Raw genomic sequence first — 60,948 nt, 5'->3', positions numbered from 1 at the left:
AGGGTAAATTTTAATTACTCTCTGAAACCAATGGGTTGGACAACCTCTCCTTGCAGCCCCTAAGCACTGTGCATTCTGTTCTGTAAATCAGGTGCTTTATTATTAGATCCGCTGTAGCAGAAAATGAAATGTAAAACTGGGTGTAGACTTATTTTAGACACAGTAGTAGCAGAATTAAGTAGGGAAATATCTTTGAATTAGGGGGAAGTCATTTAGGAAGAAATAGGAATGCTTAATTAGAGAAAATTATCTCTATCTAATTCTCGAAGGCTAATTGAAATGCTCCAGTCTTTTTCTTGAAAGGAAAAATCTATTTTAAAACTTAGATTATTATCATGGAATGTAACTTTTTTCCAAGAAAAAATCCTGTTGAAGTGGCATCTGAGTATTACGACAGAGATGTAAAATCACAGTGGGCCTCTTTTCTTTTATTAATATTTTATTCTTGGGAGGAGGAAGGTTGGGGGCAGGAAGAAGACAGGGAAAGCTGTCCAAATTTCCAAATTTCCATGTATACCATAAGTGCTAGAAACTTTGAGACCAAAATCTGTGTCTGTATGATTCTGAATCTTAAACGGAATAACAAAATAAACATTTAACCTCTTGACAAAAATCCCAGGATTTGTAAGGATGTCAGTAAAAATACTCCTTTTTTACAGGAGGTATGATATTGCAAGTTCCCAAAACATGTTGTTTTGATTGGTTTCAACTAAAGAAAAATCTTGTGTTGATTAGCTATCCGGGCTTTCGGTTGTTAAAGTAAGAGCTTGGGAGAAATGTTTGAACAATGTTTCCCAAAGCAGAATTCTGTCTTTCACCTGGGGTTTTGCAGATTGTGCTGTCTCTGAGGTGGCTGCAGATGATCATCTTGCAACTGTAGAGTAGCTGCAAAGACCAAAGCAAAGAGCACCCTTTGCATAACCAATATGTTCCAGTCTCCTTTGCCTTGGCTGAGACTCTTTTTTGCCTCACCTCTAATGCAGTAGTTCTCTTCCAGCTGAAGACACTTCCCTCCCCAGACACCTGGTACCTGATCCCTTGCGAAAGCTCTGAGGTTGCTCAAGAGAAGCCTTGGTTGGATTTTCCCTATTTTCCAGTTGGAAGAGGACATTACTCCTTTTCAGTCTGACCAGTTTCCTGTGCTGCCCAGGCTGATGCAAAGGACATTAGAGAAATATGATAAAACAGGGCCTGGACATGGTCTGTGACCGCCACTATCACTGTGAATGTGCTGCACCAGAATTTGTGGCTGTTGGCACCATACCTTTCTGTCCAAAGCATTTGGACACCAAATTCAGCTCTGACTTTCATTTGCCTTCATTCTCACAAGAACTAAAAGGAAGCCAGCCAACAGCTCCTCTGTCAGAAAACCCTTTTTCTTCCATAATCAGTAAAAACCTGCTGCACAGTTACATGTTTAGCATGAGTCCAGGCACCAGCCTGTGTATGGTCATCAGGCATGAGGGAGAGTTTGTATGGGACTCTCCAGGAAATTGTGTTGGGAAGTCAGCAGTACAGACCACACAGTAATAGCCTTTCATCTTCTGAGAGGTGGTAAACCTATTAAGTTACCTTTGGGAAGGATGAATGACATGTAGGCACTGGGTAGATAACCCATGTCTCATGACAGTATCTACAATTACCTAAAGAGAAGTTGTGGGCTATTTTTTTTCCTTTGGGAAATAAATTTTCTATGTAGTTATGCATCTTCTGCACCAGGGATACTTTGCTTCATCTTGTGTAAATTCTGTTTTTCACTGAAATTTTTGCGAAGAAGTGGGACAGATTCTGGCACGCTGGTCTAAAATAAATATGCAGTGATTGATATATTCAGTAGAATAATTCCATTCTGCCAATGTCACTGTAATAAACTTGCCTTTATTTGTTTTGTTTGTTTGTTTTATAACCCAGTTCTGACAATATTGTGTTTGGAAAAGCATTAGAAGTGTGGACCACTTTCCACAAAATGGTCAGTAGTCCACATCTTACATGAATATGATGTGGCAGCTTTGAGAGCAGAACACTGACTCGTGAAGTTATCTTTCTACCCTACAAGTCTTAATGTTAGGTACTCAAGTGGCAGTGAAATTCCATGATGACTCCTTTGTGCCAAAGATGGTGAGAAGGGCATGTACTGTTCTGATGACTTCTTTCACAGCTGTTTATTAGCATCTAGCTCACAACTTTTGTAATCAGGATCAAAACCAGTATTCTTCGTAAATGACAAAAAAGGAGTTACAGGAAAGCAATCAGCACATTCAGTCCTATGCTTTCAGGCAGAGATTATCCTTCAGCTTCACTGGAGGCTGGAAAGAAACAACCTACAAGCAGCTTACTTGGTAATAACTTAATGCCCAAGAGTTTGGTGTCTTTCCACGGAGCAGTAGGTGCTGGCCAAAGGATTTTAGTAGGGTATGCCGCTGGAGTTTTCTAGTGTCACAGACACTGTATTTACAAGTGCAATTAAATACTTTTGGAAGGGATTATGTAATAGCACATGGAACACGAGGAAAGTAAAGCCAGATTTCTGCTCTCATTTGGATTAACTTTTATGTGGAGCAAATGCAAGAATTCAAACAAAGGTAGTTCATATACAGCTACTGCACAGTCTGAGTCGGTTTGCTCCAAGCTGCCACATGCATCAGTCCATCCCCTCATCCTTCCTCCCAGTGCTCAGGCAGCTGCTAACCTGATGCTGTTGTGCTCTCACAGGAGGGTGGATGCTGTGTGAAGGATCAGGATCATATTTCTTGGCACTTGGTTTGCTCTCTGGTTATGCAGAACGTCGAATCCACCAGCCCAGGTGCCTGAAGCAGACGTCGACTCCTGCCAGCTGTCACCATCCGAGGGCAAGGCAGCAGCGTGGCTGTGCTCAAAATGATGGTTTCATATACCTCCAATTTGCATCTGTGATGCCCTAAACATGACAGGACAAATAGTGATGGGGAAAGGGAACTTGCAGGGGTAGGATGCAGCTGCAAAAACAGAAGACAGAGAAGTCTGCAGTGGCATGGCAGAGAAGAGGTGCGAAGACAGTGTGAAATGTAGAGGCAGAGAACATCAGATCTGCAAAAGGCTAGTGAAGGAAAGAGGCAGACAACAGCTAAAGTGGCTGAAATCAGTGTGGAGAGCTTTCACTGAGCAGGCCAAAGGGAGAAAGGGAAGTCTCTCCTTCTATTTTTAGCCAAGCAGCTGAATTACTCCACTTCCCTGCCCACGGGGGTCAGGCAGTAATGGAAACCACCCTCTGAGCAGCCACGGAGCAGGAGCAGGGCTGTGCTCTGCCTGCTGGTAGGGCTCATCTCCAGGCACTGTGTGATGGCATGTGCTGCAGCACAGACCTCCTCTCAGCTGGAGTTAAGGGAAATGAAAATGCTAAGGGAGTTGTCCAAGTTTTGGCACCTGATGGCCATCCCAGGGGACTGGGGCATCGAGGGCTGCAGGTGGCCCTCCCCTCTTGATTTTAGCTTGCCTGAGCAGGGGTGTGTTCCAGCCCGTGGGTGGGCTCCCCATTAGCCTTGTGCAGCACAGCCAGTCTCCATTTCTGCACTCAGTGCAGTGCCTGTGCCTGTGAGCCTGCGTGCCACATCATTTTGGGTATATTTGGTAAATCTTCAACTATTTAGAGAGATTATCTTCCTGATTTATCATCAAGCACCTTGTTCTTTTTCAGAGGGCAAGTCAGCGCAGCTAAATTAGGTTCCTGTCTTGCTTTGTGCTTTGAAAGAGCCGTTTTCTCTGTCTAATGACTGCAGAGTACATGCTTCCAGCTCACATGCTTAAGATAGGTTATGCTGTGGATGTACTACCGATTATTCCTGCCTTGTGAGGTGGCTTCATCTCGGAAATACAGATCAAGGATGTGCCTAGCTGAGAAAATAGGATGGGAGATGATGTATAAGGCTGAGGGTGACAAAGAAAGAGAGAAGATCAGAGCAGTCCTGACATGAGTGTTAATAACACTTACAAAGGCTCGGGTTTCCTTCTCTGCAGGGAGTCCATGGAGTTGTATTCTCAGGAGCCATTGTTGTCAATGGTGGTCTGTGGGGAATTATAAAAAAATCATTCATTATACAGATATTTTAGTTAATTTTTTTTTTTACTTTAATTTTTTTCTTTCATCACAACACTGAAGCTGGTGTTTGAGGAAGAAATGGGTGAACCAACATCACCTTTTTGTGATTTAAAGGTCTATGAAGGGAAGAGAAGAGAAAGTGAAATGTAGCCGATAATTCACTACTGCCAGTTTCATATCTTTTATGCAGAACATGGCCATCAGGCTTAATTTTTGGTTTTGCATTTTTGAGTTCTTATCCACAAAGGATGGGCACAAGGGGACCACAAAGGATGGGGGTTCCATGTCTCTCTACTGAGACAATCCTTTGCAGTTGAACTTGTGGCCTGTGAGGAGCCAGGCTTCGCTGTGGTTTGCCAGGCTGTGTGGCTTGCAAAGCATGGGTTATTGCACCCTTGCTAGTGGTGCCCTAGGAAGGGGCAGAGCTGATTCATCCCCTGCAGATTGAGAGTGCTGTGAATGTGGCGACCACAGCCACAAGGGACAGAATGTAGTACAAACATCACAGGGCACCTGTGGTGACAAAATAAACCATCTCGTCCTGCTGTGTCTGGTGTCCTTGCTTAGTTTATATTTGTGGGTATGTATGGCTTATGGTGAGAACAAATGCTCTTGCCCAGAGGCTGCCTGGAGGGAAGAAGGAGGAGCTGGTGCTGAGTTACAGCAGAGCAGGACAATCCCTCCCCTGCCCTGCTGGTGATGCTGTGCCTGATGCCCCCCAGGACATGAGTGGCCATCCTGGCTGCCAGGGCACTGCTGGCTCATGTTCGGGTTGCCATGGACCAGGACCCCCAGGGCCCTTTCCATGACACTGCTTCCAGACTTTTGTTCCCTAATCTGTCCATACACCCAGTCCCATGTGCAGAATCATCACCTTCCCTTATAAATGACACACAGTTGGTGATTGCCCAGCCCTGTAATTTGTTAGGTCTCCCTGCAGAGCCTCTCTGCCTTTGAGGGAGTCAAGACTTCCTCCCAATATCTCCCTTGGCTTTTGAATAACTGTTGAGCTGAATTTGGGCAATTGATGCCAGCTGCTGCTCTGGGTCTTTCAGCTGGTGAATGCACTGAATGCACTGAGGCAGACCTGAGTGCAGCAGCTCTCCTGTTGAGCTCAGAGCTGCTGTCTGCCTGCTGGCCCTGAGCAGGAAGGCAATCACCCCACACACCCTGCCGAGCTTGTGCAATGGGATCTTGCTGTAGCAGCCGCTTTTTATGGCTGAGAGTCACCACCAGCTCAGGACTGGCTAGGATCTCTGACCTGGCACTCCCTTCTTCCTGCACCAGACAAACCAGCCTGCACCTCTGGAGCAGCACTGAGAGTTTAGTGGGGCTGTGCCCAGCAGTTAATAGACAGAAGCTGGGCAAACAACCTTCTGCTGTATCCCATGTCTGCTCCAAGGTCTGGCCCTGTGTGCCAGTGCAGTCCCAAGGTGGGGATGGATGTCATTCTTCTGCAGGGCAAGTTTCTGCAAAAGAAGAAATGTAGGAACTCCTCTCACAGCTGAATGAAAAGCATATGAAAAGCAGAGGAAAACAAATGCTCAAATATCAGTCAGTCAGCATCTCTGTCCTGATTTAGAAAAATGCCTTGAATAAGAGGTCACGCTGCCTTGGTCCCCACCTATCTTCTGGCTGATCTCAGGGACTCCAAGGTTCACTTTTCCTTGAAGGGAGACAGGAAATTAATTTTCACTGGGGATGCCAGTAGAAGTATCTGCTGAGAATAGGCAGTATTCCTCTCACAGAAAGGCTGGAGATGGGCTTATCTGCCTTCACCAAAGGGCTATAGGTGTAACAATGGATGATTATCAAGGGGGTTTTGGAGCTGGTTGGTAGAATAATTTTAATATTGTTGAGATTTTATTATACCTGAGATGTGTTGGGCTACTGAGAGCCTTGGGCAGACTTTTTTTATTATTGCTTAAGCTGACATGATGCATCACTGTTGGTACCTGCTCCCAGCTAGATCTGATACAGCGACTGTCTGTACCTGCTGTTCTGGTTGTGAAGTTTTTTCAATCATGCAGATTCTGCAGATAGGATCAGTGCTGTGATTTGAATATGAAATGTTGGGGGTATAGAGAAACAATGAGATTTTTCAGGAAGCTGAAAGGCACACAAACAAGACTTCAGTGATGCTGCATGTTTGATTCTTGGCTCATTTGGAAATCCAGCAGATGAAACCATCTTCTTCAAATTTTGCTGGCAGATGTATGAATGGAGCACTTTTCCCTTTCTGGCTTTACTTGATGATTCCAGGCAATCTGACATTTCTTCTTCTGCTTCAGACCTGCTGTTCCCCAGCCTGCATCCTCACAGGAAACACATGGGTCACAGTGGTTTACAAGAAGGTATTTATTTCTTTGGCTTCAACTCAGAATCTAATTTGCTACATGCATTTTGAGGTGCACATAAGCAGATACCTCAGGCAAGCTAGGAGAGTGACTAGGAGGCAAGGATGTGCTGTGGATGCACCCTGGAAGTGCTGCTCTGTTATGTAATGAGGACCTGGGCTCGACGTGAGCGTTCGGTCACAGGCTTGGACACATCCCTGCCTCTCCCAGCAGGTTCAGGCAAAGCTGCTGACATGCACAGCAGCTTCAGTGCTGCTTCAGTGTCTGCACAATAAGCAAGGCTGAATGTACATGGTTTTATTGCTCTCTCGCCTATGCCAAACCAACTCTAGGCAGTGCCTTGGTTTTGGGGACAAATGAGGGGTAAAGAAAACAAGGAAAAAGAGAGAAAACAAGACAAGCTGTTGGTAGCTGTTACCGTTCAGTTCAGACAGATGACAGCATTTTAATATCTCTTGCATGGTATCCAGGGGAACCTCAGGAGCTCCCTAGCAACAATACAGCAGGAAAAGGAAGTGTCTTAATCCCTGGAGGTAATGTGTTTGTGCAGAGCTATTGGTCTGCTGGCCCTATCTGTCCTGGTTGTAATGGTATGGAGAGCTGCTACCTCCTTCCACAAAACTGCCAGGCAGCAAAAATGGCAAAGGCAGCAATTTCTGGAACTGAGACAAAGGAGCATACATAATGTAAGGAACCACGTGGCCAACCCATGAGAAAGGAAATACTTCTTTGGTTGTTAACTGAGATGCGTGGCCAGTCTGTGTATTTTATAGAATAAAGCTGTTGTCATCTATATGTTACCACTCTTCTCCTAAAAATACACCTTTTCAAGTTCCTTTCCTCCTCTTCTATCTCCATTTAATCATCCCTTTATCCATATCTAATGTTTCCTTGTTTCTGAAGATGACATATGTGATCCTGCCATTGTTCCCCTTACTGCTCTGCTGTAAGTGGATCATGACAAAACAGGAAATCTTTGCTCCCTCAGGACTGGCTTTATAAAGGATCCCAAATTTCCTTGATGGTAAGGCTTTCCTTAGGCTTCCAAAGGCCTAAAGTAGTTCTCTAAAACAAGAAGGTACTAAGATCCTCTAGGAACTGAGAGACCACTGACACTGGAGACAAACGGCTCCATGTCAAAATGTCACCTTACAAAATTGATTTTAGATTTTTAATTTTGAAATTGTGTTTAGACATGTCTCCCCTTTATTATATATGGCATCAGTGCACCTTTAATTTCCTCTGCATTTGAGACTTGTTCACCTGTTGTTATTCCCCCGAAGGGCACCAAGACAGGGCGAATTTTGCATGAGTTCAACTTTGGCAAAAGGCAGTACCTGAGGGTTGGTGTGTCCCTCCAGTTCTTCCAGCCCTCTGCTTTGTTCCACTTGGCTAAGCTGATGCATAAATCTCTGTAACCAAAATGGAGCTGTTAAAAAAAAACCCTACCTCACTCTCTCATCATAAAATCTTGGAAAAAAAACTACTGTATTTCTCTGTTATCTCCGCATGTAAGCTTTGTGCTTGGCAGGCACAGGTGCATTTTTTCCAGAGAGGGGATCACTAGGAAAAAGCTCATAGTTGGTCTCAGATGTCCATGGGACTGGTAGCTCCCTTCTGTTGCTCACCAGGGTGCAATTTCCAGGCACCATGTTAAGGGAAGTGCTGCAGACACCTGGAACAGAGTGCGCCTTTCTGGCTGGGAATGTCCGAAGCATTTTGTCTAAAACATTGTGTTATTTCCCTAGATTGTTTGGATGGTTGGAAAGGAATGGAGCGTTCTTTCCCTGTGGCATACATTGCTTTCCCCTGCCCTGACATGAAAAGTTTTCCTCACTAAAGGAAACGTGGATATAGCTGTGCAATTTTGCTGTACTCTAGAGTACTCTGAGTAGAGGGGAATAACATTTGCCTCACCACTGATGCACATTGCACTGCAGACACCTTGTCATGGTGTGTCTCTCCTCTGTTCAGCTCTGCCATGGATACCTGCATATTATGACACTTTCAACATCAGCAAGGTATAATTTTGCCAGCTTCATAGCCATCCACTATCTCCTCTGCTTGGTCATTTGGAGATGAATCTGCGTCCCCCCACCCAGTTTGGTGCTATTGCAGCATTTCAAGCCATGATGAGCTGAGCAGAACTTGGGCTGATGATTCATTACTGGAAGAGTGCTGAGCATACAAATGAGAGGGTACAATCAGCAGTGAGGCTTGCTTTGCATATTTCTGCTCTGCTTTGCTTCAGCAGTAGGAACATTTCTCAGACCAGCCTGCAATGCTCTGCAGACGCGATGGCAGCCTCGCCAGCGATGTGGCACTGTAGAAACTCCTCTGACAGGCACAGGCAGTGAAAGGAACCCTGCACTTACTGAACGTGAAGTGCTGCTGGCATGCCCCTCTGCTAAGCTCCTCCTTTCCTGGGGGGCTCCATCAGTGTGTTTTATTAGTCAGGCGAGTGAGGAGTTCAAACCAAGACTGAAAGAAAAATAATGGACGTATGCATGTCACTGCCTGCCTCATATAAATCAGTGTGCAATGATGAGCCATTATTATTTGTGTGCTTCTAGCTACTTGTAGATGGCCACAATCCAGATTAGATGCTCTCTGTGCCAGTACATCTGATTGTCAATAAGAAGCAGCTGGACTCAGCTGAAGCAAAAGCTTTTTCCTGCATATGACAGAAGAGTGTTGCTAAAGTTGGCTGACTCCCGGGCTGTGTAGGATATATTCCAACAATAATGTTGTGGGATTTTTTTTTTTTTGCTAATCACTTTCCAGCTTTTTTTTTTTTTTTTAAGAAATGTACTCAGAATTTCCCATCATGCATTTTGCAAAGCTGACAGTCAGCACTTTACGTGTTCTTTTCTTCTTCTGGTGATATGAGGTAGGGTTTTTTGTGTAATTCTATTGACTGTAGTGATTTTATTTCCATTTGTCCACATCAAAGTGGTCAGAATCAGGACCTGACATTTATTCACTGGTGGCTGAGAGGCAGGTGGAGGTGGTAGGTTATAAACATCCGTAAAGAGCACAAAAGGATTAAGATACCAGCCCTGTTACAGAAAAATCTCCTGTTAATGCTTTGGTGGCCAGCAGAAATTTGTAGCTCACTGAAACCAGCAAGTGTGGTGTGGTAGACTGAGAGCTCACCCATGTTCATGCACACACGTGAGTACATGAGTCCTGCATGCAGCTCTGGGATCTCAGCGCAGAAAGGATATTGTCCTGCTGGAGCAAATCCAGATGAGGCCACCAAGATGATCAGAGGAATGAAGCATCTCTCCTATGAGGAAAAGCTGAGAGAATTGGGATTTTTCAGCCTGGAGAAGAGGCAGCTTCAGGATGATCTAATTTGGCCTTTCAGTAACTGAACGGAGCCTAAAAGAAAGAAGAGGAGAGATTTTTCCAAGAACATGTAGTGACAGGGCAAGGAGAAATTACTTCTAACTGAAAAAGAGCAGGTTTAGATTAGAAATAAGGAGCAATCCTTTACTGTAAGGGTGGTGAGGCACTGAAACAAAGAAGCTGTGGCTGCCAGATACCTCAAAGTGTTCAAGGCCAGGTTGGATAGGGCTCTGAGCATCCTGGTCTAGTGAAAGGTCTCCCTGTCCATGGCAGGGGTGTTGGAAGTAGTTGGCCTTTAAGGTCCCTTCCAACCCAGGCCATTCCATTATTCTGTGATTCTCTGACTTATGATCTCTCTAGGGAAGCAGAGGAGCTGGACTGTTACACTGCCTCCCAGGTGCCAAAATGGCCTGCTGTCTCCTTGCATTACAGCGATTTGTGTTGAGGTTGTAGTGGTATTTCTGGGTTGAAGTGGGTAAATGTTTGTTCTGATGATGCACTCTGATGCCCATCTCCTCTGAGCAATACAGTTATTCATAGAAGCGAGGAAATTTAGCATGCAATAGCTCAGGAAACTCACTCTTTCCTATTTGGAGCTCTAATTAGAGCAATTAATCACTGCTGCTTCTGCCATCTAAGCTTTCAGGCTAGAATATATTGTCCTCTCTTGTCAGAGCAGAAATGTAAAAATGGTTTCCCTTTACCTGACACTTTGCCAGTACAGCCTTTATCAGTGTCTGTCTCCTACCAGCTTCTATCTTTCCTGAGAGCTGGAGCTGAAAATGCAAAGAACAAAATGATGTGACTGTTCCAAAAGAAAGAAGAGGTGTGAAATTTTAAGAGATCAGCTTCTACTCTGTTTACGTGGGTTTTAGCTGGATGTCTCCATTTGCATTACCTCTCCTGGGAATTTCTTTTGGGGTTCCATACTGCTGTAACAAGGTGACCATTTCTTTCTGGGAATGTGCCCAGGAGAGGGCAGGATGAGGATTAAGTTGCTTATGTGTGTTTTAACTCCCTTTGGCTGGTCCATCAGCATTCAATTTAATTGGTTAAATGTGATTGTCATTCTGCTCCCCCTGCTTCCCCACGTATCATTGTGCATCAGGTGATAGGCTGTAGGGGCTGGGCATCACAGGACAGCAGCCTGGCCCTCTCTATCTCAAACTGCATCACTCTCTAAGTTAGGGAGATCAGTGCTTTGGTCTCTCTTCTGTGTGCTCTTGTGACTCTACTCCTTCAGGAAAGAAAGGCATTTCTTTTGGCACCTGACCTGGTGTGCTGCACCCTTGAGTGCACTGAGGGTCTCCGCTGCTGAGGATGTCAGGGGTCCCAGTATAAACTGAGAAGCTGAAGATCTGAACAGTACCCTGCTTGTCTTTTTTTCCTGAGAAAAACTGTGGTGGAATCTTTCTGTCCACAGACTGCAGATTCCACTGGGCCCCCCCAGGGATGGGGGAAGAGTCGGGTGTGGCTCCATGATGCTGGCAGTGCCTGCACTTCTGCTGAGATTTAGGGCTGAGATTAGGGGTGCTCCGATGTTCTGCTGCAGTGCCAAACAGAATGGATGAGCTTGGCTCTGCAGTGGCAGTAGGGAAGATGGAGATGGCCATCTGTCCACAGCCAGCATACATATTTTTCACACACACAGAGCCACACATGCCTGAAAAGTCCCAACATGGAACTATGAACACAGAAAGTACTGGATTGCAGGTCTAGTCTAGTCGTGTGTAGAAGTTTTTGAATATCGTCTAGAGACTTGCAGCATTTCCAGCTGCATGTATAAGGGAAGTTGAAATTCATGGTCTTGTTAGCCTTTGCTAACATTATGAATGGTCTGACAGTAGCATTGTGAAATATCAATTTTCTTTTGGTGTACTTTCTGCTGCTTCCTTATCAGTCAGCTTCAATACCTCTTACAATGAAGCAATTCTCTGAATCTGAGATGTTAACACTAATGTTTGTCTTTTTGCTGTCCTTGATGAAAAATTAATGAACCATGAATGAATCAACACTTCTTCCTTGTTTATGCTTTTTTCCTTTTCATGCTTGGATGCCAAGATGCATTTACTGAAACACGGGAACAGTTGCTTTTTGACTTCTCAGATAAATCCATCCAGGAAAACTTCCAACAGAGATCCTCATTTTTGGACCTCTAGATCTCGCAGACCTTAAGCAGACAAGAATTGCCACAGCCCTTCAGTGAAGGACAGCCCAGAGCAGCTCATAGCTCTCATAATGTGCCAAATATCATTTGTTGCTCATTTCTACTTATTGCCCCACCAGCTGATTGAGTAATTCAGCACACCATTAGCAGGCTCTCCCCATAAGCAAAGAGGCAACAGAAAGTGTGCACTTGGCATTTCTGAGCTGATCCTTTGGAGAAGTTGCTAGAGGAAGCAGAGGATAAATATTGGACCCAAGACACAACTTAATGCCTCTGTTGTGAACATCTGCAATTGGATCCCTTACTGTTTTTGGAGGGGGAGAGAGAGGATACCAATAAAGACATTTAGTTCTTTTCCCTTTCCACTTGACTTTAACAACTTCCTTTAGCAGAAGTGACCCAGAAGCAGCTCCCCCAATGCAGCCAAGCTCTGGCTGCACCCAGGACCACTGCACAACAAGTCTGGAACTTAGCACTGTGACAGAAACTGCTTTCCTCGTTGTGGTAGCACAGAGGAGCATTTCTCCTGGGCTGTGCATGTCCCACCTCACCCGCTCTCAGCACATCACAGCACGGCACCACAGCACTCCTCTCTCAGGGGCCAGGAGCTCCCCACACTGGGTATCCAGGTCCTGGATCCGTGTGTCACAAGAGACAAATGCTTCTTCCCACTGACAAGACAAGCTCCATTGCTTAGGGGAACATGAAGCTCAATGCAGCAAACAATGGTCCAGGTAAACCTGGATGAGGATGGTGCCTTTCAGTACATTTCTAGTTGTTCTCCAAGGACCTCACTGAGGAGGAAGTCTCTGTGCTAGCCAAATGCATTTCTATGCAGCTATCATCTCCCAGTTTGTTGAGAGAAGCACCCTTATGTTCCATTCAGAATAACAAACCATATTTCTTAGCAACAGTTTTGAGAAGAGCTGTATCAGAATTTCTTTCTTTTTGATTTAGAGCAAAAGATGAATCAGAAAGCAGAATATGATTTTTTTTCAGTCTTTCAGTCTTATTTTGGAGGTAGCAATTTTTTCAATTCTAGTAATTTTCAGTGCCCAGGTCAGGAGGATATGCTACTGGAATTAACATAATTTTTGATTACACATCAAAAGGTTTTACTACAGATTAAGTAGTTTTCAACACTTACATTTCCATTTCCTATTTTCCTGGGAGTCTAATTCAGACAATCTGCATACACCAGTAGCTTCTGTGTCATTCAGGAAATGGTAAATATTCTAAAATGCAAGGAAATAGAAATTTCTCAGTGGCTCTTTCCTTTCCAGTGAAAGTATGAGCTTCGTTTCTAGGAGCCATTGGACCTAGACATATCAAGATCAGCCTCTACTCAGATCCACCACTGACAATCCCTTAGGCATACATTTTAATCATGAATGGATGGCAGCTGCATAGACCTTGAGACTGTACATACCTCATCCAAAATCCATGACTGTCTGATTGCCTGTAACTTCCTTTTTTGTAGCACAACTTTGTGCTGTTGCCTCCGTCCTTTGTGAGGAAATGCCAGAATTTGAATCCTGGCAAGTAAGGCCTCATCTGCACCACGTGTCAAACTCCTTATATGACCTCTACTGGAATTGGTGGCACTCAGTAATTTGTAGGACAGCTCTACTTAATCTCCCCAAATTTAATAATTTAAATGCCTGGAGATTTCACTGAGTATTTTTGTGAGATGAGCTTTCATTTAAAATGTAGAACCTGGGAGAAAAAGCAAATTCTGAAAGAACCTTCTCTAAACCTAAGTATTAGGTTTCCAAAAATATAAACCCTGAAAAATAATCCTTTTAGATATTATAGGTATTCTTCAATTCTCAAATCTTAATATAAAACCAATGAACGCTTTGGAACGTTTAGTCCTCTGAACCCATTAAGAGGATCATGATAAGCTTTCTCTCCTCCCACACTTCACTTTATCCTCTGCTAACAATGGCCACAGAGGAGACAAACTGGTAAGGATGCTGGAGGTATTTAGTAGGTGTTTAAATCCTACCTGCTGAAGTGAAACAAATGATTCATTTGCAAAGACCATGAAATGAATTTCCCCATCAGACAGACCTGTGCCAGAAGTAATCCATAAGTGAAACCCTGGGAACTTCTGCTAAGTTGTTTTGCTATGGGAATACATCAACACTTGACTTTTCTGTGTTCTGGTGATGAGTCAGTATGTGTTTTTCTCTAGAAGCATTTCCTTCCACAAAGCTTAAGGAGGTCTTCCAGATATCTAAAATTCCACAACCAAAGCAGTGGCAATCTGCAATGTCATCTCCACTCCTGCCTCAAGGTAAATTCACTGAAGGTTCAGGCATTTGGGTCTGAAAAAGGAATGGAACAGGACAGCAGGACTTTTTCCTTTAAAGGAAATACACCTGAGAGAGTCTTTTGTCTTCTTAGATGAATTGGTCTTCAACTACAGACACTCTAGGCTGACATCAGGGAGACAGAGCCATAAACTTCAGCTGAACTTCCCCATGGTGCCCAAACACTGGCTAGAAAGAACATAGCACACCTGGCCAATAGAAAGCTAGGCAGTTACTTGGATCACATTTTTAGAAGAGCAATTTGAGGATTTCACTCTTCAAAAGCTATGCAAGGGAAGAATTTCAGAACTGGTAGTGTAAGAAGGAGAACATGATGTACTCAACTTAAAAGCTCAGATTTCTTCTAGTTATTTTGTTTGGGCAATGCCTCCTTTAGAGCAGGAAACACTGTATGCTGAATTGTTGCAACAGGTAATTGAAGATTTTCCCCCAGCACTCCATTAGCCTCTGGATTTCCTGAAGTCCATCTGTTATCTGCTAAACTGTTATTAGATGAGCTGCTGCTGATTCTGGAACATACACCAGCCCTAATCCCATGCCATTAACTACTGAGAGATAATTAAGAAATTTAAAAACTGGACAGTGATCATGACAAATTTGAGTCTTACCCTTATGCATTTTAATTGGAAATATGTGCCTGTATTAGAGTAACTCTAGCACATGTATAGAGTGCCATCATACAAAATGAACAGATTTTTACCAGCATTTATCCAAAATATTTGAACATCTTGTAACTGAGAAATACCTGACTTATGGAAACAGACTCAACTTCATGGAAAAACCTGAAATTTTATACCATGGTTCCACTTGTACGAGTTGTAAGTACCTGAAAACCAAGTTTTGTAACGAAAATGGTAATTAAATACTAGTTTCAGTTATTATTACTATCAGACATCCACCTAAGACAATAAAGAATATGAAATGAAGAGCATTAGGCTTTTCTTATAGGATATGCTGTGCTTTAAAACTTATTTTATTGATCCTAAAGTTACAAGATCAATTACTGACATTTTCTTGAGGATCAATCTTGGATTAAATGGCAAAATGAAGAAAAGGTTTTCATATGTACTATATCCAAAAGCAGAAACAGATTGCCATTCTGTGAACATTCAGAAACCTTTTCTGATTATTAAACAGTATGTCTGAAATATATCTAAGTTATACCAGCCGCCATAGCACTTTTTGGTGAACCAAAGAAGTCCTACAGTGAAATCAAACTTTGAGTAAAATCTGTACTACTTTAATACAATTTCCCTCTAACATACTTTTTTCCTGTTTTTAGATTAATGTATATACTGTCTGTCAATTACAATGCAAAGTATAAGTAAGATTTAAGCAAGGATGTTGGAGTGTGAAAATAATTCATGTGAATTGCTAATAGGCTGGTGGGAATAATTTTTTTCCACATGAAGGCAAATCCTGTCTCATCAAAGACAGCAGACTTGATTTTCCACCGTTTCAGACCTTGACTAGCCACTATTACCTGCAGAAGGAACACGAAAGCTGAGAGCAGCCTGCTACTAAATCAGTACTTGACTGTGACCAAAACAGTAGTATTGAACCTATTCTTCCCTCCCTTTGAACAGATGTGAGTAAAGCTGGAAGCAAATTAAAACAACAAGCCATAAGGCAAAAAGAAGTCTTGTCATTCCTTCAGGTAGGCAAAATGGAGATTTGATAGCACATACATGTTTCTCTTCCCTTCTCCCCGGTTCTGCCACTTAAGGCAGAAGCCTTGCATTTATCACCCTTCAGTGACAGGAATTGATCAGGGTTGCATTCACCTTGACATTCCTGTGATGGAGAATGGGAAATAAAGGGACAGTATGAGTCCTCTCAGGTAATTAACCTAAGCTCCAATGCTTCCCACACCAGCCTATTTTCAATTTTGGCACAGTATAGTTTATACACTCTAACATTATTGCTCAGAAGATAGAATGATGACTCAGGTTTACTAAAAACAGCTTCACAATACTGCAATCATGCCTGTGAAGCTTCATCTCATATCCTGTATTTGTAAGTTTCTTCTCACTGAGAAATAAATTTGTGTGGTGTTTTGTGTTTTGTCAGAAAAGTTAGTCACCAGACACCTGAACACTGATATACCATCTTTAATAAAACATGGCTTGTTTGGTCAATTTGCCTGCCAATTTCTTTTCCTGCTTTTAAAAACCTGTGTATAACACCATAGGTGACTTCCGTTAATACTGCTGTTCATAGAAATCACAAATAACTGAGAAATGATATGCCACTGCTGCATCCTGTCATGCCAGAAGATCGAGATTACTTTGAAGATTATTTAGAGTAGGTGTTACATATCACTTGTGCCCAGATCCACTGAAGTCAATGAAACAACGCCTACTGGCTTCTGTGGGAGTCTGACTTGGACATTATTCTGGCAATCTGTCCACCACTAAATTAAACTATTCCAGGGATAAAAGCCCAAATGAAGAAAAGTAGAAATTTGGGAACTAAAATTGAGCTGCAAATAAATATTCTAATTCAATGGCATCCTGAAAAGACTTAAATAAAACACAAACACACTTACACAGGCATGTACACACACACACATACAAAAAAAAGTTATGACTTTAACAATCTTAAAAATCCATAGTCTAAAATTGTTTACATTTAAACAATTGAGCATAATAGGTAGCTTTCTTGACTTTCCATTTATTTCCCTGAGCACTGATCTTTGGAACATCTGGAGTTTCAGAATTGTCTAGTTCATAATTCCTAAAATAACTATCTTAAGTAAAATGCTGTCTTTTTATGACAAAAAATCAATTCCTTAAGTAAAACTAGGATACAGCTTCCATGAACTACAATGTATGTAGCCAATTTTTAAAAAACCAACAACTATTATTACGCATCTGCATCTGTATTTAGGCACCTAGCTGGTTTGTCTGTTTTCCAAAATCACTCTGCAGTCTAGCAGTTCCCATTTAATTCAGTATCAGGTACTATGCTGTCTCAAAAACTCATTCAATTGGAGACCTACATAAGAAATTAGTTTCCCTGCTTTAGTTACTCATTTTGCAAAATCTCATTCATATGAGCAATAAAGTATGCTATGGAATTGGTCTTGTGCCTAAATCAATATTACAGGCAAAGATTACTGGACTTCTCACTTTCCCATAAGGGGTTAAGAAGGTGCATCTGCAGAGAGGCAGCATAAAACCAATCTTCAGTACTAAAATGGGACCTAGCTAGGGCATATGTTTTAGACTGGCATTCCACACCAGGAAATATGCTGGCCAAAAGGAGCTCTATTTTAAATTTCTGCTATTTAGAACTACTTGACAAATTGGCAACTGCTGCTTTTCACTCTCTTCTCTAGACTAGAGCTTTAAATGTGAGCTTCACAGACATCAGTTTGCAACTTTAAGACTTTTCAGGCATTCTGCATTTCAGATTATACAAAGTGTGCAAGTCAAAACATTTTAGAAAACAACAGTGCAGAGGTTTTTTTGAATATTTTAGAATCAAATCTCTCTCTCTCCAGTTCTAAGGCTGCAAATTACGTCAGCCTCTCTGCAGCTAAAAAGTTCAAAATAATTTTCCACGAACCACAGAAATAGACTGTAACTTTGCATACTCTTAACTCTCTCTCCACTCCGTCTCCCCTCCTCTTCCACCTTCCCCCCGCCCCCCCAGCCCCTGGGTAGCTGATACACTGGCATTATGCAGCAGGCTCCAAACAAAGGATTAACAAAAAGGCTACTTTGCAATACTTCATTTCAATATACCTTAACTGGAGGAGGGGGTATTGAACCAAATGCAAGCAGGTTCTTCATGCAACATGAAATCAAGCCTTTGTCTGTTCTCAAATGATGTAATAAAATATGCCGCATCTGATTCTCTTTAATTAGCACTTTTCTTATGCTATCTGTACTGGCATTCCACAGCAGAATCCAAGAAGGAGGATTTAGCACTTCTTCTCTTTGCAGAAACCCTTTTTAATACCTCAAAGTTCACGAAGAGTTAACAGCATACGATCCCATCACTTTCCCCCTCCCCCTTTTCAGAAATTAGACTGGCCTTTCTTTAAATAAACAAACAAAACAAACAAACAAACAAAACCCTTGCTTTAAAATAGGAGTATAAATACTGTTTTGAAAACACATTTGGAAGATGTCTTCCAGGATGGTTTATATATATATATTTTTTTTTCCTTTAAAACTGTGACTACTGCACCAGTTAAGGCTGTTTACAAGATATATATTTTTCAAATAAAACTTTTAATATTCAAGCTTACCAGATTGATGAATTGTAACAGGTAAAATGGAACTCTTTACAAGGTAAACCATGTAGTTGTACAAAATAGAATTATACCCTTCACCTGTGCAAAACAAAAAGAAATCCTGCCTTGCATTAAAAACACAGAACCTGTTTACAAAAAGGAATGTGTACTACATTTGGACTTCCTTTTTAACTGCCATATCCTAGCAACATCTCAGTTATTTTAGTAAAGGAACTAATCATCAATTTTAAACTGCAGTGAATTTACCAAACATTTTCACTATAGACTTCTGAAAGCTTTTACAGTAAGAAGTTATCAACAAAAGCAGGCACGTTAGTGTACAAAAACGTTGTTGATTTTTTTCCTGTTTCTTTTTCAAAGTGCAGGTTTTTCTCAATGTGCATCTTACAAGACCAACGAATGTTTTAACTCACTAAATCTTAAAACAGAACTCAATTCTCCCAAGGAGTAGTGTAAACGTTAAAGATCCCCAATACACCTCTAGTAAACGTGACACAAATGTCTCTGCGTTGTTTAGAAATTTAGCTCTTTTGAGAGGTAAAGAAGCTTCATGACACCTTTTCCTTACACTGGCTGGTTATCATAAATGGGTAACTCTGGACTGCTAAAGCTGGAGACTGATGAATCACTTGAAGGAAACTAAATTTGGCTACAGAGGAGAGGCGACGGGAGCAACCAACCCTTAGGCGTTTCTTGCGCAGCCTTCGGAAAATTCAGCCGCCGGCGGACGAAGGGTCGGTGTGGGGGAGGGAAGGGGGGGAAGGAAGAGGAGAGCAGGGAGGGAGGGAAGAGAAGCTTCCGCAGAGCCAGAGGCACGGCGGCACGCCGCCCGTGTCCCGCTGCGCCCGCGACGGCGGGACCATCCCGTCGGTGGTGCGAGAACTGTCCCCGAGCCCCGCGGCTGCGAAGCGCCGGCGGGCCCGCTCCCGGCTGTCACGGCGATCCGGGGGCCGGGCGGAGAGCCGGGCGTCCCGGCGGCGGTCGGCGCTAAGTGCCGTGAGCGCAGGGCTCCCCGGGGTAGATCTCCTCGTAGGCGGGGGGGTGCTCGCTGGGCAGAGGGTAGCAGTAGGGATAGGAGGCGTTGAGCTCGGGGTCCATGGGCGAGTAGCCGGGCAGCTCGACGGAGGGATGTCCGCCACAGTGCACCTCCACGCCGGCCTCGTCGAAGACGTGGAAGACGCCCACGTTGATATAGGAGACGGCCTGGAAGGGGCAATCCCCGGGGCTGAGCTCGGGCTCGCCGCCGGAGAAGAGGGAGCCCTGGCTGTGGCGCGGCGCCCGCCGCCCACCGCCGCCGCCCCTCCGCCGCCGCCGCCGCCCGCCCGCCGCCGCTGCCGCCGCCGGGGCCGCTCGCCGCCGCCGCCGCCTCCGTCCGCGCTGCTGCGCGGCCTTGTAGTTCTTGACAAGAAGCAGGTTAAGCAGGCCCAGGAGGCACTCCAGCGCGTTGAAAACGGTGGAGAGCACCAAGCCTTGCTGGTAGTCCCGCAGCTTCTGGCAGCGGAGCGCCGCGGCGGTGCCGTCGGGGGCCGCGGGTCCGCTCCGCGGGCGGGCCGCGCCGCCGGGCTGCAGCAGGCAATAGTGCGAGTACTTCCTCTCCACCAGCGACACGGTGTCGCCGTCGATGACGGCGCCGGCGAAGGCGCTCAGCACGCCCAGCATGAACACCAGCACCCCCAGAAGCAGGAAGTTCTGCCGCCCCCCCGGCGACGCCTTCTCCACCGGCCCCGACGGCGCGGCCGCCGCCTCCGCCCCGCCGGGGCCGCCGCTCGCCGGGTCCGGGTCCCCGGCGGGGGCCAAAGCAGAGGCCGGTGCCGGTCCTGGGGCCGGTGCCGGAGCCGGCGCCACGGGCGCCTCGTCGGGCGGGCGACAGCAGAGCAGCGCAGCGGCGAGCAGCGAGAGGCCGGCGGCCAGCAGCAGCCCCGAGTAGAAGGCGCCGGCGGCGGTGCCCAGGCGGAAGGGCTCGCCCTTGAGCTCGGAGCCCAGCGAGAAGCACTTGAGGCCCACGGCGGCGGCGCTGAGGGCGCAGGCGAGCAGGAGGCAGCTGGAGAGCGCGGCGCAGGCTCCCCGCACGCTCCACTTCATCCTCCGCGCCGCCGCCGCCGCCGCCGCCCCGCCGTCCGCCTCATCCTCCTCCCGCGGCCCCCCCCGGCCCCGCGGCGGCGGCGGCGCGGCGCGGCGCGGCCATGCGAGCGCGGCGCTCCCCGACGGGGCGGCTGCGCTCCGCTCCGCTCCGCACGGCAGGCAGCTGCCGGCCGCAGTGAGCCGGGCGCGGCGAGCGCGCAACGCTCCCCCCACCGCCTCCCGGTCGCCGCCGCCTCCTCGTCCCCGCCCGCCCTCTCTTATCGCGGCGGCTGCGGGGAGGCGATTAATTATGGATGGAAGCCGCGGCGGGCGGGGGGACGGAGGGGGCGGCCCACCGGGCCGTCGCGGGTGGCGGGGGGAGAGTGCGACCCCCGTTGAGGCCGGGGGCGGCGGAGCTGCCCAGCCCGCCCTCCCACCCGCGTGGCGCGGGGGGGCCGCACGTCGCCCTCCGGCCGGCCCCGCACAGCAGAGCGCGGCTCGGGACGCGCGGCTCGGGCAGGGGGTGGCGGGGGTCTGAACACCCCCGCGGGTTCCGTTGCCGAGGACTGCTGCTTGTCTCCGTGTTCCTGCCTTCTCTCCCTCTCTTAATTTTATTTATTTATTTCTTAGCTCTTGCGGTCGCCAGGAGGCCGGCGAGCCGCCGTGCATCGCTGTGACCGCGTTGCGATCTGTCGGCCGCTCCGATGCAGAGAGCGAGTGGACCGAGCCCCCCACGCCGCGCTGCCCGGCGCAGGTCCTCCGTGCCGGCGGGGGCGGCGGTCCCTAGCCCTCTTTTTTTGGTGCACCGCCGGTGAACCCCTGTGGGATTGCACCCCGTGGGCAGCGGGGCTCGAAGGACGAATGGCCAAGGCAGGACCCTCGGGACGCCCCGTCCGGGAGCTCCTGCAGCGCCGGGGGTGGAAGCCTGGTTGGGGGTGGTGCCGCCCAGTTGCCCCGGTAGATGGTGGCCCGGCGACTCCTCGGGGAGCACCTGCAGTGGCCTTGTGAAGGAGGGGCTGGAACCTCAGCCTCGGAGCGGCAAGGGGTTCCTGAGGAAGGCTCTTCTTCGCCAGTCCCTTTTTCTTCCGGGAAGCTGTAGCCTTTCAGCTCCCCCATTTTCCCTATCTGCTGTGCGCACGCCAGCCTTGCTGGGTATTTTTAGCCGGAGCCGCTGATTAGCATTCAGGGGAGCAAGCGAGAGAGAAAAAGCAGTTTTCCAAATCGTTTTCTCTTCCAGCAGCTCAAGTGCACCTGTTGGTGGCAGGAGGGGCGTGTGTGGCGTTATCCGGTGCTTGGCTTTCTGCAGAGATGCGACCTTGCTGCCTCTGTCTCGTCGGGGTAGGCCCTCCTGGCACCTCCCTGAGGAGCAACAGCGCCCGGCTGTAATCTCGGGCAGATGGGCACAGGTCTCCTTTGCAGGAGCTGCTCCTCTCCGAGAGAGGTTTCTGGGCCCTGCATGGGGCTGTGGTCCTCCCAGGGGCACTCGGTGGGAGCCTGTCCTGCCTGGAGTGCAGCTCTCTAAAGGTTACAGTATCCAGAAGTATCATTGGCTCAGTATCCAAGAGCTCATATCCAAAAGGGATGGGCCATCCTGCCCCACACAGAGAAGGGAATTTTGCTCTCTCCCTCCTGTTCAGAAAAGGCCCATGGAGCGCCGAGTATGTGAGAAAACACAGAAGTCCTGACCAGCCTTTTTGTGTCCCTGGAGAAGGAGGTGGCTGGGAATGTGATCCCCAGTCATCCTTAACTCTTCCCAGGTTTTCCCTTACCTTGAGGACTGAATGTCTTGGCCTGCTGATCTGTGGCCGTGTGAAGATTTTGCTGTAGGATCTGTGACTTTGGCTTTGGCTCGGCTTGTGGTGAGTGCCTGGACTGCTGGGGATGATCTTCAGGTGTCTGGAAAAGAATTCACCCCATCACTCTTAAAACGTGAATGCATAGAGGACACACAGGATTTTATAAATTGCAGTATGCACCTCTTAAGATCTCTATTGAGCATCAAAATATTGCTTCCGAAAGCACACGTAAACTCTCAAACCAGCTGTTAATCCAGAGAATCCTGGCAGACACACTCTGAAGGATGAGGAGATGTAGTTAGTGGGGAGTAAACACTTAATGAACCATATATGTATAGAATGGGCAAAGTGCCTTACTCCCTGACACACAGCATAAACTTACATGTGGGGGAAATGTGTGATTTTTATAACTTGATCGTCAAGACCTTAAAAAAATGAAATACTTACTTGTGAATGGTGAGAAGATTAATTTAACAATAAATACAAAACTAAGAAAAGTTCTAAGCCTTTATGCTTCAATTTATTAATCAGCCTTTAACTTGCAATGGTTAGAATAGAAAAAGCAAACTTTCCATTGGCTGCAAATTGTTCGTTTTGTACAAAGCGTTCATCTTGGTGTTCCTTTCCATCTAGTTTTGGCAACTGCCAGAAGTAGTCAGGAAGGCTTCTCCAGCATGGTTCTTCAGGTGTTCCTACAGCTGTTTCTGGTCTTCAGTGTTCCTCGTCTTGAAAGTCATCTTCTAAAGAAAGGACCTTTTCCTCCCTGCGTTTGTGATAGAGACTGATCTTTGATGGCATCCCACAAAGCTGTGCATTGTGAGAGGCCAGGCTAACACACAAAGTTAATAATGCAATTAATAATTCTGCTGCACCTTTTTATTTCTCCTGTGGAGTAGGAATAAAAGGAGGACTGTTAACCTTTTCCAGATCTTACCTGCTTCTCCCCAAAACACCTCTTTGTCTTCCAAGCACCATGTTCAATATGCAAAGCCAGAAGTTTCACTGCCAACTTGTTTCACCACATGTTATTTATTCATAAACTCCCTGTGTTTCACTGCCACTCTGAATTAGCCCAGTTTTTCACCAGGTTATTTACAGCTTTGCACTGTGACACATTTTCAGTAACAGGATAGTTTTTAAACACACACATACACATACACATACACATGCACACAGAGTATGGTCATTAGCTTATCCTGCACATTGAAGGTCAGCTTCTTTGGATAATAGGTCTAAAAGCATTGTAATGATGTTGGTACATAAATAATAATAGACATAAGACTCTATAAAACATCTATATATGTATACTGAATGATTTATTGATGACTGAATTGGCATTACTGTAAAAAGAAGGGCTGACCTACTGTTGCAAATGAAGGTCACTGAAGAGTTCTCTGGACCCCAAAGGGTAATGCACATCACCTCGGTCCTAGCTAGTGGCCTTAGCTAGCTGATCTGTGTGTGTCTAATTCCTCAACCAGGTCTGCCTGCTGAAAAAAAAGAGTATCTAGGTGCAACAAAAGATCCACTTGCAAGCCGCTTGGCCTTGACAGACATCAGTCATTGCAGGTTGTTTTGAGTCCCTGGCAGCTGTTTTATCACTAAACTGTATTAGTCATGTTCTCATTTTCCAAAGTTTATGAGTTGTTTTCAAGAGTTATTCTGGTGGGCTTTGGAGCCAGCGTACAAGGTTTTGTAGAATAGCACCAGCCTGGAACATATGTTCCCAGCAGTCTCTTCACAATCATAGTCTGGGCTTTCTGTGTGTTGCAGTGGTAGTCACTTATGGCCAGTTCCTGTCGCCAAAGAATGGTAGGAGATCTTTGGTTCAAAGTTTGTTTGACTCACAGGGGAGCTGAGGGAGCTCTGCTCGCTGGGTTTGGTGCCTTGTTGGGAGTGGTTACTGCCATGACCAACAGGGTGGGCTTGCTTTGCTTGCCGTGCATAGAACTGGATGTGTTCAGTAGCGTGCAGATCAGCCTCTTAACTTTTTGTGGTGACTCAGTGGCACAAAGGACAACAGAGCTATTAATTATTTGCACTCTAGGCTTGAAGCTAAAATGCGTGCTTGTAAAATAGATGGAGATCTTCAGCTTATGCCACCAAAGTGCATTGCATTGTTTTATTGTCTGCCTCTTCTCCCACACTGTGTTTATGATAAGATATATGTGTTGTTATTTCTGTGCCAGTTTGATAAACGGTTGTCATAGCTTTAACTATTCAGTCATGATGGCTGTGTAACCTACCATAACTTATTCTGTTTCCTACTACTTTTTGCTTTTATTTTTTTCCTCCTGTTTCCATAGGGGACATTATGGACTGTAAAATCTCTTTGCAGAAATTGCTGTACACACAGTTACTAGGAATACATTAGAAATTAGAAATTTGAAACTCTGAAGGGGAAATCCATCATATTTCTTTCTGGTCCTTCTTTCCCATTTACAAGGTCTACAAGCATATTTCTGTGTGCTAGAGGCCTGCTGTTCTCTAATTTTCACAGTATTTTATGGGAAAGACTAATCTCTGCAGGGAATTTATGGAGAACACATGCTAGAAAAGGACCTACGTAAGGCTAAAAGTCTGGACCTAACTGGTCGCTGGGCACTGATGAAAAAACATCTGGAAATGCTACTTCAATGGGTGACATTTCAGAGAGGTTGGGAAGATAATATAAGGATTTAAAATAGTGAAAGCAAAGCCTATGCTAGAAGCTGAACATGCAGGGCTTTCCTGGCAGCTGTTAGTGCTAGGAGTTTTGGAATAAGGGAAAAAATGTTTGAGATGTTAGGGTTATAAGAACAGCAAGCTGGTTTGCACTCTAAGATCATGGTGTAATTTAGGTTGAAAGAGACCAGTAGAGGTGTCTCATGAGACCTGCTCAAAGCAGGCACATCTCTGGGGTTGGACTAGGTTGCTTGGGGCTATTTGATACTATTTGATGCATTACTTAAACAAGGACTTCTTTATTTATGTCACAAAATTGTTGAATTATGGCAAATTTTTGGAAAATTGATAGCTTCCTGACTGCTGCTCTAATGGTGGGACCTGGGTCGTATTTTGTTGTGCAGGTTCTAGGAAGCTGTAAATTTGATCACAAAAGATTGTTGAACACCTTGCCAGCCAAAAGGTGTCTCAAAGTCCTTCACTTCGGGCTATCAGATTATTTTGAAGTGTGTTTCTGTTTAGTCTTTCAGTTCAGTCTGCGTATTTGATATATTCCCATATCTTTGAGATCAGGCTTAAGGCTTAAGACTGACATATCTCTGACCTAGGCCTTCAGCATAGGACCTGAGCAGCGATCATACATCTGTGCTTTGTCATCTGCTGAACAATGCTAATAAAGACATTAAGAAGTTTGAAAGGTCTGTATGGTTTTAACCTGTGGCTTAACCCCAGCCAGCAACCAAGCACCATGCAGTCACTGTCTCACTCTGCCACTGTTGGGACTGGGGAGAGAACTGGAAGGGCAAAAGGCAGAAAACTTGTGGGTTGATATAAAGATCATTTAATGGGGAAAGGAGTAGCTGCATGTACAAGGAAAGAAAAATGAGGAATTGATTCACCAATTCCCATGGGAAGGCAGGTGTTCAGGCATCTCCAGAACAACAGGGCCCCATCACACTTGACAGTGACTTGGGAAGACAAACACCATCACTCCAAATGTGTCCCACTCTTCCTCCTTCTCCCCCCCCACTTTAAATGTCGAGCATGATGAGAAATGGTCTGAAATATCCCTTTGGTAGTTTGAATGATGTGTCCTGGCTGTGTGTCCTCCCAGCCTCCCAGGCACCCTCACCTTCCTCTCCAGCTTGGCAGTACAAAAAGCAGAAAAGGCTTTGGTTCTGTGTAAGCCCTGCTCAGCAATAAAAAACACATCTCTGTATTATCCACCCTGTGTTCAGGACAAGTCTGAAACACAGCCCCATATTTGACACTATGATGAAAATTAACTCTATCCAAGCCATAATCAGCACAACAGGGTTTATTCCAGGTTTAGGGGAAAGGGAGCTAGCTTCCTAATTTGGGAGAAAAGGGTTACTTAGCTCTGTGTCCTCTAATTTGACACTGTACTCTCCCATCTGTTGGGACAACAAACCTGTTTGCATCTAAGGGGAGGAAGGATTGTGTGTGCACGAGGTGAGTTGAGATGCATCAGATGCTGCCCACTAATTCAAGAAGGTGTCTTGTTAGTCTCACCTGCCTGGGTCCAAAATTTAGGTACTGGACTGACACAGGGATCTTGAGAATTCTCTGTTGCTGATGCTATTTTGTCTTAGAGGAGACTGTCCTCAAAAGATGCTGCACTTCTGAATTTCTGTGCACCTAAATTGCATTTCATTCAGTGATTGTTTAATATCGAGGCATAACTTACTCTTGAAGGAGGGACTAGGGGTCACCTTCTATTGAGTGTTTTACTAAACTTGGTTGCCTATTGGGGTGCTTTGTTTTTAGCCTGAATAACATTGAATTTTCTACAGAAAGAGATTTCGAGGCAGGGGTGGAGGGGAGAAGAAGGGTTGTTATGCTGGGAAAGTGTGCATGAGGATCTTCTTCAATCAGAATAATAGGTAAGTCATTCTCCTACCTGGGGCTGCCTTGTAAGCAAAAGTCATGCTAGGAAGGTGTAGATCACTTGCATCGTGATTTCCTGCTTTGGTTGGATGTTGAGACCAGGAATAATCTGGCTGGTTGTTGAATGCAAAGAGCATGGTGAGTCTGCCTTGGTGCAGATCTACACTGATCTATAGCCTAGGAAGAGCCTTCCTGCTGCCTGAGGGCTCCGTGTGGCTGTTGCCTCAATGATGCCTACAGATTTTTGCTTTTGTGGTTGAGCTGTGTTTTCTGCTGTAGCTTGGTTACAAAACTGCTGTCCTAGCTGCCTCTCACAGCTTCTTTCTCCCAGAGGTCTCAGGCCCTATCTCAGCTTCTTGTCTGGTCTTTTCCTAGCTTGTAATTGCAAATGATCCCCATCAAAGGGCATCCTTTTCCCTGCCAATGGAGAACACTTGCAGGTGTGTGGGTTGGTGAAGGAGCAGCAGACACACTGTCCTTTTTGCCCATAGCAGCAGCTGCTGGCGGAGGAGTTGACTCTCCATGGACACAGGGTAGCACTGGACTTTTCTTGATTCCCTGGGACACTGGTGGACTGCTTTAAAGGGCTGGTAAGGGGAAACTTTTGTCAGGGGACATAAACTCACTGTACTGAGTCTGCAGCACCACTGGAAATAAATTTTAAGGTTAAAAAAGGGTGGAAATTGTTAGCGGGGGACTTCCTAAGACCACTTGTAAGTCTTGCACACATCATGTCCCTGTGATGGCACCCATGAACAACTCCCAGTTTTCTCTAGAATTCTTTGCCTGCCTGTTGGAAGACTGTGCTGAGCCTGACAGCTCTGGTGATTAGAAACTGCCTGTCTCAGTGCTAAGTGTATTTTATGGTCAGCTTGCACACATTTGTTCTGTGCCAACATTGTCCTTTAACTTAAATGGCTCTTCTCCTTCTCTGATGTTTACTCTCTGGATGTATTTATAGACAGCAAAAATACTCCCTCTGAGATTTCATTTTGCTAAACAGGCCAGATCTTTTTTCTTATTCTCATTCTTTTTTCTCCCCCCCCCTTCCCCCCCCCGCTTCCCCCACCCCTCCTTTGTATTAAAAACTCTTTATACTCTGCAGTTTGACTTCATCCCTAAGCACATAACCAGGACAGAATGCTGTATCTTTCATGGTCTTACCAAGGCCATGAATGATGGTATTACAGCTTCCTCATCTCTAGTGGAAGGACCTTTCCCAGTTATCCTAGAATTTTGATTGCTTTTTAGCCAGGTCTTTCGCACAGAAGGTTATATTTAGACTCAGTGCACCCCATTCTCTGTCCTCCACCCAGCTGCGGGGCTGCCAGCTGGGGGCACTGATGACCTTTCCTCCTGTTTGACTGTTTTCCCCCAAATTTCTGTTATTACCTTAAGATAACTCCATTTTTTCCTTTCTGATATTTCAAACACTCTCTCTCTGTTGAAAACTTCATTGTGCCTCTCAGTGCTCGAAGAACCTTATTTTTTTCCCTCAGATGACAGATTTTTTTTTTCCCCAGAGTCCTTTGTTATGTAAATCTGACCCTCTCTTGTTTGGAGGTTGGTTTCCAGTTCTATCTGTTAAATTTTTCTGTCTATTCTATTTTGTTTGCTCCTCATAAAACCTCTCTTTGCTCTTCTTTCTCATGTTAGGCTTTCTGCTCATTTCTTCTTCACCATCACAGTTCCTTTCTGCTTAATTCTCCATTATCTGGGTGCAAGCAGTACCCCACCTCCAATGGGAGTCCCTCATTCCTCTAGAGGAAGTCTGTCTTTGCTGTATGTTTTCTGCTCTGTGCATTGACCAGAGCTAAAGACCTATGCTGTCCCCTATGTCTTCAGCCATCTTCTCCTTTGCTTTCTTTTCTTCTGTCATGGCTGCATATTCCTATTTGACTTTGAGGTGCATTTGTCAGCAAATCTTTTTCATGCTCAGGAAAGATGTAAAAGACGATTAGGCGTGCCTAATCTTCTCATCTGCTGTCAATGTCTACAAATTTTGAGGTCTTCCCATCACTGCCATGATTTCAGACTTTTGTTTCTTGCATTCATTTTCAAAAGCATGAAAGAACCTACCACTGCACTTAGAACTTAATTTCTGTTGCTGGATCCCTTCATTCCTGCCTATTGACTCTTTAAATTCCTTACTCAGTTGTCAAGGGAATTTTTTCTTCAGTTGCTATGTCAGAGAATTACAGTTATTTCCCTAGATCTGATCCTACTGTCTTCATTGTAGGTCTGTGTTGAAAGTGAGTTATCCTTTCCATCATTTGATAAGCAGTGATCTTCTCTGATGGCAAAAAACCTTGGACAAAGTTGAGGTTTCAAAGCTGAAGTGCTGCACAGGCAATTCTTTTTCCTTAGCTAGGAAAAGCCCAGACGAAGTCTAGGAACTGACAGCTGGGGAAAACTGATTAATATGAATCCATCATGCAGTCCAACTTTGCTTTGGAGGAGAAAGAATGGTTTTACGTTCATGAAACCCATTTCCTATAGGAGTCACAGTGAGCGAGCACTTAACTGTTGGTACTACATTGCCAGAGGCTTCTGTAAGGGGGTCTGAAGTATCTTCTGGCCCTTACCACCTTCCTGGGGCATGTGGAACTAATTTGTCTTGAGCAAGCTCTCAAGGCCCAGCAAGGTGGGATGAAAATGCCACAAGGACTCAACAACCTCCTACTCTTTAGTGAGGATATGGTCTGACTCCCCTTTCACCTCATAAGGGTCTTGCCAAATCAGAACCCTGTGCTGTATCCTGCCATTACCATTTTGTAAAACAATTAATTTGGTGATGGCTTTGATTGTTACTTTTTCCCTTCTCTGAAGCTCATCCCAACAACTCTGAGCTGCTTCCTTGGCAGTCCCAGAACAGGGGGCTGTTCTCAAATACATGGTTTCTCTGATGCAGGACAGCAGGCAGTGTTTTTGTGAGACATTTGGACCTGACCATCAGTTGCTTCTTCTTTTGGTAACCTAGAGCAGGAGCAACCTGCTGACAGAGACAGGATGGTGTTTCTCAGCCTCTCTGTCCCCGTGACCTGGCAGTGGCACTTTGTGTTGGCCCGTGGGGACTGCAGATGCCAGAGTCTGTGATGAGGGATTGTGCCTGCTGGGTGGTCAGGCCCTCGTGCTCTCCATGGGGTAGGGCTGGATGGAGGAAGGTGATGGGATTCTTTCAGCAGGCAGATGTGGGGGGACAAGGGAGTCTATGGCAGCCCCTGACAGGTACTGTCAGAAGGATGGCGGGAGCAGTTGCTGCTCTTCAAATGTTGTCACTCTGCTTTTGCTTTTGAGCATATCTATTATGTTTTTTCTTTAAAAACTTCATCGTAGTGTTCCCTATTATGTGTGCTGTTTGTAGTTATTAAACATACTTGTTTTGAGATAACTCTCTGCAATATGTTACATACATAATTAGGTATAATTAGCTTCAATTAACCATATTAAGCTTTGCAACACTTCTGCTGTATTTTGAAGCTGGTTTATGACTAAGAAATCCACATTTGCAGGTTCAGGTTATACAAACTCATCCATATTCCGGGTGTTCACTTTTCCCTTTCAGTACTATGCCTTTGAATCCAATAATTTGTTGTTCAGTTGTCTGCATAATTAACTTGCAGCTTGTAGGACTCTGAGTGCAGGATCCTCATAGTGCATCATTGGAGCTTTTCACACGATGCTTCTGGGAGCTGTTGGTCATGACAGCATCTCACTGCTTATTTTACAACTCCTTACCTTGCCAAAGCTGGTTAGATGAGTATGTGCTATGTTTGACAAAGGCCCAAGTGCTACACATGGTGAATAAGCCTTCACCTTCCTGATTTAACCACCGAGCCAAAATTTTGGCTTTTATTCTTTTTGATATCTGCTTCTCCCTGTTTTTTCCTTTTAATATTAATTTTGTTGCTGTTGTTGCTCTTGCTGGAAAGTGCTCTGAAGTGTCATGCGTTGGGAAGTTGTAAAGAACAGTTGATTGATTGAAAGACAAATGCAGTCTGGCAATAAGAAAGAGCAAGATGCAGTTTATGTGTGAGGAGCATGCTGTGCCATCTTATGGCACTCTCTGGTGCCCAGCATCCTGCACCTCCCATGAAGCAAAATTGGCATCTTCCTTTGTAGCTCAGCCCATCATGTGACGATGGCTCTTGGTGCCTTAGATGCTGGCTGACGCATTTCTTACCATTTTGCCTCCTAAAGAGCAGCTGGAAGCAGTGAGACTGCTGGAGTATGCTGCAAGGCCTGCCCTGTGTCCTGTTGATGGAAAACAGGGAGTGCACACAAAGTAGATGGCAGAAATGCTGACAGTGGCAGAAAGAGGTCTCTCTGTTGGCATCCATGCACCACCGTTTCTTGACATCTGTGGAACAGTTCATCACTACCCCGTTTTTTAAAGCTGCCTGGCTATTAATGTGGCTCAGGTTATAATCAAGCTGTCACTTATTTTAATGGACCTTGGATCAGACCGGCCTGAGGTTTTTTTTGTGGTTTCCATTACAGTGTTAATTAACTTAGCGTGCAGATTTAGCTATGAAACTCAGAGATTTCATTTAGTTTTTATAATTTAATTGTGGAAACATGGCAGTAAATGCAGATGAGAAGATATGTGCAATTAATATTGACCCAGGACAACTCAAATGTCAGACACTTCTCTCTGAAGACTCACTAGGAAATCCAATGTGTTAAATATTGATTTTGTGGTGTGGGGTTTTCAAACAACCTTGGTTCTGGCCTATTCTTCGTGAAGCTGTATACTTTCTAAAGTCAGGGCTCTGTGAAATCTTGATGTCTGCAAGTGCAGTGCAAGCCCAGAAAGCCAGAAAATCCTGTCATTTGGCAATGTTAGGAGCAGTGTAACTGCTACTAACAACTGCAACTTTTAATCAAAGCTGCTGAACTACAAACAGAATTAGCCTCTGTGTGGGTGTGGATATGTGTGTGAGGGCAGCTAGGAGATTGTTTTGTTTTCATAGATTTTAAAGGTATTTAGTTTAGAGTTGTTGATGAAGAGCTCTTGGAAAATTTGGGGAGTGAAATGATTTTATCGCAGCATTTGGCTAGCCTTTCCCTTGCCTGAAAAAGTCCCTGCAGTGGTGGGAAGGAGGGTTTGTTTCCATGCTGACCTTGTCTTTGGCATGACTTGGGGTCTGAAAGGTAGGCTGACTGCCAGAATAGATGTTGATATTAGTCTGTTGAAATCTCCTTCTGGAGAAATGGTTTGAAGAGGCACTGGGATTTGTACTGTAAGTTGCAAAAACGACCATATTGAAGAAATGAGTAACCTGTTGTCACATCTACTGGCAAGATTAGTGGTCACTGGTTTGAGGTAAAACTTTCAGTCTGTCTGGATACTTTCCTGGGGAATGTGTCTTGACAACATATAGAAATGATGCTATTAAAATTGTCCAATAACAGACAAGCCAAGTATCTGCTACAGGTCATTCAGGTAGAGCTGTTCCTGCTGAAGTGCCTCTTTAGCCTGCTTTTCTGAGAGGCTGACACATTGCTGTACTTTTTGCTTCTATTTGATATTTCAGCAAATGAAAAGTCTCTGCTCTGCTATGGGCCTGATGTAGATGAAAGACACATTCTCCTGACCATGGTGTCCTCAGCCCTCTGGGATGGCCCATCTCCCAGGAACCTTCAATAGGTGCTTATCATAGCAGGAAATGATGAGAGAGGGCACAAGATTTCGCCTCTGGTGCAACACTTATATGTGAATTTTAAAAATATGAGTCTTCCTACCCATTCACTTCATCTGCTATACAACTCAACCTTGGGGGACAGGGCCCTGAAGGGCAGCAAAAAGTCTATATCTGAGCAATTGTTAGATGTCAGAATGGGGGTCCCACAAGGTATACTGCATTTTCACAGCCTCACCCCTTTCCCCATCTTACATGGGCTTTCAGAAAAGATGGGGAAAAATGCAATCCCTTCCATCCCCACTTCCAGCCATGTTTTTTAAGACAACCTGAAAGCAACAAAATTTGGAGCAGGGGGATGGCTGAGCCTGCAGCTTATGGCAATTTTCAGTGCGTTGTCTGTCCATGCAAAGAGCTGAAAGGCTAGGAGGGGACAAACAGCCCCTGATTGCTGTTCCAGGTTCTTCTTGAAAAGTTCCATTTGGTCTATGAAGGGAAAAGCTGTATGAACAACTGCCTCTAAGCACTGGCCCCAGACTCCTGTTGTTATACTAGGAAGAAGGAACAGGGCTGCCTAAGATAATTTTGATGGCATGCTTTGCAGCACATGTGCACGCTGTAGCTGCTTCACCTGCTCCAGGGCATCTGACAGCGTTGACTTACGTGTGGTGACTCAGAGGGCTTTCCCTTGATGGCACATAAAAGTTCACTCGCAGAACATCAGCTTACGTAAAAGTTTGAGCTATTTTTGTTCAAGTGCATTGCCATACATTTATAGACTTGCTAAACTTCATGCACACTCCGTTTGCCAAATCCAGCACTTTGCTACTTCCAGTGAGAGAGTTTCAAAATCTCTGTGAAGCTTTTAGGGACTGCAGTCGTGCAGAATGTTGTGTAAACACAGCCATACTGCTTGTGCATCAAGATCTCAGGGGCCAAGCCACTGATTTGTGCATGGTGTAATTCCCACTTTCTAAAAGTTACAGAAAATACTAAAAATATATAATGCATGAACTAAAGTTCAGATTTAGAGTATATTGAAATATACAAGGATGGATCCTTGTAGGTTTCAGTTGTTAAAACCTTCATGATGTGAGTGTATTCAGTCTTTGCCACTGTACAGAGCTGAAGCCATACATATCTTTGTTTTTTCTTCTTCGTTCTCCACTTCGTTCCATGGACCATTTCACTCTGCTTTGGTTCCTGGTCTATTTGATCGGTTGCTCAGAGCCACCTCTGTGTCTTTTTCAGTGAAAACTTCTAAACATGATTCAGTCTCCCTGCATCCATCTGCCAGGCCTCTAGATACACTTATTTCAATAGGTCTGCTGGATACATGAAATATTCCCTTTCCCTTTCCCTTTCCCTTTCCCTTTCCCTTTCCCTTTCCCTTTCCCTTTCCCTTTCCCTTTCCTTTCTCCTTCTTCTTCCCTTCTCCTAAGTCTTCCAAAATTTTGATTACAGGAACCATCCTTCTGTGTTGGGAAGGAGTTTTGCCTATGCTTGTATTTTTTCTGTGCCTTATCTCCCTTGGAATTAAAATGGGAATCCTGCATGGTTTGGATTTATGCTTTTAAAATTTTTATTATAAGTAGTATTAGCATTAGTATTTTGTTACAGTGGATTTGATGTAAAAAAATAATTTCCCAATGTAAATTTTTTTTTAATTAATTTGTTTGTTGCTCCCTGCTGTGTCCAGGACACTTTGAAAATAAGACTTTTTTTTCAAGAGTTTTATCCTGCAGTGAATATTTATATACATCAAGTTGCAGTAAACACAAACAATTTTCTCATTAGAAATGCAGTCTACAAAAGTCAAGTAATTTCTCCTGTGGCTGTGTTAGGGACATTGTGCACTTGAAGTAGTGGAGAGCAAAAACGTTTCAAAAGGGAAGACTCAAGATTAACACCACGCGCAAGATTAACATCATGCACTCTAACTGAAATAGTGAAATTCACCTTTTCATCTTACCATATTTATTGTTTTAATTTGCTTTGGTGGCATTTGGTGTTGCTGTGTGAAGTGTGAATGTCCTTGAATGCTACATCCATAGGCAAGAGGTAAAAGGATTCAACAGAGCCCACTCATATGAGCAGAACCTGAACCAGACTGTGTCCATGAATGATGCTAGGTGAAAGCAGCACTAAAGGGGCTCAAGGTGGGACTACCTAAAAAATGCTTTAGAGATGTTCATATTCAACAGGGGAGCTAATCTGAGGCTTCATGCATGGGATCTGTTGCAGAATTTACTGGATATGCACCTTTATGCTGTTGGAAAGTCCCCAGAACTTCCACAACTAGAAGAGGAGGGGGCTTGCAGTGATCATTGCTCCCACGTCTCCAGGTGGGCTGAGCAGAGCTCTGGTGCCAGTACATCCAAGCCTGGGTTTCCTAATTGTGAAGTGCTTGTGGATTGCAACAGACAGAGCTGCTAGAATGAAGTGTCTCTGCTCCCAGTTCCATCAAGGCTGTGGGGAAGCCAAGAGCTTCCTCTGCTGCTATTCTGCACCTGGCAAATACTTCCATTCCATTTGGATCAGTGCTGCAAAGCATGCAGAAGTGGTGTGTGTCCACCTGGGTAACTTCAGGGAAAGAGGAAAGGGGACAAGGGAAACAAGTCATGGCATTAGGAGCACACAAAAACTAACTACCAGTGGTCTGCAGCACCGATGAAGGTGGCACAACAACACGGTCAGCAGAACTATCAATGAGCTTGGATAGTAGTCCCCCATCAGCAGGTGCCTTGTTGCCATTCCACTAATGCAGGCCAGCAGTTCAGAGACAGCTAGAGGTGCAGCATCTGTGTGCGGGTAAAAACACACATATTTTCCAGGAGGGAAGCCTATGAGCTCCACAGGGCAAATAGAGGCTGCTTATGTATGTATTTTTCTTTTTAAGCTCTCAGAAAGGTTATAGGGAGGCTTTTGGGTTGCAGATGGTTTTGCTTGGGTGCAGTTCTTGAGACTGGTGCTGTTTTCCACGGCAGGGTGTCCGTTTCTGTCCTGTTAGTGTGTCCATTATCGCAGCATCAGATATTTGCCGTGAGCAAAGAACAGGGCTAATATCTGTTTTGTGTGTGTATCTTTTCTTGCTCTGTTCCCTGGTGGGAGATCTCTGTGGTGGTTTATTAAATAGCTCATGTTCTATGTGCTTGTTCCTCTCCAGTGAACTCCAGCAATGGAGATGGAGTTTATAAAAGAGATAGCATCTTTTCTCTGTTGTTTGTCTCATACTCTGCCCGTTTGTAAGCATTTAGCATTGACAGGTTCTACAGATGTGTCACTATTTCTGTAAGATGAAATCTTACAGTCACACAGTTGTCAAAATCTAACACTTGCGCTCTCTGTGTTGCAAGAGACTTCCTGCTGCAGTACTGATGATGTGCAGGGTGGTGACATCTCATCTCCAGAACTGCCTCTCCTCAAAAGTTGGAATGGGCAAAGAGCTCTATGGGTTAGAACAGGCAAAAACATTTTCAGTTTTATTTCCCTTTCAGTAGAAGGACATACTTCACAGTGACCTTGTGAAGCTCACATTTTAATTTTTTTATTTTAGTCATTCACATGAGCTCCATCATGCCAGTCGCTGTTGCACCCTCTGACTGATGAATGTGCTTAACTTGCAGGGAGTATTCTGCCCGTTTGGAGGCCACTACAAATATTCAGGAATACTGCCAGGATATTTTTGCCTGGACCGTATCACTTGTGTCACAGTTTGGGGAGCGTCCAGCACATCAGCTCACAGCTACAGTGCTGGGCAGTGGCCAGGGAAAGGCATCTGAATGAGTGATGTATCTTTTCAATCCCAGATTTTGTCTTCAGGGAGGCATATACATGGGATTAGGAACTGAAATAAGAAGTATAACCCTGAAATAAGGGATATAACAAAAAGAGGAACTCTAAGGGGAGTTAAGGATGAAGAGAGGAGATGAAGTAAGGAAAAGCAGGGAGTTTACCTAAGAAATGTTGCCACTAAGAGTGACAGACACCTAATTTACTATTTAGTAGTGAACAAAAGGTGCTGGAAGACTGAATTTCTACATGCGCAAATATAAGGTACCTGGACCCTGTGCTCATCCACTCAGTTATGTTCAGAATAAGCTGTTGCTTATTCTGCTTTCCCAGTCTCATAAAGCTTGGGAAACTCAGAAGCTGGTGCTGATCAGGGAGGGTAGTGGGTCTGGACGTGATCAGTAGTGGAAGAGCAGGGTCAGTAGTGGAAGAGCAATTTGATGGCTATCCTGAACTCTCAGCTGCAGATAGTGTTTACTTTTTTTTCTGTTTGGTGACTCTTAGAAAAGTGCGGAAGTCCGCCTCCACTTCCTGTTCTGCCCTACATTTGGTGATTCCTTGCACTCTGTGGAAAACTACATGGGGTATTGAAGGAGAGGGAGGCATATAGCAGTATCCTTCCAATCAGGCCAAGGAAATGGGAAATGTAAGCAGTAGTAAGGATCTGTGCCAGTGGGTGCAGCTCCAGAAGAGGAATAGGGCCAAAACCATGATGTTACTGAGTAGAAAGTAAAAGGAAAATCACGCTGCACTGAAGGGAAAGCAAAGAGTGAAAAAAGCAAACCTGCTGCAGGACAACCCTCAGTACAGTTCTCAGATCCCTGTTCACTGCAGAGAGGAGCACAGAAGGGTGCTGTGAAAATCAGAGGAGTTTGTGAAATAAGACAAGGCATCGACAGTCAGATGGCTCAGTCAGACAAAAGACAAGACAACTGTGTTTACTCTTACTTAAAAAAGGCTGCTGCAAAGATAAAAGAGTTAGACCAATTATTTTTATTCATTGGCAAAGGCTTTTCAAAGATAATGAATTTTGAGGACCAGCAAGGAAAGTCATTGAAATATACCAGTGAAACTTGTAACTTGCCAGGTTTTAGTTCTCTTGAAGCAGAAGGAAAGGCTGTCAGTGGGCATGAGATCTATGAGATCAGCAGCATAACCAAGAATGTAGCTGGCAACCAGGGGTAGTTGTAAAATAGCCAGTGCACTCACCTTTCAGATTAGAGCATTTGAAGGAAGGGGCTGAAACACGCTGTTGTGTGAAGGGATGTTTTCCTCACACCAATTCCAGGAGAGCTCCAGATTCAGTCTCTGCTCTTCCAGGAGAAGATACAGTTGCTGAAGTTACAGAAGGGTCTTTTAAAATGGGGAAGGAGAAGTCAGATTTGCATTTGTTTTTATGACTGGATAATAATTAACAGAAATGTGTTGATGTGTACCTTGGTCCAGTTGTCTGAATGCAGAAGTTGCTCCCTGTCACTCTATAAGCATTTGCATGTTGGCATGGTACAGAGAAGATGAGTCAAACGATATTAAGTGCAGAAAGGAAGTCATGTGCAGAACAGAGACTTACCTGGGCTGTACTTTCCCCAGAAATGCCTATCCATGTGGAGGCATGACAACGGTCTAGGATCTTGGGTTTCAGTATGGGACCCAATGGCCCATGAGGGTACTGTTTGTATACAGTAAGTAATGGTGCAGAAGGCAAACTGACCTGAATTGCCAAACCAAGTATAAAACCTGGCAGCTCTGGATCCACTGGTTGATTTCAGCTGTATAAGTATGGATTCTAGCCAGACAGAGAAAGTTGACAGTAGGAACAAGTTATAAATGGTAAATCTAAATGGAAGATCCAATCAATCCTCACTTATTTATCTAAGTAATTACTGCTGAATGGTCTGTGACAAGAATGTTGAAATATTAACCCATGATAATGTAAAATGTGTTTCTTATCTCTAATGAGGGCAATTTCAAGCTAGATTCTGATATTCTTACTTTTATGGAGTAATAACTTATTGGCTATTTTAAATCCTTTTGTTTGCTAAGAGATAGAATCATGTATAAACATCTGACCAAACACTATGGAAAAACTTGAAAACTTGTTTAGTTTTGCTTATACCTAGTTTTGCTTATACCTAGCCCCATCTTCACACTTGCCATGCATTCCGGTTTATTCTTGAATATTGTGTTAGCCCTGCTGGCATGTCCAACTGGATATCGTTTTCATATAGTCTGCATTTATTTGATCAAGTTCTTGATCTTGGACATGAAATATCTTTCCCATGTGGCTTCTTGTAGTTGACAAGTTGACTCTGCTGACAAATAATTCATTGAATCTGGCATGCAGTTATTCTTTTGCACTGAGCATCATGTTCTCATCTGATCCAAGGTTATTTCCCCCCTTCCTTACTGCCTCCCTTCTTTGGCAGCTGTTCTCACACCAGCAGAAGGATACTGCGTGGAAGGCAGACACCCTGCAGACACCCTGTGGGTGCTTTTTTCTTAATGTTTCCTGTGAACTTTGGCAGCTGTAGAGCATGTACACAGCACATTGAGCCTGCCTCATCAACTGGCAGAGGGAAAAGGACAGAAATCTGCAACCTGGAGTCACTCTAGTCATCCCATGCTGACTGGACTGGAAATGTGAGCAGAGCCAGCTGCCCAGTTTAGGGCAGTTTACTAAATCTGCAGGAATCCTTATTGCATATAGAAGAAGATTTGTCATGGTAACTGGAAATCAAATGTGTTCTCCCTACATCCCAGGATAAACAGTGCGTTTTTGTGTCTGTATAGCATAGCATAGCAGCGTGCAGCAGTCCGACCTCTGGACTGATTTTGCAGATGCTTTTGCGTCACAGGAGACTGCTCTTAATTTCCATAGGAGAGCATGAGGGGAGAATGAAGCTGCATTACTTCTACACAAAACGTGCAGTCACAGTGAATAATGAGGGATGTCTCTGCAAGCAGCCCTGCAGTGCTCTATGAGGTAATGTGTTCTTTGACGTCAATGGGAAGCTTGCTTCCACAAAAGCTGAGTGGAGACTGCAGGATTTGGTTTCATAAGGGTTTACAAAGCACAGCTTTCAGAGCCATTGAAAGAAATCAGGATGGCAGCTCTTCTGGTTTGCCTATTTGTGATGCTTTTTTGCTGCCACTTTGGTTTATGGCATTGCTTCCCTGGTGTGTATTTTTGTGTCCGCACTTGTCAGTCTGTTTTTCTTCACTACCCCATTAAGGCCATGAAGTGGGTGAGTAGGGCAGGTTTGTTACTCAGCAACTTCACTCTGACTTGCTCTTGCAGGACATGAATGGGGCATGAGCTTTTGGGAATTCAATGGGGTGCCAACCTGCTGATTTCAATTTGAGTAGAAGGGCACTGTTTATAGCCTCTGCAATACAATCCCAAGCCAGTAACACTTGGCTGTGTACTTGTGCTACTGTGGTGGGTCAGTCATACTTGTTTTTGTCCATTTTGGGAAAAAAACATCATGAAAGTCTAGGGGAAAACACATTTCAACCAGAGAAGTCTGAGCATTTAAAAGCCATGAGTGCTTTTGGACAGTGGGACTTTAGGTGGAATTTCATGCTGTGATAATGCCCGATCCTCTAAACAAAGGCAGTGGGTGCAGGAGAATAGATAATCTCACCTGCTTATTTGTGAAGCCCTTGTGAAGACATAACACCATGAACCCCTATTTTCCTTGCCTGGAACTTTCCAATTATGTCAATTATGTTCCACTTGATTTTTTTTTTTAAGGGATTATCTTCATTTTAAAATTGGGACAAAGTTCATACTGGAAACTTCCCACCGTACCAGCAAACAACCGTCACTCATTGTTATGGGCAGATTCCTGTATTGGGAAAAACTGGGAAAAAATTCTCTGACTTTGTCAAAAAGCAACTGGCAGGTTGTGCCTCTCTGTGTGTGAAAAGAAGGGATGTGAGGATAAAACCAGCAGCAGTCTTAAGATCAGTCTTAACTGTATGCAGAGCATTTTCAGACGTGGGAGTACAGGCAGTTATTTGCAGCACCTCAGGAGAGGTTTATGAGAGAGTTCTCATAAGCTCCATGAGGAATATGGTTCCTGTGGGAAAGGCTTCAGCTAAATTTTTCTGAAGAGTGCATTGGTTTTGGTGGGTGTAGGAAGCAGGCACAGATAGACCAGTGGCCCCACTCCAGCCTCTTTTTTACATTCTCTCTTTTCTTCAAGACCTAAAAACCAGGGATCAATTTTTGGCACATTTCAAGGAGTATGAGCGATCTTCCCAGGTAACAAGGACCACATAGGTGTCTGGCTGTCCAGTGCTTTCGGTTCTTCGATAGCTTTTCTACAGACTTACTGCTGCATTTATGTTAGCTTTCCTTGTCCTCATTGCCCCACCAAGTCTCTTCTGGTGGCTCCATAAAACAAACCTAATAATAAAAAAAAAATATATGCCCCTGGCCATCCTTTCTCTTAGCTCTGGTAGTTTGAGCAGATGTCATGTGGTATGGAACATATGCCTCTGGTCAGTTTGAGTCACCCAAGCCCACTGGCCTTTGGGGGTGGTGTTGTACTGCTGCTCAGCAGCAGGCAAAGCACCGATGTGTTACCAATGCCTTCCTAACTACTAGTACAAAGCACAATTCTGTGAGGGCCAGTATGGGGAAAATTAACTCCATCTCAGCCAGACCCAATACACTGTAATATTACACTCTTCAGTTTCACAGTTTCTGAATGCTGCCATCATTATGGAACACCGCCAGAAACTTGTATTTTTATGCTAGAGCAACCTGAGTACTTGGGCTTGTAAATATCATCCATTTTACCAGTGTGACAGCTAGAAAGGTTATATGTCCAAAGACCCATGGGACATAAGTGACAGGAGGAGAATAAATCTGTGTCAGTCTTTGAATCACTAAGTCATTGTAAAATCAATTAGATTTCTCCTAGGTGAGGCCTTTGTGCTGTTTGTTCTAGTGTGTGTCCTATCAGTCACTTTCACTAGTGCTGCATAGTAGTTTTTGAGCCTGTGGACCTCAGTTTTTTTCAGATGTGGGGAAAAATATGCCACCTCTAGATTTGCAAGAAGTTAGGGGATGCAAATACGAAGATTGTGTTTTGGTGCTAATTAGAGGGCTTGGGAATAACTGTTTTGAGTCTGGGCAAATGGCTGAAATGCTGCTCTGTGCAGGAGAACACAAACTGGAGATGAGAAGCCAGGACTCCATTCTGTAGCCACTCTGTGTGTGTGTGGGATGCTGATGTCCACACCACATTAATGCCTGTGGAATGTGTTGATATGAAAATTCTTGGGGTGCTACAGGCATGTCAGAGCACAGAGTGTAGGAAAGAAGGACTGCTGCTGTGTGGTGGCATCCCTCTGGTGTCTAACCGACTGAGTGCTCCCTTGCTAATTAAAACAATTACTGCGTTAAGTGCTTGTTTATCTCTACTGCTAGGAGAAGGCTAGGGTGTAAAATGCTCTGGGGAAGGACCAGGGCAATGTGAAATAGGTTTGTTAACAGGATTTTTCAGGTGGTGCATGGAATTCAGGAGATGCCAATCTTTGGCAAATCTGTTTTTCATTAAGTTGTATCGGCTGTGAGCTCAGCCCCAGTTGTGCAAAGCCAGGCCACGGGTGCCAGAAGACTATGTAGAATGACAATGTGCTGATGAGAGTTGTCTGGGGAGGTGAGGAGGAAGAGATAAGGTGAGGAGTGGTGACAAGGGGTGTTGCTGATGAAGGCTGTATTTTGATGTTCTATAAGAAGAAAAGGTCACCTCCTTCCATTTTGGAAGTTTTCCTAACAGAACTGGTTGTTGTGCTAGATTCTTGGTGCCAGTAATCTGGGGAATTGGTACACATATATACTGACTGGATAGTAAACTAATGTTCCAAAAAGCCTAGTTAGTTAAAGTGAGTCTGACCAGATTCAGCACAGCTAGTGACAAATGCTTCCTAGAGGGACGTTTTCCTTTGCTCATTGGAGGTGGTGTTTGCCAATACAGTAATCAAGCTGATCTTGGCTGGTTTAACAGAGAGTTCCAAATAGTCTCAGTCAGTTTCTAACAGTACAATTGCTGTTCTTTGAACTTGCTACAGACTTACCAGGTCCTACTTCTGAGGAAAGTAGGAGGCTGCCTTGTGGTGTTCTGTGTCACTGGACTAGAAACACTAGTGGTCAGTTTATGTCTTCCTAGTCTCGTGGTAGCTGTGATGGTCTGAGGGCTCTAGGCAAGATTCTGTGTGTGCATACTGTTTTACTAAATTAGCCAGTATAATGGGTAAAGCAAAGCACATAGCTGGGTAGCATGTAAACTTTCAGGCACACAATTTAAATTTTTTTTCTTCTGTCCCTGTTTTTTCTGGGGTTGGGGTTCAGCTTTTTCTTTTTTTTTTTCCTACTTTTTCTTCTGAGTGTATCTTTTCTAGAAGTCTTAGTCCTAGGCAGGAGTGCAAGTTCATGCCACACAATTGCAACTCTGTGTGAATATATGCACACAAGATATTAGTGATGGAAGTGTTACTAAGTGTCATGGACAGCCAATCTTATCAGTGGCTGAACCATTTGTCAAACTCTACTTTAAAAAGTACTTACATGATTGCTCTGCTTTCTTGAGCAGACCTCTGCAATTTTATGTAGATGAGTTTTCTGTTTTATAGTGGGAGGCACATGAGATGAAATCTGATGATTTTTATTTAGGTATTTTGTATGCAACTCTGGCATTTAATTTTGAAAAAAAAAAAAAAAAAAAAGGCCAGGTTATTTTTATACAGAAAAATGCATGTTGTTCATTTAAATGACTGCAGCAATTCTGCCAGCTCAGGCATTAAGAATCCTTTAGTAATAGTGAGTGTTTTCTAGAGGACAACATATAGTGACATTTACTTCAACTGCCAGAGCTGTAGCTGTGAAATCTGCCATGCTTTTAACCTGAGTTACTACTAATCCAACTACCATCCTACCTAATGACTAGATTTGGGCCTTTCCTTGCTTTCCTTGTAATTTGTAGGGAGCAGCAAAACCAAATATGTAAGTCAGTAAGGTAGTTGTACATTTTATAGCAGAAGTGATAATTTTTCCCTATGTGTTCTATGGATCTGTAAGCAACTAAACTAGGGAGTGGAGGAGAAGAATAAATGGTAAATTTAGGGATTTCAGTTTAGAATCAAGTCACCAGTGGAATCAGACAGGGTAACTCTCAGATATAACTCTTTGGACAAAGGAAGTGATTAATGAGGAGAAAAGTTTGCTGATACTGCAACCTTATTCAGAGTTTTAAAGGTTGGGACTGTATCAAAGAACATTCTCATGAGACTGAATGGATAATAAACAGGCAGCTGAAATTCTGTGTAGGCAGATGTAAAGAAAAACACATGGGAAGAACAATCCTAGCTTTATGCATAAAGGACTCTGGACTGACTGTTTTTAACGAGATGTGAGATCCCGGTGTTACAGAGGGGCTATGCAAATGTCAGCTCAATACACAGCAGTAATAAGCAAACAAGGGCACAGAACATAGCACTAGGTAATACTAGGAAGGGAGAAGACTAAACGAAATACACCATTATTTCACTGCACAGTTCCATGCAACTTGTACCTACCATGCCCAGTCCTAATCAGTAACATAATAGAATAATTCAGTGAAAGGACCTACAGTGCTCAACTAGTCCCCCTGCCTGACCAGTCCAGGCTGACTGGTAGTAAAAGCATGTTATTTAAAGTGTTTAAGTGTTTTTCAAATACCTCTTAAACACTGACAGGCATGGAACACTCACCTCTCCAGGAAGCCTGTTATTATGTTGACCACTGCCTTGGTAAAGAAGCATTTCCCAAGGTTGTGTCTGAACCTCCCATGATACAAATTTAAAACACTTCCACTTGACCTGTCACTGGATATCAAAGAGAAGATATCAGCACTTCTGTCTGCTGTTCCTCCTCAGGAAGCCATAAGGAGCAATGAGGTTCCCTCTCAGCTTCCTGCTCTCCAAATTAGGCAAGCCAGAGTCCTGACCTGGTCCTTACAGGACATGCCTTCCATCCTTTTCAGTACTTCTGTTGCCTTCCTCTGGATGCATTCAAAGACCTTTGCATCTGTCTTAAACTCTGGGGCCCAGATCTTCACACAGCATTGGAACGGAGGCTGCACCCTGCAAATACAGCAGGATAATCACCTTTTTTGACCAGCTGCTGCTGATACTGCACGTCAGGATGTTTGCCCTCTTGCCTGCCAGGGCCCACTGCTGACTCACATTGAGCCTGCTGTCAGTCAGCACCCACAGGTCTTTTTTTCCAGGGTTGCTCTCCTGCCCCTCTTCTCTGAATTTATGTCCAGAATTACTTTTGTCCAGAATTACTCTGTGACAGGTGCAGAATATTTTTGTAAAATCTCACACCATGGATTATTACCAGTATCTTACAAGGGGTACAGTCAAAAGCTCAATGTTATAGAAGATGGTGGGATAGATGAAGCAAGAAATTGCATCTACTAACTTCAGAGTTGAAAACCTGGAAAATACATAAAGGTCTATGAAATGACAAATGGCTTGCAGAAAAGAGAACAGGAAACACTTCTCATCCAGGGGCTGGAGGGCAGGCAATAACACTGATAGTGGCTCAGGACCATCTCTCCAAGCACCACCCACCCAATTTCTATACAGTTGTATAAAACAGATGGATAAAGTCGTGGGAGAAAGTTCTGCTGTGGCCTGTAAAACAGAGGCTGACCGTCTCTGGCTTAGGAAGCTACTGGAAAAATGTCACATCATGCTTGCTGTCTTCATATGGTCTCAGCTCATGGTGGGGTCCTCTGTTATGGTACATATGTTTATTCTCCAGTTAGAAATAATGTTTGCTCTGAATGTACAAATGAGTAATTGCATTGTTTTTCCTTTCTAACTGACTGGGAAAATGTTCTGTTCTGGCTCCTTTAGCATCCCAGATACAGTCAAGTGAGGTGGTATTTGTCTTTTTGGAGCCTCATTGACAGCTTGAGAGGAAAGTCTCGTGCTTTTTGTGCTTTTTATTGCTTCAGGCCCTTGTGGGCCTCTCAGGCTGGCTTTTGTGATGATCTGGTGCAAGGTAAGTATTGATTGTTCTGGGAAGGACCCAGGTAAAAGGGTGCCTTATATTTGCAGTCCATTCAGTGAAAACTAAAACACCTATTGTGTTTATGTGCCATGTGCTGGTGTTCTGGGACTGTGTGTTGAGAAGGAAAAAAGATTTTTTATTCCTTGCTCCAGTCCATCCAGCTTCTGCTCTCTGTCTCACACTGCTCATCTTAGGATGGAAATGAGAAATCTAAAACCGATTTGGAGGAGTGCAACACTAAAAAGTTCTGAAGGTGCTTCCAAACCATCAGTTGGTGGTAAGCACCTGGCCACTGGTGAGTCCCTAGGAGAAAGGCAAATATACTGTGAACTTTCCTAGCATAGTTCCCAGCTCCCAATGCACAGTCTTCCAGAGTGTGAGATATTCTTCAAGTTAGTTAGAAGATGTATTTCATTCCATGGATTTGCCTGGTTTGCACTGAAGACTTTCTTTCTTTCTAATCAATCTGGTGTCACACTTTGAGTTCAGCTCTGACACACACAGGCTGGGAGCAAGACTGAAGCACCACTCATCTCCAGGCATTTATCAGCATCTCTTCCAACGTTTATTTGCTAATATGTGTGTTCCTGTCCATTATTCCCGCCATGCCTGCAAGGAGCACTGCTCTCTCTGCTGTTTCTTGGCAGTGGGGCAATGAAGCATCATTCAGTTTCCCATCCCAGAACACACCTGGTGTGAAGGAGTGTGTCCTCCCACCCTGGAAGGACCCACAACGTTGATGTTTGTGGATGTGCTGAATAGCTTGAAGCGTGTGGCACAGGTAACAGTGAAATGTCATGCTGAAAAAAATTTATCTGCTGAAACATCTCTGCTGAAAAACTGAATTAAAAATCTCAACAGTGGAAAGACAAAAGGAGGAGAACAGCAAAAGGACATTGTGTCTGTGAAACTGGATGCAGCAAGGATTTTCCATGGATGAGCAGCAAGGACTATCTGCCAAGTGGCACTCAAAGATTTTTGCTCAGAGGGTCACTGTATCACCAGAGATCAGATTACAGCCATTGCACTAGAAAAGGTCTAAAACTGTTTCCAGAGAAAGCTAACCACTTTTCCTACTGACTCCTCACACAATACTGCAAGAATAGCTAATGCTGCTTGAGCCTACTGCAAATTTTCCATTTTCTATCCAATAATAAATTCTCCCCTGCATTGCAAGAATAATTTTCACGCATAGTGTCATCATTCTCATATTGACAGTTCTGCTATACTACTATTGAGTTAGCCCTAACAGCATTATTTTCTCCCAGATTCATCTTCCTTATAAAGGTTCTGAAAAAACTAAGGAAATTATTTGGACATTGTTTCCCATAAATACAAAAATCAGAAAGGTTTTCAACAAGTAATTTTTCTCAACAGGAGTTATAACTACTTTTTTCAGGCTGAGTATGCTTGTTTTACACTGATGACAAATCTGTTAATCAATTACTTTATTTGAGAACATAAGAAACAAGGGAAGAAATAAGAAGTCTATCAAGAGTTTTTTTGAAGGGGGAAAATAAATACCTTGCAAATTTTCTTTTAACTTTCCTGTCTGATCCATTCTTTTGAAGAATGAACATGATTTAAGAACAATATGTGGGGAAATTTTGAATGTGAGCTTTCCAAAGCAGAAGAAGAAAGCTATCAGGTATTTCAAGGAGAGTGTTGCAATGTCATTATATATACTGAAGTAGGTGTATCTGAACATCACCCCTAAATTTCTGGAATAAAATCACAAAGACAAAACCCAATAAGCTTCAAATTATTTCTTACATGAATGGAAGTCATAACACGAAACAAATCATTATCGTTTATATTTGAGTCATGAAGTAGAAATAAAAGACAGCTGAATTGAGCCTATCTCAGGACACATCGCTGTAACTTTGCCAAAGTCACAGCTATAACTCTAGGTTGAATTAGACCCCAAATACAAGAACTTAACAGTGACTTTAACAGTGTAATTTCTATTGATATAGATCATAGCTTTTTACTAATAGCAACTGTATCTGGTGTAATTATTCTGTTGTTTTTTTTTTTTAGTGTATTCTTCACTGATCTTCTACAGTTCCACAATAGATTAGAGCAAATCTGGCAAAAGTGGATATGATGGATTAATTCAGTCTCTTTCACCTTCATCACTGCTTCTACCTCTGTATTCTCTGACACCTAAATAAAAAATAATTTTATTCATAAGTTTGGCTATTGAAAATCACAACATGAAAAAATTTGTATTTAGTGCAGGGATTGCTCTCCAAAGTGTTCATAAAAAGGTTTTATTATTCGTACTTGGTTATCATTATTTAAAGCATTATTATTTTATCATTCACATATTAGAGTTACTGAATAGTTAAAACATCTGATAGATAATTTATGAGTGGAAGAGGAGGACCTCCCTGTTTAATAAGAAGGTCACACAAGCAGACAGAATCATATAAATCTTAAATGACAATTCAGGATGAAGAAAAACTTGTATTTGTTATGTCATTTTAGTGAACAAGGCCTGCATTCAGGTGATTCTTGAACAAAGATATTATTTACAGATACTGTGATATTTAGGAAAGGTTCAGTGACTGCTTAAATTCACAACTTCTAAATTCTTTTTCAACAAAGCCTATTCCTTCATCTGGAAGAAGTTTCCCAGGAATGCATAACAGCAGGTGCAGACAGATGAGTCCCATTCTGGGTGGTTGGACTGGTACAGTGCTCTAGGGCTTGCATGCATCTAGTTTGTACACAAGAGCCATGATCTCCAGGACATACTTTATTTTGCCGTTTGGAATGCCTTGGAAACTGCATTTGGATTGTCTACCTGCTTGAATTTTTATCAAGAAATGTGTTTTTCGTGCTTGGGTGTACTGTGAGTTCCCCTAACAGTCTGAAAGAGCACTTATAATACGAAGTCCTAACTGGCGTGAGGGATTTGTTTTGCTTTGTTTTGTATCCTCTGTTAGAGGGACTATTGTACGAGCTGTAAACTGAATTTAAGATGTATTTGGAGAGACGGACTGTTCTTCCCAAAAACTGCCTAAATCCAGCAGGTTTAATTGGATCAGATTGCTCGGGGCCATGCCCAATTAAATCTTGACCTCCTCTAAGGATGAAAATCTGACAATATCCCTGGGCAACCTGTGTCAGTATTTAACTACTTTCATGGCAAAAAATATTTCCTGCTACCTAATCAGAATTTCCTGTCTTCTTACCTGTGCCCGCTGCTTCTTGTCCTTTTGCTGTACCTGGTTGAGAAGGGTCTGGTTTTATCCCCTACATAACCTCTGATCAGGCAGTTGTAGTGAACAGAAATGTGTCTCCTTTACCTTCCCCATTCCAAGATGAACTGTTCCTGTTTTTAGAGCCTTTTCTTGTACTTCATGTACTCCAAATCCTAGCCATCTTTGCGGCCTCCAGTGGATTCATTCCAGTCTGTCAATGTCCTTTTTCTAGCCACCAGAAATAGACACAACATTAAATGCAGTGTTGCAAGTGCCAAAGAACTCTGCTGGCCGTGGCAGTCCCAAAAGTGCCAAAACAGGTCTGAATGCAGCTGGCCCTCTTTGCTGCGAGGTCACACTGCTGGGTCCTGTTTGACTTGCTGCTCACAAGGACACTAAGATCTTTCTCTGCACGGTTGCCTCTCTGACAGTCAGCCCTGGCCTGTATTCCATCAAGAAGCAAGACTGAATTTTTCCTGCTGAACTTCCTGTAGGTCATTTCTCCAGGTTCCTCTGAGGAGTAACCTTTCCCTCCAGTGAATTGTTCCACTCAACCAGTTCGGTGTCACTCACAAATCTGATGACAGAAGGCACCATCTTAGCATCCTGGTCATGGATAAAGACATGAAATAATCTTTCTGTCAGTTTTGATTCCCGAGGGATGCTGCTGGCTACCAGTCACCAGCAGTTCCTACCCACTGCATGGTCCACTTACCCAGTCTGTGTCCCACCTGTTTGCTGGTCAGGGCTCCGTGAGGCTGCGCCAAATGCCGTAGAAAGTCAAAGTAACAACATCATCTGTCTTATGCACAACACTGGTGTCCTCAGCATGGAAAATAATGAGGAGGATTAAACCTGAGAAAAGTTCCTCTGAAGGTTTATTGTCATGAGAAAGGTGGAAGGTTTGTGGAAACAGCTGTAGTTGAGGAAATCACAATTTGAGATCACAGTGGGTTGGCAGAAGCGTATGAAATGATACCTCTGAGGACATGGGTGCTTTGGGGAGCAGTGGTCATGATGGCTCACAAGATCTGGAAGAGCATGAGAATCACCTGGGACAAAAAAATAGGATAATTAAAACGAAATAATTTGGTTTGTTAGGTAAATAGTAACTCGCTGAGTGGAGCCTCCATAACTGCATTGTCCAGTGCAAAGTGGAGCTTTTGCTGGAGGGATAAGCAGATAAAATACAAGATCTCATTATATTAAGAAATCTTGTGGTATTAACAAAAAATGAGCAGTTTACAGGAGAAGTTTAAGAAATATTAAATATGTTCCTTGAAGCTGATTAAGAGTGTGTAGACAGGAAGATGAAGTTCACATGGAAGGTTCACTGGAGAAAAAAGACCTGTAAACAGATCTGTGTTTGGAATTCATGTGAGCTAGTCAAGTCTAGTTCTTGGAAGAACGGTCTATGAAAAATACTGAAGAAAGAACAGTTCTTTTCAGGAATACTGAGGGCAGCAGTCAGTTTTTACCTGCACACCAGAGCTCCCCTCTCCCTTTGATGTCTTACTAAGGTTGTGACTAACCTTTCTCTGCCTTTGTAGTCCTTGGTTTACCAAACTCCAGTATGGATTGCAAAATATGACAGTGTGGGGGTATCCTACCTTCTCAGTGCTCACAGAAAGGATTAAAGATTATATTGCTGCTAGTGTCAGTGTGGAGAAGATGATACAAAATTCCTTTTTCTGAGAAAAGAAAGAATAAATAGGATTCTGCTGTTCTAGTAAGTAGTTGTTGAAACCTTACAGAGAAATTCGTAAAGCCTGTAAGTACCTCCAGAAAACAAATGAAGTTCAGATGCCAGTTAGATGTCTTAATCAATACCATTAATGCAGAGCACTGTAATCAAAGTTTTCAAAATTTAAAAACCTCTGTTTTACACACCTTACTGGCCAAAAGACTGTGTTACATGGGCTGTCTGTCTGAAATGGGCTCTGTCTATGACACCTGAAAGGAACCTCAGGAGAAGGTCGTTAGTGTTGCCTAAACTGTCAAAGAGGGAAATTTTAAGGGGCTTAATAAAATATACAAAGTTGTTAAACACAACCAAGCTAAATTATTCCATTTGAGAAGACTGCACATATTTTTGGAAATGATTGGACAATGAAGATGCTCAGGGTGTGATCTTAATGGGCAGTATTGCATTTTTTATGTGATACCATGATGCCTTGACAAATGAGGCATGCTGAGTTTGTTAAATGGAGGATTTGAAATACTTTTCTGGGTTGCCTAATGTCCTTAGTTGATCAGTCCAGAAGTGCCATGAGTCACTATGCATGAATAAGAGCTCATTCTCTTCTCCTTTCCTCTTTGTGATGCCATTTAAATCTTGACAAAAGGAAGTAAAAAAGATTTTAAGATTTACCTTGCCTATTTGTTTTGAACTTGTCATAAATAATTACCTGCATGGTATGGAAAAAAATTTGGTCTTTCATGACGGAGTTCCAATCAGTCATCCGTATAATTGTTTGGTGCTGTTTTTGATACCTTATTTAGACTGAGACAGGGCAGGTATTTCAATGTCACCTTAATAGCAATGAATATTTGTACATGATGTTTTACATGAGTGATTTATGCATTGTTCTTCTGTCATCTCTCTACAATATTATTTTTGTGTTCTCCTAGAGAAGACAAAGATTCTAGTTCTTGTTTTTATCTATAGACTAAAATAAATAATTGGAATTACTAATAAATAAATAAATTATTAAGGCTGGATGTATTGTCCCACTTTTATTTGTCTTGAGGATATGTTTACATTTTTCATGCCTGTAGATGAATTGATGGATTTTTCTCTGTTTTTTTTTTGTTTTTGCTTTTTTTTTTGGTGGTTTTTTTTTGTTTTTGTTTTTTTGTTTCTGTTTTCTATGAGAAAAAATCATACTGTTGAGAATGAGAAACTATTATAAAGTATAGTTGCTGCAGTCAAGATGAATTTCATCTCGGGGATGAAATGAAATGCCTTATACCATGTAGAGGAGGGAGTGAACATAAGGAAAATGTAAGTAATTTTTTTACTCCTGGAGATCATATAGAGGCTGAATCAAATGGCTCTCGAACTGCATTCTAATAGGTTGTCTTTTGTTTTCCTTCAGTGCATATTTGTTTTAATTTGTTTCTGATAGAAAAAGAACATAGAACAGCCCTCTGAAGACATATTTTCTTGGGGCTCTACATCTTTTACCAGATTTGAAAGCTCATGCTCTTACGCAGATTGATATTGTCATAAAAGAACTGTTTTTCCATACCAAATGTTGCTACTATAAATGCAATTTACTAATGGGCCTTTACAATTTATATTTATCAAAAATGGGTTTGGTATAAAATATAGCTCAGAACAGAAGGGATAAGGAATTTTTGAGGGATTTTTGGGATAAGAAATTTTTGAGTGATTTTTTTCCATGTTCATTTGTGTAGTACATTTAGCACATCCCATGTTTATAGTTCAATGGTCTACGAGCTCATCCCACTTCCACTGTGTTTGGTGGAAAGGTTCCCATTCATTCTGTGGGATTTGGCCTGCAGGAGCAGAAGTTTTGAATGTTCCTGATTGGCATCTGCATATTATATGCAATTCTCCCCATGCATGTTAAAAAGATCTGTTGGAAAAAGACAATGATTTTTCTATTCCTTGAGGGTGAAGTAATCTGACTAACAAGTGGCATTTGAGAGCTGAAGCAATGGAGAGAGGCTGAATGTGGCAGCTTTATATGAAATACCCAGCCACTTTAGGCACAGTAGTAGTAGGAGGAGGAGGAGGCACAAAGGTTAGTTTTAATCTTTACTTCCAGAAAGCCACTGGAATTTTGAACCTGAACAAAAGTAATGAAAAGAAAAAAAATTGCTGTGTGTACTGATTGGTACACAGTGTGAAATTTCATTTCAAAAAACCTTTCTGAACTATGCCCATAAAATATCCCCTTATTAGCCTTAGAAAGTTACTTTCAGAAAAGTTAAGCTACTAGAAACCAACTGCAGGATAATCATGTGGTTTTGGAAACACCTGTAGCTCTGCTGATTGCAGATCTAAGAAGTAGTCCTTAAAGGTTTGGGTTAATACAGCACCCCATGACTTCTTCAAATATTTTTCTGTTTGTCTTCTATTTTCCTCAGAAAATTCTAGTAGGAATAGTATCTCCAAACTGTGCAAGCTGAGCAAGAGTACTTTTAACTAGATTATTTAATATTCAGTGCATCAGCATGAATCTTCACAACTCAGAATCTTAATGGTTTTCTCCATGAAATGTATCTTGTCATTTCAGCATCCGTCTGCATTTCTGAAATGACTGGATTTGGGCCCTATATTTAACATTATTCTGTTATATACCAGAAATTTTGGATTAATTCAAAATACCCTTCATTAGTTACTTGGCCATCTTACCAAGACTAGCAATTTTTTGTACATGCTAATTCTTAGGCACTTCTTTTGGACACACTAGCTCATATTTTGCTATTTTATACACAAATTGACATATGGTTAAAGATTTTTAAATTTGTCTTTTCATGGCTAAATAGGATTTATCACTGATATTTTTTTTGTGTGTGTGTGTGTTTCTGATCCTCAAGCTATAAACTTGCATTTTAAGGAACTGCCTCATGTTATGAATGCAGACTTCAAAGGTTGCAGAAGTTCTTCCTTTTTTTCCCCCTTCTTTTTCAGCTGCAGTTTTTTTTTTTTTTTTGGAAGTAGATGACAATGAAATTTTCTTCTTTTTAAGAGCTGTTTCTGTGACTTAAATAAACATTATCTTTTAAGGACAGGATTCATTGGGGTGGACTACCTGGAAAGAAGTTTATCCTAAAAAATAATTTTCTTGGCTTGTATTAGGAGTTACTGGTGAGTTACAAAAATTGGAACCTGAAAGACTCTTCCACTTCCTTTTTCTTTCTGTCAGTTTTTATGTATGCCTTTCCAGTAAAATCCTGACTGAACACTTTTATCTTTCTATTTTGAAGCACACTTTGCCTTTACTTCATCATCACAGTTTGTTTGGGAACAAGAGATGATTTCTGATGAAGAGCAATCTCTTCATTGCTCTGTTGCTTGGTTTTTCAGCAGTCAATCTCAAAAGTTGACACACTATTGCAAGGTCACATAATCATAGAGTTATTTAGTTTGGAAAAGACCTTTAAGATCATGAAGTCCAACTGTCAATCTAACACTGCCTAGTCCACCACTAAACCATGTCCTTAAGCATCTAGACATCTTTTAAATACTCCAGGGATGGTGACTCAACCCCTTCCCTGGGCAGTCTGTTCCAATGCTTGACAACCCTTTCTGTGAAGAAGTTTGATTAGTCACTTCTTATCTCTTTGATTAGTCACTGTCAGTCTAGGTCTAAAGTGCCTTGACTAGACTTTAGGCTGTTGTGTCTGCTGTGTGCCATTTGACTGCAGTAAAAGCACAGCTATCCAAAAGAGAGGCTGTTTTAAACCCAGAGAAAGGGCTTCAGCCGAGCTTAACCTTTGGACAGAAGGACAAAGCTTCAGATGACTCTATGGCCAAGCTCTGCCCATGACTGCATGCTCTTTCTGGATACACGGCTGTGGTGGGACTTTCAGTCAGATGGTCTGAAAGCTCTCATGAGCCAAGAAAATTGGTTCATGACAGTTTGCATGCCTGTGGAGTGGCAAGGGACTTCTCTCAACTCAAGCCAGGTCAGCACAGAAATGCCAGGAGGTAATAAAACTTCATTAGGTTCAGAAGGAATAAAATTTCCATTGAAATAGCCTGAAATACTCAAAAACTCATCCTGCACTTTCTTAGCCTTTGCACAGTGCTGGACTTTTTAATGAGGAACCTTCTTGTGTGCAGGTGCTCAGTTCCTTTAAACCGTTCTTCCTCCATGATAACTAAAGGTTAGAAGAAGTCCCCTCCCTGAGTGAGACATTGTCACTAAATCTGCTTTCTGTCTGGATTTATTTTCTGCTGTGTATTCTTACATCTGTAACCAAAGAGCTTCAGAGCCAGCTCCCCAGAAGGCATGAGGTGGTTTGCAAAAGCCAAATCCAGCTCCCATTCCACCACTCACTGTGCAGCACCTGCCTCTTGGGCGTTTTCTTGCACTCAAAGGGCTCCTGGACCACTGCAACCTGCCACATCACCTTAGCAGACCTCCATGTGAGGGTCTGGAGGCCTGTCCCATCAGTGTGCCACCCCCACAGGTAGTCACTGCCAGCCAAAATGAAACTGTTGCTTGGGCTAAGGTGGAAAGAATGATCTCCATTGTTTTAGGGTCTCCTGGATTTTAATCAGGAAGGTGGCAGGTTTTCATCTCTTCGTCAGAAGCACGGGAAAAGAAGGCATGTAAATACACTGTGCAAGGGAGCACCATCAGCCAAGGCAGGTAGGACAATACAAGGAATGTGTTGAAATTTTGGAGGGAAAATTTGTAGCCAGTGTAGTAGGTGAAGCTGTTTGCTACATAAGCACAACTGCGCCAGTTACTTGCACAAGCAATCAGAAAGCTGCAGGCTTGCATCTGCCTACAGGAAGAAAATCAAAACGAAAACCACAAAACAAACAAAACTGCAAAACAAATAACTAGACCAAGCAAACAAAACCCCCCTTTCCTTTCCCCTTTGCTGCCACTGACTCCCAGGTTCAAGTATTGTAAGAGAAAAGGACTTGTAAGTGCTGCTGGATAGACCCAACCCAGAAAGCCAAACGTGTCCTGGGCTGCATCCAAAGCAGCGTGGGCAGCAGGGCAGGGAGGGGATTCTGCCCTTCTGCTCTGCTCTGCTGAGAGCCCACCTGGAACCCTGCATCCAGCTCTGGGGTCCCAGCACAGGGAGGACATGGAACTGCTGGAGTGAGTCCAGAGGAGAGACACCAAGATGATCAGAGGGATGGAGCAGCTCCTATAGGAAAGGCTGGGAAAATTAGGGCTGTCCAGGAAAAGTGAAGGCCCCAGCATTACTTAATTATGGTGTTCAGTACTTAAATGGGCTTATGAGAATGAGGGGGCCGTACTTTTTAGCTGGGGCTATACTGATAGAACATGGGTTAATGGTTCTAAACTCAACAAGGATAGATTCAGACTAGGAATAGTCTGTGGGCAGATAAAACAGTGGCACAGGTTGCCCAGAGAGTTTATAGATGCCCCATCCAAGGAAACATTCAACGTCACAGTGGACAGGGCTCTGGGCAACAGGATTTATTGGAAGGTATCCTTCCCCATTGCAGGGGGCTTGAACTAGAAGACATTAAAGTGTCTCTTCCAACCTGAACCACTTTATGGTCAGTGGCACAAAATCCAACTAAAAGCCTTTAACCATCAGCAACATCCTAGGATGGATACTGGGGTTAATGCTTTTCTGAATTTCTGTGAATGCCTTGACTGAGGGACAGAGGGCATCATCAGCAATCTGCAAACTATCTAGAGGGGGTCCATCTGTATGCAATCCTGAGAAACCTGCTCTCACGAGCTCTGCTTGGAAGGGGAAGTTTGAGCTAGAGGGTCTGCAGAGGGACTTCCCAGCTGCAGCCACAGAGTGGCTCTGATTTGTTTGTTTGTTGTTTTGTTTTGGTTTTATTTTGTTTGTTTGCTTTTGTTCAAAAGTTTTTTTCAGGCATTTTCTTTTTACTGATGCTTAACTACTTTGGCACTCTCTCCTGTGTTTGTATGTCTGCACACTGAGAGTTTCACTGGCTGCCTTAACTTCACGGCCACTGGTATATGACAGATCAGGACAAGCTTGGAAGGGAGTATTAGGAGAAAGTTACATTGTCCTGGCCATTTTTTCCATAAATAGTATATCAGGCTGTTGTCCTCATGTTAATATGAAAAACTGCTACTGCATTCATTTCATACAGTATGGTTCTTGTGAACCTCCAAACATTCTGCCTCACACTCTCTTTCTGCTGCAAAATTTTCATCTTTGAGTCCCGGATAGCGTCCAATGAGAATTAGGGTCACCTCAGTCTTAGAAGCCTGGAGGATAAGATGTATCCACAAATCCTCGAAGAAATGGACACATTGTGTAATGTGTATTCACTGCAATGGACAACGTGTTTGCACTGCAGAAAGTACTCTTGTTTTTCTCCCCGTTCCCTAGAGATCTCATTTGTCAAGTAAGTCATAAAGCTGTGGTCCAGGATATCTACGTGAAATGGCCTCTCTCCTTCACAGATGTGTCTCTGACTTCCAGGATCCCTGCTACTTTATGTTGGGATGATTGTTGGGTTGATTTAGATTGACTCATCCTCTTTAGATGGACTGTCAGACCATGCTCATCTAATAGGACTTCTTTTTTTAGAGAAAAATAAGGACAAGAATTAAAGTGAGTAACAAGTACTTAAAGCCGTTCACCACAGGTGGGTGATCAGTTGGCTTTTTAAAAAATTCTAAATCATGCTGTGTATCATCTCAGTCTCACAGCTTACTTCAGAGGGGGAAAGCCACAGGTGAAAGGATGATTTTGGCAGGCCCACATAAAAAAGGTGGTCTTTCCATTCTGCCTTATTTGCAGTCATGGAATCTGCATTACAAAAAGAAATTGAGAGAAGTGGGTACACTGTGGTGGCTGGTGGATTATATTCTTCCGTCTGGATTGATCCTAACAAGGATCAAGCTTTTATTTCATTTTCCTCTTTGGTGAAGTACTGCTAGAATATGTATTTTCTATCTTCTGATATTTCTAAAATTTCTTTATATTTACAATTTTTACCACATTTTGTCCTCTGTCCAGTGTTTTTGAATTTGGTTGAATGCAGAGTTGTTTTCAGGTGCAGAAGGAGGACATCAGCATACCAGGATAATGTGGCCATGTATGCTAGATTTTAAGATGTCATTAGAAATGCAGTTTGGTTTAAAAACACAAAAAGTTCATTACGTTTGCTAGTCTCTCAGGACCTGTCAGTCTTTTAAGAGTCACTTTGACAACAACTTCATTATAAGGGAAGGGGGGAAGTATCTTTTATTTAGGAAATGTAAAGGGTTTTTGTTGTTTTGAGTTTATTTTTGGCCTGTTTGTTTGGGTTTTTTTTGTTAGTGGAATGAAATGAAGATTAATAGATGGTTGCTCTGACTTTAGCCTTGGCAAATCATTATGTACTAAAAAATCCAGCTGTCCCCAAAACATGTTCTGCAGTGGCAACTGGCAACATCAACATTTTCCCATGGCCAGGGTTGAATATCTTGGCAGTAAGATAGTAGAACTGCATTTTGCAGAATGTCATCATTGTTAAAATGTAACAACTTTTCCTCCACCAACTAGAAGAATTTTTTACTGAATTAACATTCTCTCAAAATAATTATTCTTATTAGGAAGCAGAAAATTTTTGGTGATACAAAAGTTATTAAAGGCAGTAAATTAAGGCTCTTTAAGAAAAAGCTTGCCAAGGTGAGAACAGGTAACTCCATAATAGAAAATGGAATTTATCTAGAAAAAAATTAATTTACACTTGCAAATGTAAGGCATCTATTTTCTATAGTTAGTACAGGTTTGCAGACAATTGATTTATAAACGTCTTGATTCATTGACATTCAATACTAACAGAAGTGTCCCTGATGAGGCAGTAGGAAGTGTGAATTATTAGTATTTGTTAGCTTTGTTTTTCAGGGCACGTTTTTCTAACCAGATATTTTCACCTAGTGATGTAGTATTTGCTCTCCTTTTGCTTTCTTGCTGGATGTCACAGCCTTTGCAGAAGCCAGGTCTGAAGGATACAATTTTAAGAGCTAACAGTGTCCATTTAGGTGTTGCCAAAATCAGATAGACTGAGCAATAGTTCATGTAGGATACTTGACACTACTGAGCAGTCATGCAGAAGCTGCTTTTTCATGGGTATGAGGCCAGTCTGCAGGAGGTTTTCTCCTTGCTGTCTCAAAGGGAATACTGTTTGAATTCTGGCAATATACCAATTTAAACTGCACAAGTTGCTGGTCATACTCAGCTGGCTAAATGTATTCGATATAGAAAAACCCACTCAACAAACCTTGAATTAATTTAATGTCCCTTTATTCGTGTTCATAAGACTACAAGCAGTTCGGATTAGGTCCTCTCTGTGCTATTACAAGGCAGAATGCTGCACTACCGTGGGCCACCCACTGTGGCTGGAATGCAGAGGCAGGCAGTGCCCTGCTCTTCTGAATGTTCTCACATAAATTAAATCAGTAAAACTCCAGTGGCTGAAGAACTACAATTGAACTGAAAATGTCTGGCTCTTATTCCTGGTTTTGTTGTAGTTTGTCTGTATGGCCCTGCATGAAGTTTGGCTTCTTTTGTGTAGTTATGGAAGCCAAAGAGATGTCCTTTCTTCTGTTTATTTTGGCTGGAGCTTCAGGGCGATGGCTGGCTCTCAGTGTGTTGTGCAAGATACAGAATGGCAGGACCTTCACACAATCACAGGATCACAAAATCCTTAGGATTGGAAGAGATCTCAGAAGATCATCCAGTCCAGCCCCCCTGCCGAGGCAGGGTCACCCTGAGCAGGTACACAGGAACACGCCCATGTGGGTTTTGAACACCCCCAGAGAGGGAGACCTATGACCTCCCTGGGCAACACACTCCAGTGTTATGACACCCTCAGTGTAAAGGGGTTCTACCTCATGTTTAGGTGGAATTTCTTGTGTTTCGCTTATGGCCATTGCTCATTGTTCTATCACTGGGCACCATGGAAAAGAATCTGGCACCATCCTCTGGGCACGTGCCTTGTGTGTATTCATGATATCCCCTCTTAGCCTTCTCCAGCCTTCTCTGTGGCCTGCACTGAACCCTCTCCAGTAGCTCCTTGTCTTTCTTGTTCTGAGGAGCCCAGAACTGGACAGGCACTCCAGATGTGCCTCACTAGGGTGGAGTAGAGGGGGACAATCACCTCCCTTGACCTGCTGGCCACCCTCTTCCTGATGTCCCCCAGGATTCCACCGGCCCTGCTGGCTGCAAGGGCACTGCTGGCTCAGGGACAGCTTGTGGTCCAGCAGGACCCCCAGGTCCTTCTGCACAGAGCTGCTCTCCAGCAGGCCACCCCAGCCTGTGCTGCTGCCTGGGGCTGTTCCTCCCCAGGTGCAGGACTCTAAACTTGCCCTTGTTGAGCCCCATCAGGTTTCTCTCTGCCCGGCTCTCCAGCCCATGAACGTCCCTCCGAGTGGCAGCAAAGCCTCCAGGTGCGCCAGCCACTCCCCAGTCCTGTATCCTCTGCAAACTGGCTTAGGGCTCACTCAATCCCTTCATCTGAGCTGTTGATAAACAAGCTGAGTAAGAGGGGACCCGCTATTGATCCCTGGGGAATGCCACCACTACAGATCCTCAATTGGATTCTACTCTGCTGGTCACAAGCCTCCGAGCTCTGCCATTTCAGCCAGTTCTTGATCCAGCTCACTGTCTGTTCATTTAACCCACAGTTCCTGAGTTTACCTACAAGGATGTTATGTGAGACAGCGTAAAAAGCACTGCTTCCCATCCAATAAACTCAGGACTGATGTGTTTTTGCACTACTGGGCATGCAATGACTCCTGACTGCTTGCTGAATGTGGCTGCTCACCTGCTTGCTAAGGAGGGTCTGCAGGTAATGCCATAGCCCTATGAGTGGGTAGGTCTAATTCTTGATGGCAGCTGTGTTCAAAAGAAGTACTGAAGGTAGCCTTGGATGAGAAGTGAATTAAAGTGGTTGTCTCATTACTACATTAGTCATAGGTGTGTCATAAGGGGGCAATCTTGCAGAAATTCTTTGTAGTTTTTTGTGGAAGAAAGTGGAAAAGCATGTTCAACAAAAGGAGCAGAAGCCAAGCCAATTCCCTAATGACCCATTCTTCTTGCTGCTAAGTGGCTACATGTGTTTTATTGCTGAGCATCCAGCTAAAACTTTCAGGGAAATTTTGGTGTGGTGTACTGGGAGTGCTGACTCAGTGCAGCTCTTGCAGCCTATTCAACAAAAACATCTGGTACTGCTCTGATTTACACTTGTTTGAGGAGAGAAAAGCAGGTGCATCTACTGCAGTGGGAAGCTGTCAAAAGAAGGGATCTTGTCCTGCACCAGCACTCATCCTGGTGACTCTGAGAGCAATCACTGCTGCTACTCTTACACTTCAGAGGCCTCATACCTACCTCAGCACATAAATGTAAGGCAGCCCTCAAACAACTCACAATGAGATACTACTGTTTCCTTCTTACACAGGACAATTTATACCACTAATGAAGGATTTATCTGTTCAGTGTAAATGCCCTGTATTCAAACAGTGAAGTTAAACTGATTTTGATTAGGTGGATTGGTTTAGCTCAATGGAAAAATATCATTCAATGAAATAGG

At 43.5% G+C, this 60,948-nt stretch overlaps 1 protein-coding gene across 1 annotated transcript; it reads right to left on the bottom strand.

Annotated features, from left to right (window-relative positions):
• Positions 1–19,122: 19,122 nt before the first annotated feature.
• Positions 19,123–20,632, bottom strand: TMEM271 (transmembrane protein 271; the record flags this gene model as incomplete). Its single annotated transcript, XM_084225820.1, has 1 exon — positions 19,123–20,632. The coding sequence occupies one exon, from the start codon at positions 20,630–20,632 to the stop codon at positions 19,538–19,540; it is 1,095 nt and encodes a 364-aa protein (XP_084081946.1). The 3' UTR covers positions 19,123–19,537.
• Positions 20,633–60,948: the final 40,316 nt, after the last annotated feature.

This window comes from Fringilla coelebs (genome assembly GCF_963513975.1).
Source record: "Fringilla coelebs genome assembly, chromosome: Z".
Classification (NCBI taxonomy): Eukaryota; Metazoa; Chordata; class Aves; order Passeriformes; family Fringillidae; genus Fringilla; species Fringilla coelebs.
This window is presented reverse-complemented; position numbering and strand designations above follow the sequence as displayed.